This window comes from Anser anser, assembly GCF_964211835.1.
Source record: "Anser anser genome assembly, chromosome: 2".
Lineage (NCBI taxonomy): Eukaryota > Metazoa > Chordata > Aves > Anseriformes > Anatidae > Anser > Anser anser.
The window spans coordinates 157,125,672-157,187,144 of record NC_139721.1 but is presented as its reverse complement, the minus strand read 5'-3'; the positions used below and the strand labels follow the sequence as shown (position 1 = coordinate 157,187,144).

Below are 61,473 nucleotides of genomic sequence, written 5' to 3'. Positions count from 1 at the left end.
GCCTAATCTAATAAATGCTAATGATTTTGAGTATTTGTGAAGGCCACAAGTGTTCACCTGTTGTTTCAGTGCTTAATTGTCCTTTTTGTCAAATTACACGTGCTTGTATTGGTCTGCATTAGACTAGTTTCAGCTTTCAGCTTTTGTGTGTTGGATTGAAGAGTTATTTACTAGTAAGGCTCTGGTTCAGCTGAATTTAAGTTAGGAGCTTAAATAACACAGTATCATCCCTATAAATGAGGAAAATAACAGAAACCTTGTGTGAAACCCTTCTCTAAGACAGAGGCAAGCATTGCAGGTCCGTTATTCCACTGAATATAGGAGACAACTTTTTCTAGGATTACACCACAGAGTATTTCTCAGAAGAAAGAAATGAGCAGATGAGGATGCTGGATAGAATTGGAGGTTAAGAGGGTCATGCAATGTGCATGAATTGTCAAATGCCTTGCAATTTGTAATAAGTGTATTTATCTGAATAGTAATTTAAAGCAGCATCTCACGTTTAGAGTCGTGGCACAGTCACAAGATACATTTAACTGCCCCAAAATCTGTTTTTTTCAGCACTTGACATCTACGTGCTCACAGTCATTAGACTAATGGTGATGTACTAATGCCACCAAGAAAAAAATATTTTTTTCTTGTGCTCTAGCAATAAAAAAAAAAGAAAAAAAGAAAAAGCAAAGTATGCTTTGCAGTTAATGGAAGAGACAGATCTATGGCAAGAACAAGGAGACTAAATCAACAGTTAGTTGGTTCTGTAATGAACATTATCGTTTTGTTAAATGAGCTTTTTTCTCTTCTTTCTGAGATTTTGAAGATTAATGAAAGAAACTGAGAAGAAAACAGGTATTACAATGTGCAAAAAAAAAAAAAAACGGAGAAGTGCAACTCTTTGTACTCCTTTGAGATCTGTCCCTGTGCCCCATTTTTCACAGGGTCAGATTGATGAAGAGGATGCAGCTGAATTATGTTCAGGTAAGGATGGGTTTTGTATTTGGCAATACTAGCAGATGGCAATTTATAAAATGTGGCTGATTTTGACCAGAGCAGATATAGTGCCATTATAGAATGACCTTTTACTGATATTTAAAATTCTGCTCTCTTAATTGAACTTGAGACCATGCTATTGCTTTCAGGAAAAATAACTTACACTTGAACTTAAAATGCCTTATTGTTGCTTGCGTCACAGAACACTTAGCATCTTTATTTCTTTAAAACCATCTTTAGTTGTTTCCTTTGCTGATGGCATCTATCAGGCAAAGTGTTTGATCACAACTGTTTTTCTGTTTGCACGCATTAGGGCTGCCTGGCTTTTAAGGACAGCGTAGTTTCTTCAGTGCAATTCTTCCAGCAAAACTCATGACAGCTCTTCATCATCTGTCACAAAGATTTAGGATTGACCCGATGAACAGTAAAATAGTTGTTGGACAGTAACGGGTGCTGTTGATGTGAGAAAAATAATTGTTCGTAGCAATAACGGTTGTATTTGTCCCTGTTACTACCAATACCTGTTGCTAGCAGATTTTTTATATGACTTTAATTTAAAAATATAACTAATTTCAGGATATGAGGATAAACATGGTGGTTTTTATTTTGCTCAAACAAGGCATGTATGTCTTAATAGAAGTTATGGCATAATGTAATATTGAATGCATTTCAAGCTCAGATTTTGTATATATAAGGTACAGGTACAACTATTTGACCATGATATTTTGTCTTTGTAAAGTAAAATGGATACACATCACACCTGGGAATAATAATAAGTAGATTTTAGAGAATTAAACCCAGTAATATGTAATTTCTACCGAAAGCTTTTAATGAAGTTCAAAATTTGTCCCGATATGTAATGTATGCTGGAAAGTTCAGCTGGTTAAAAGATCAGCTTCAGAAGGAAATATGTAGTAGAACAGTTTTTGTTTTCATGTTTCTACATATATTTTTTCCCATTGAACACAAGTATTCTGTGCTTTTGTAAGTGCAGCTGTGATTTCAAAATAAATAAAATAATTGAGTAATATTTAGGTGATTATTCTTCAAAAGAATCACCCTCTCACTTTTTTCCTTTTTTTTACAGTATTCCCAGTGAGATCACAAAATTTCATTTATTGCTCCCAGAACAGCCAAGCTCCTCCTTCCATCCCTCCCACAAGCATCCCAATACAAAAGAAAACTTTCTGGATGGGAGCTGGCTAGGTAGGCAGGATATTCTTTAGAACAAAATGGTGACAGTGAGAGAATGAAAACCTTCTGTCTTGTAGAAGATACCAGCTAGCTGAAATTAGCTTAAGAAACCAGTGTGAAGGCTTTTTATTTCGATGGGGATGCTGTAAGTGTTTTGTTTTTTTTTTGCTAAATATTTGTATACTATGAGAAATATCCATTGCAAATTTGTTAATTTCAATCTACATGTATTGGGTTAAAATATTCAAGAGGTTTTCTGTGGATACGTATACATATGTGCACCTATGCTTTTAGGTCTTAGAAGTGGTTTTATTTTGGATACAGGTAGAATGTACATAAGAAAATGTGCCTTTAATGTAAAACTGTTATATTACAGAAAATATGCAACTATTCCTTTAGTTTACGTGTAGCAGTATAACATTTAACTGAACGTTAATATAATTCTCATTAATTTCAGACTGCTTTTTGTACTCTTGGTTTGGTATGCCGGCTGATGCACAGTAGCCCTCAAATTGTTTTTCATACTTTCTAATCTGAGCTTTAATTATCTTCAAATAGTGCAATTTATTTTCCTGCAGAAATTTTTAATGTTTATCTCAAGAAAATGCTGGCAAGTCATTTTTTCGAGACATTTAAGTAATTCACCATCTAGCCTGTTGCATCCATTTCTGGTTTTGGAAGTGATAGAGTGAACGGATTTTATATTATATTCATAGTGTGAATAGCTTTTTGTGTCTGTTTCAAAAACAAACAAAGCTATCAACACAAAAAACACAAAGTTTGGTAGGGGGGAAGCAGGTTGAGGAGAAAGGGGAACACAGTGCTAGGTGGAGGAAATGACCATGTATTTCAAAAATAGCAGTAGTCCAATAAAGTGTGTTTTATTTCCCAGATTGTTTTTAGAAAGGAATAAAATAAATCTGCTAACTGTGTTGATAATTATTGGTAGTTACATAGAATAAAAAAATGGTAATCTGAGAGCAGATGTGTTTTTTTTCTGTATTGGATTTGAGTAGGTGATAGCAGTAGCTTTTTGCAGGGTGTTGTATGGCAGAAAAGAGAAATCCTAGCCTATTCCCTAGTATTGATGCATTTTTTCTTTTTCCTTGCAGTTTCTTGTTTCAAAAAAAATTTGAGCTGCACATGAAAATGGTTTGATTCATTTAATTTTTTTTTTTTTTAATATTAGTGGTTATTTTTAATAATGAGCATTCGTTACAGTATACATGTCTAGTGCATCCACATATCCACACATAAAGTCAATGGTGAATTTGAAGATGTGTATAACATTGAGAGTTTTCAGATCAGTGTTCCCTGTGGATGGTGAACTGGTTAAATACAAAGTTTGAAATCTGAAATAGGTAATGCAGCTCAAGATCACTGATTTTGCTGACATCCAGTTTTGTTCTTGTAGATCATATGGAAAGGTGACTCTATAGAGTGGTCAACATATCTGTTTAACAGCAGGGAAAGTTTGGGCAGCTACGGACTGGTTCAGTGTAAGATTGCATGTAAGCATCTAAATAGACTGTCTGTCTATGCTCTAGGAGTTTAATCTCCCATTACAGACAGTGGAGATTTATCGTCTCTGGAGTTTTTGGTAGCTATCTCCCTTTGTTCATTTGAGTATCTCTACAGCCTGGATTGACTATGCCTACTACTAGATATCCACCAACTGTAGTGATAGTTAAGATGCCTCGTTCACATGCAGGACCTCAGTGAAGGTGTCTTTATCTACAGACTGTATCCATCCACAACATCTTGGTGTTTCTGAATATGTGTTAATTTGCAATTCTATGTTGTCAAGGTACTAAAAAGGCTACTAATTTTACTGATACAGCTGGAAGGCTAATTTTGCTATGTGAACCAAAGCTATATACGATATATATGGTGCCAGTGTCATTAAGTACTCTTTCATAAACTACTTGGAAGTATTAGGTTCTGGATATTTTGTTATAACGATTGTCTGAACTGTGTGCAAGATTGATTTAAATTTGATTTTGCACATTACCACTAGAAATGAGTTTTGAAACATACAGAGCTTTTAACAAGCTAAAATACAAAGTTAAAACAAGCTTTCTGGAAATGCTGTTGATGAGTATTGAAAAGAGAACGGGACTCTGACGAGAGCATGGATTTTAATAGTTGCAGTCTTATGGTGGCGGGTCTCATAGTAAATAATGCTATATGTTACATTCTTGTTTTATTCATTCATTTTAAGGTACTTTTTGACGTATGTTAAACATATAGTTATTGGATTTTGTGCAAACAAAATCCTACCGCAAGGAATCATTTTTATTCTTTGTGAATATTTCTGTGTGAAAGAGTCTATTAAGTGCATATTAAAAAAATAATAAAAAGTAAGCAGATAATTTCAGTTTATCCTTTATTTTTTCAACTCCAGATGCTTGCAGAAAATGTTCAATCAGTGGCTATAAATGAGGAGCAGATAGAAATAACTTGAGAGTCAGAATTAAATACTATATATGCTAGAATTAAGTTGAAACCTCCAAAAGGGACATTTTTCTATTTATGTTCCTTTTTGTTTTCCTATCAAAACCCAAGAACACCTTCCTGTCAAAAACACCATTTACAGATATTGATAGTGTTTTTTCTGAGCAGTTTAGTTGATTTAAATACCTCTCTTATGAACTTTAGAATATCTTATTGGTTAATAGTTTGAATGGTACCACCTACAAAAGGAACCCTACATACCTCTAGGGAGTTGAAAGGAGTTCTGAAATTCACATAAATATAACCAAATTAAGGAGCTGCATATAAAGCTTGAATTTATATTTTGTTTTTCATTCTAAAAGTCTAAGACCATTAGTTATTATCTGTAGTAATTAGCCATTATCCCAGTGAGCAATTTTTAATTTGTGTCTGCGAAACATTGTATTAATGGACTCATTTTTTGGCAGTACTTTGCTATTCTAGATAATGTCCTGAAAGGGTAGTTTTTGTCTTAAGAAACTTTATAGATAATTGTACTATAATAGTGCCCATGTGTCTGCTTTATTTAACGACATGTTCATCTCTTCCTAATACTTTGCAGTATACTTTTCATTGGTATATCTGGAATTCCTTGTGGGTTCTTTTTGGAGATAAAAAGATTCTGTGTTATTTTCGTAGTACCCAAAGTCAGCCTTAAGCCAGTTAGCCTAACTTAAAAGCCACAACTAGCTTATTTACACTCAATTCCATTCCTTTTCTCAAGATGAGAAGAATAAGGGTTTTCCATTTTAATTACAAAAATTGTGAATTTCGTGCCATGTTTTTATATACCTGATGCTGTAGAGAGCAGTCTTTCAGTAGTGAAAGCAAATTTATAACTGTTACTGGTGGACCAATCTCTTTAGGACCAGATACATCAAAACGTAGAGTTTGCAATTGTTAATTTAATTTAAATGGAAATTTCACACATGCAAATTAATAGATTTGCACTTTGGCCTTCAGGAGCATGTTCTGGGTCGTGTGAGGTTAGGATTTCCCACACTAACTTGCATGTACACACCGCAGTCTGATCTCTGAGGTTCTAGAAGAAATCCCATCTGCTGGTGCTATGTCATTACCTCTAGGAACACGTGCTTTCTAGCTTCTATCTCAGAGTTTTCTGCTAGGGAGATTTTCCTGCCCAATGCAGACTGAAATCATTTCTGAGGGTAACACTTTATTTACCTCAGTGTCTTGACTTAAAAGTTCAGCTAGACCAGCATCATCTCTTGAGGCAGCTGAGTTAATAACTGAATTCAGGAAATTTCCAGTAGTTACTCTGACTTTTCAAATTTGTAGCCATCTGAGTCACAAAGATATTTTTTTCAGTCAGGTGTTCATAGCTTCCTTTTTCCTAACCTAAGTCACAATCTACAAACGCCTGGCAGCTGATGAAGCAGCAGAATGTGTTGTTCCATGTGAGCACAAGGACAGCACTGGTCTACATCTTCTGAAGAAATCCTCTCACGTTGTCCATGAATGTTTGTCCAATTACAACTTCCAGTTACTGCTGCTGAAGGCGATGTACTTTCTTTTTTTTTTTTCTCTTCACCATCACTTTTGACAGGTTCAGCCTTCAGTTTTTTGAAAATTCAGCTTCTGAATCCTTGGTAGTAAAACAATGTTCATATTAACTGAAAACATTTCCTTTGCTTCCTTTATTATAGTCAGTGCAGTTATCTAAAAAGCCAGTCCCTCTGTTGTCCATAAAATCTCTTTGAAAATAAAATTAATCTTCTTAGAATTATTAAAAATTGAATAAGAGAGCATGTTGATTTTTCACTTTATCTGTTGAGCTTTTGATTGGAAATGGCTCTATGTGGTTTTGCAAAATAATGGTTGTTTGATTATACCCTTTCAATTTGTTACCGTGGTACATTTTGATCTCTGAATTGTGGTCCCTGGTCAGATCTGAACTTCTTTGTAAAGTCCCAGAGGAGGAGGAAAAATCCAAAACCAAAACAAAATTATTGCACAATCTGTCAATCACTGGTATATTCTTTTTAAAGAATTATATCAATGCAATTAAAGAAGAGAGCTATTAATTGCAAGAGCATATTGATTCTCTATCATGGTCCATACTTCAGCTCACAAAAATAAAGTAGCACAGCTGGACTTTGGGCAAGCAAATGTGCAGAGTGGTTTAAAGACCTGCTGGTGACCAAAAATGTTTATTAGCTGGGTGCAGGTGGTTCTGTCACAAGTCAGAAAGGGTAAGTCATGCTGTAATGGGTCAACATTTTTTTCATCTTTTGTGGATGAGAGCTGCAGTCATGTAAATTGCTGTCATCTACAAGTTTGCCCAAAGCAGCTGTGGCTGCCCCATCCCTGGCAGTGCCCAAGGCCAGGCTGGATGGGGCTGGGGGCAGCCTGGGCTGGTGGGAGGGGTCCCTGCCCATGGCAGGGGGTGGGATTAGGTGGGCCTTGAGGTTCCCCTCCAATCCAAACCATTCTGTGATTCCATGATAATATGATAAATTTGGACCAGATGTAATGAGTAGCTGAATACTTCTAATGATTTGCATTTAGTCACTTCAGTACTTCTCATTGCCTTGCCACCCTACCTCTTTGGCAGTGATTTAAGCTCAGGCAAAAGGCACGCTGGTAGAAGAAAGAAGAAAAGCAGTATTCATCAGTATGTGAGAAGGTGAAGTTGCTTCATCATATTCACCTTTGCCAGGCTGGTGTGGGAGGCAGAGTTGTGTTTTCAATCACACCCATAACCTGTCAGCACGAATAAACAAGTCAGCGACTCGGATCAAAATCACAGTAGTTAAGAGCAATTGAGCGTATTTCCTATTGTGTAAAGCGCAAACATAACTAACAAATCAGCAGAATCAGAGGAGAGAAAAGCTCAAAACCAGAATGGTAAAAACCTGCCATTTCTCATGAGGTTTTTGCTGTGAGCCATGAACATCTCCTTGGGTGTACTCAAAATTCAGCAGTACAAAGCTCTGACCAACCTCGGTGTTGGCGTTGCTTTGAGCAGGGCGTGGATCTGATGAGCCTTGAGATCCCTTCCAATTAGACTATTTTGTGAACCAAGAGAGCAGGAGGGGTGGCAGATATGGGAGTGCTGTTAGCAAAAAGCACAGTAGCTAAGGTGCAAGGCTGCTAACGCTTGCTGTTAAGTTGCTACAAAGAGAAATTCAGTGATTGTCAGAGTTCTGACAGAGCTGGGGTTTTTTCACTTCCCAGGTGAAAAGGAGAAGGAAAAATGCATCAGTTCTGCAACCTGAATTATACAGGATGACTTCAGAATCAACTGCTAGTCTTTACGTGTTTTGTTTTACATCACCCTTTCTTCTAAATGAATTTGTTTCTAGTTGCTTTTGCTCAATTTTCGTATAGGATTTCACAGAAGGAAGAACTAATTTATCTAATCAGTATTAATTTCAGTTATGTATTATTTCTATTAATTTCTTCTTATTAATAACTTTCTCTTTTAAGCTATTTCTAGCACTGGAAACAAATATATAGAAGGAAAGATGGATCCCTTGTTTTGGCCTCCAGAAACCAACAGCTTTCAGCGTTTCACTCCTGAGTCCTTGGCAGCAATTGAGAACAGAATTGCTGAGAAAAAAAAGAAGAAAGACAAAGCTAAGAAGGAGGGTAGTGACCAAGAAGTTGAAGAAGATAAACCTACTCCTCAGCTTGATCTGAAAACCTACAAAAAACTGCCGTCTCTCTATGGGGATGTTCCTGTGGAGCTCATTGGGGAACCCCTGGAAGATTTGGATCCATACTATAGTGATCACAAGGTTAAAACCTTCAAAAGCATTTTTTGGTTTAATTTGGTCTGCTAATCTCTTACGAGATAGTAAAGGCTGTGTTCAGAAGTTGCCCTTTGTTCTGTAGACAGAACATTACTAGCATTTGTTGGGGTAGGAGTGCTAAAGTACGCTCCTTATAATCTAATTACAAGGTATTTTAAGGCCCAGTCAGCAATCAGAATTAATTATGAAAATAAGATACACATGATAGATACTTTTCGATCAAAAATAGGTTCTGAAATAACTGATAATTTCTTATTCAGAGCAGTTTCTATGAAGTCTGAGGGGCTGGCCTCACTGTAGTATAAACAGTACCTGTTAAATGGAAGGTCACCATGGTCTTACTGCAAATGCTTTTGTTGAATTACAAATATACAAGTTAGAAGAGACAGATCTGAAATATTTCCAGTACTCTATGTAACAAAAAGAAAAAAAAATCAGACTACATTAATTTTCTATTTTGTAACATCCGATCAACTTTGTTTATTGTACCGTATTTATATTGCATATATTCCATGCCATTGCAAAGTATTTTCTTTTTTTTTTGCCTATAGGAATATGTAAATTACTTGCTGTAGTATTTCCTTCTAAATTAAATTTCTATTGTGTGATTGCTTATTATTGAGGAGGACTTGACCTGAAGAGCAGAACATTGCATTCTTTAATATACACCAGTAAGTTTCTGGAATGTAATCATTTAATCAGAGAACATGCAGAAGGCTTTGTAATTATTAGTGAAAAGGTTCTTCCGGAGACTTTTTTTTCTCAAAGTAATCAGAGTGACATTCTTGATGAAGAAAAGAGAAACTAAGGCTGATTCAGCCAAAGCCATTTACATAATGTTAGTTTGCTGTGGTTTTGATTTAAGAGATTTCATTTTAACTTCATCTGGCAATAGTACTGAGCTGCAATGGGCCTTAGGGTAGCTTACAGGGAATTACACAGTTACTTGATAGTTGAAGGATATTTCAAAATTAAATTTTCTGGCAGCCTTACACAAAACAATGTGTGCTTTGTGAATGATCTCTTGTAGCCTATAAAACTGTCCAAGGGTAAGGTACTTCTGAGCAATATTGACAACAACATTGCAGTCCCAGAATGGTATCCTTTAATTACTTTGACCAAGTGAGTATCAGCAGTTGCTCTTCTAATTAATTTTTGCTCTTACTTTTTCATCACAGTAAATATAAACTCATATAGTTGGTCTTGTTGTATCATCGTGTCACAGCTCCAAGTAAGAATGCAAGGAAGTTTTACTCATAACTGCAATTAGATATAGTGCAGATTTAAAAACCAAAACATTTAGTTTGGGAAGAAATTTGTGTTTCTTTAAAATATTTCATATACAATTATTATATTTTTTAATAGACTTTCATGGTGATAAATAAAAGGAGGACTATTTTCCGGTTTACTGCTACGCCTGCCTTATGTATACTTGGTCCTTTCAATCCAGTCAGAAAAGCAGCAATTCACATTCTGATTCATTCATATCCTTTCATTGATTTCTGTCGTTTTAATTTTAGAATATGCTGTGCCATTTTCTGTGTTTCTGTTCCTCTCTACATATTAATGTAATTGTAGGCTCATATGGTTTTGATACTGAGAGGTATATTGAATCTTGTATTACAACAGCAAAGATGTTTACATGAGCTTGCTACAAGTAAAACTTTAAAAATCTCATGTTTAAACAGTCTGATCTGCAAATATTGTCATGAAACAACATTTAGAGGCTACTGTATGATATTTTAGCCCTTTTCTAGAACTTTTTCTAAATCTGTGCTGTGGTGACAAGCTTAAAATTTTAATTAAAAAACAAAACAAAATAGGGACTGCCAAGTTATTAAAGCATGAAGAGTGGGAATTACAGCAATGCTTTGCTGAATGAATCTGGTGTTACCCTAAGAAAGGTATTTCACACTCAAGTTTATAGACAGCTCTGAGCACCCATTTTTCATGTATTTGCAAAAAGATAAGCGTAGTTTGAAGAAGGTAAAAATATGAAGGATTGCAAGTACAAAGCTGTAGGCTTTCTGCTTTTTCTGCCAAACATCTGATTTCATTTAGGTTTATTCATCTGTAGAAATAGATCTTTTTCCAGGGACCTTTGGCTGATTTTGAATGTATATTAGTGCTATTATAAATTACTAAATTGGCTGTTCAGTTCCAAGTTAATCCTAAATTTTGTTTAAAAACAAAACCAAAACCAACGTTTTTTTTAGGTGATGACTGAACTTTCATGAAAGGATATTTTTTCTTATGTATGTTTTCATTGTCTGCCACATTGTCATAAAATGAGAAAACTTTCCATATTTGTGGTAGGCTGTAACTGTCCCATCATAAAAAATGTATACATGGACCTCCAACTTCAAAGAACACTAGTTATTGATAATTAACATTTTTCATGTTTTTTTTTTCTTTTTTATCTAGGATTTATTAAAAACCATGGTTAGTATGGGGTTGTGACCCATTTCTCTTTATTTCATGTTACTGCTGCAAGAGAATGGAGGTTTCTAAAATTTCAAGTAATACTAGACAGCAGAGGACTCTCAGATTTCCTTCTTTAAATGTATTTCATTTATTTATGATCCTCATGTCTTCCGACAGCTCTGTCTGACCTCTTATGTCCACCTGGAATTTCAGTCTAATGTCCTATCTTCCAAAACTGTCCCCACATGCTGTTATTTTTACATCATGAGGTTTACCCAGCCGAGCAGAAATTTGGTCTGACATCAGCTTCTTTGGAAAAAAGCAAGAAAAGTCGTGCATATTCAAAACCAAAGTAGTTATTTGAATAACTTCATGGGTTTTGTTTGTAAATTGGCAACTTTTTTGAACTTCATTGTTTTATAATACAGCACTTTTTCCTTGACTTATTATTCACAATATTTGTTGGCTTTATTACATGTACTGTGATACTCAATTGTGCTTCCATGGCTGTAAATAACCTTCCAGCACAGCTCAACTGGACTGAGTAAGTTACCTCAATTGCCTTTTCTTCACTCTAAGGAAACTAACCTGCTGGACTGAAGGAGATTGAATAATGTGGTGATCTAATTCTGGGGTTTGAAAATCCTCTGAGAGACCTGTGAGGAAGATTTGGGATTATTGTAATAGCAGCCAGTCCTTGTGGAGCTTCAGCCTGTTTTCTCAGAGGAATACACAAGGAATACGCCCTTTACTCTACGTTGGCTAATTTTGCCATCTGGTATAATATAGAAGGTTGGCCCATTTTATCTTTAAAGGATTATGCTGTTTAGAGAGTTTGTGTAGCATAATTCTAACTGCTAATATAGAATAGAATAATGCAGTTGGAAGGGACCTTCAAAAATCATCATTCAAGGTGAGGCCACATCAACGCTAAATAGAGCAGGAGAACCACCTCATCCTAGGGAATAACCTGCGTGTCTGTTATGGCCAGCTCATACAAAAAGCATAGAGGAATAAGTATTATTTCCATTCTCTCTTGGTGTTTTCTGGGGACACTCCCAGTTCAGTTGTCCACATTAGGGAGCTTTTTGTACCATCTCGTTACCTTTCATAATTGTGCTCTGTATCCAGTGTAAATTGAGTTGAGGTTCTGGAATTAAAATTTGAAAATCTGCCTGTGGCATCAGAGGTTCCATAACTTTAAACCCTCTTATTTTGGGCTAAGCACAGTGATAACGTTAATTTCATAATTTTTCATAAGGAAGTGTGAACTATTATTCATCCAGAATTAGTATGGTATACTTACATGAACATTTATGATTATAGATTTACGTGCAAATCTTACTGAAAGTCAGAAATGCATGTTCTTATATCTACAGTGTGTTTCTGAAAGTAATCTATCCTGCCTTATCATACTTTGCATTTTCTACCTTCATTTCCATCCTGTGGCTAAATCATAGAAAAGATAGAATGTGCCTAAATGTCTTTTAATCTCATTTATGTTTTTATTTCTATAGCTTAAATATATTATTTCCTTCTCAGACATCTTTTTACTGGCATATATACTGGTGAAATATTGATAAAATTATTAGCAAGAGGATTTGTTTGGAATGAATTTACCTTTCTTCGAGATCCGTGGAATTGTTTGGATTTTGTTGTTATCATTGTGACGTAAGTAAAACTCTGTTGTTCTTTTACACTCAAGGGACAAACATGCAAATAATATGACATTTGATGGTCTGAAGTTCTTTACAGTAGTTGACATTCTACCTATTGAAGAGTTCCTGTGTTTGGATCACTCTTTGCATATCTGCTGCCTGAAGAGAGAAAAATTGTCTTAGACTTTAAAGCAAGACCTAAATGCAAAGCTCATCTTTTTGAGTTAGCATTCATTTGCTCATTTACTTCATGTATTGTCACAGTTAATGGAACTGTTTTATTGCTCCCAGTGCAATACTTTCAGTACTTTTTTTTTTTTTTAAATGAAGAAGTGTCTCCACAGACAGCCAAAACCAAGCATGCTTCCTTATGTTGTATTATTTGCTGTGGTCTGGATCAGATGAGGCTTATCTGAGAAGGATTCAAAGCGCACCACAAGATGTTGAATGACATGGTGATAAATAGCAGATTAAATTTGAAGAATGTAAAGTGATGCTCAAATAAAAGCAGACCTATCTTTACATACACAGTTAGGAACTCTGAAATAGATTTCACTTGTTGGAAAAAAAAATGGTGAAAACACCACTCCAGTGTGCAATCAATAATGGTCAGAGAATGAAACAGAAAAAGAGGACATCACGGGTAATAAATAACAGAGCAGAACACAGAGTTGTTTCACTGTATAAATCTTTTTTTTTTTTTTCAAGGCTATATGTAGTCTTGCTTCTGACATCTCAAAAGATGACGATTAAAAAACAGTACAGAGAAGAGTGTCAAAGATGGTTACATCTTGTGCTCCATCTAATGAGAAACTACCTAGAGTAGGGCTCTCATGAAAAACAATACAAAACAAAACAAAAAGCAGGAACGTTGTAGAAGTCTCTAGCATAAAGCCAAAAAGAGCTCTCCTAAAATGAGAGCTAAAGGCACCAACTAAAGTTCTCAGATGACAGAATGAAAAAGAAGGGTTTTGTTTTTCACACTATGTGTAGGCACGTTCTCTTGGGAGGCTGTGGATACAGAAAGCTTACTTGCAATCAGAAGGTTTCTGGACAGAATCCAGGACGAGAAGACGTTAAGGGTTATATTTAAAACAAAGACACTGTCTTCTTCAGGACGTCCCTGAGCTATAAATTTTCTGGAAGAATGAAATCTGTTAGGCATTGCTGTATGATTGCCTTGAGGCTAAACTCTTCTGTAAGCCTTTGTTATGGGCCATTCTTGAAGACAGGGTAAATGGCCAGATGGATCACTGCTGTGGTCATATTTAAGTTCATATCAAAACCAGCTAGCTAGGTGGACAAGAAATGAAGAAGAAAGCAAGTCAGAATTTGCATCTCAAATACAAAATGTTAATCTTGAAAGCAAAATAGTCTTACAGCAGTGAACAGATTCACTCAAAACCAAGACTCAAGCATTTTTAAAGCTTTCTCCGCCATTTAGCATTTCTGAGTATTTTTCAGTTCTCATGTCCTAATTTGTTAAAGGGAAATGTATGTTGGAAGGGAAATTATGTGGTCCAACTCCTTGCTAAAAGCAGGGCTAATTTAAATTAGGTTGCTCAGGATCTTGTCCAACCAAGTACTGAGTTTGTCTAAGGATGGAGACTCAATAACCTCCCCAGGCAATCCATTCCAACCACAATGTGATTTTTTTTTTCTTCTCCCGAATACCTAAATGGAATCATGTAGCAACTTAACTCTGCTGCCTCTCATTGTTTCATGGTAAGCCTCCAATAACAGTGCAACTCCATCTTCTCTAACCCCTTGCATTGGGCAGCTAGTAACAACAGTAAGATTGTAAGGCTCCATCACGCCGTTAGCCTGCTCTTCTGCGGACTCAAACCCAACCCAGGCTAAGAATCTAACCGTCTAATTCTTTTACCGGCCATCCCTAGAGACATCCCTGGCTGCATGTGTTCCAGTATGTGAAATTTCTGTCTTGCCCTGGGGAGCCCAAGGCTGATCACAGTACTCCAGATTCAATCAGATTCAATCTCCAGATTCAATCAGATTCAATCTCGTAAGTGATGACTACGCTCAGGGATCTGGGAGGCCTGACAGCAGACTTCACAAATAAAGATCTAAGCAGTGTTGAACAGCCTCAGCTTTTACATGTCCTTAGTCACTACCTTCTTGAACATCAGTGTAAGTGATAAACATCAGTGAAGTGCAGTGTTCCCATGCTTTGAAGAAAATATCCTTGACGATCATCCCACTGTTGTAGGGGCTACTTTTCCCTTTGAGGCAGTTTCCTGTGAGATCCTGCCAAGCAAATCTGTGAACACACTGGAATCTGTTGTCCTAAAGTCCAGGGTTTTTATCCTCCTCTTCATCTTGCTTATTTTTCCTGGGGTCTTTAAACTGCAGCATCTAATGGGCTCTGTAGCAAAGGCTGCTGTCAACTGCCATACCTCTGACTGCTTTTCCCTTGGGAGTAACAAGTTATGTACTCAGATGCCATCACACACCTATGGACCTATATGAACAAAGTCTTCTTATGGGTAACCTTCAAATCAGTAAGGATTTTATATGGAAGAAATTTACACATCAATAGCTGTCAAATAGTCCAACAGCTGTATGAACAACTACATTTCACAGTCTTTGCTACCCATGCTCCTAATTCATTTGTGTTCAGGCAGGTATAAGCACTTCTCAATATATTACCTGCTTCTGGTTTTGGAGTCCTATCATACTACAAATTAAAATATTTTGAAATTAACAGTGCAGTGATTAATTTATGTACTTTATTTAATCTTACAGCTTAGGTAAAGCTGTAGTGGTCCGAAGTTGTGCTTTGAGTGGGAAGTTACCTAGATGACCTCCAGAGATCCTCTCCAGCCAGTGTTTGTCAGATTCTGTTACTGAGACTTCTTATTTTAAGGAATTCTGTTACCTGTTATGGTCTTATTATAGGAAGAGTCACAATTATTGTCCAGTGTCACGTGAAGGATGTCTTACAGAATGTAGGGTAACTAGTTAGTGTTATATGGAATATACAACTCTTAAAGTCCTCATTTTATGAAATTTTCAAGCTGTTGTTAACATATTGTAAAACTAATTTTGTTCAACTCCTTTTCCATAAACTATATGTTGTGTAGTTTTAAGAGAGAGTTGTAGTAGATAGTTGTAGCAGTAGTAGAACACTACTACTTTCATGTCGTGTTCTGAATCAGGTCAGCCTCAGTGTGAGATGGTGTGGTTGTGTTATTGAAGGTTTTATATTTACTTGACATTTTGATGGATAAACACTTCAAAAGCATCCAAATGCACAAGAAGAAAAACTTGCTGTGTTTCTTCTGAGCAGCATTTTTCAAAAGGCTCATTATTTATAACAATCCCTAGGAGCGGACTTAATTCCTAACTTCAGACATCTACTTTGAGGTATATTGGACCTTTTTCTGTTCTGTATGTTATTCATTACTGCATCCTCTATATGCATATTCTGTGAAAAGCTGGATCTTTGTCATTCCGTTATATGGTGGTTTAATTTTATAGGTATGTTAGTATCTGTAAAACATCAGGAAATGTTTCAGCTCTTCGGACTTTCAGAGTACTGAGGACTTTGAAAGCTATTTCAGTAATACCAGGTAAGGAACAAAATATATTATTATTTGTCTCTTTGTTTGAGCAGAGAATTACTGTTTTACTAATTCCTCTCCTGTTCTTGTGCTGTCGGTCACTTTTTGTGGCAGTTAAAAGCATGCCAAGGTGTGACTATTTTGCAGTGTGTAGTAACTTTCAGCAGCATCTTAAGAGAATATTTTTTCTCATCTTTCCTCAAAATTATTTTGATGAAGCAAATTTTTGTATCTTCTGTTCTTTTTTTCCTCTCTGTAATTTTCCATCATCACTAATGTTCACTGTTTTTTACCCCAGTACCTTTTGTATTTTTGCTTCTGTCTTTTCTGAGCAGAAATAATAATTGCTATACCACCATCTTTCTGTTTTCACATTATACCTTCACAAGCTTAAGCTTCTATGGTTTATTTCTGAGAATGCTGGCCTCACAATATTTCAGAACTGCATTTGTTTGTTTACTGGCCACAGCTGCAATTTGGATTAAGAATAATTCTTTTATCAATAGTATTTTGTATATGTTATCCAGATATTTGTTATTTTTGTAAGCTGTGCCACTAATTTAGATGTGAATGTATGGATTTTAGAATCTACAACTCATTTGAAAATCTAAAAAGACTGTATAACCCATTGTCATGATATATAATAACTGTCATTTCTATATAATTACAAGTTTTTTTGTTGTTGTTGTTGTTTTTTTTTCTTTTTGCTATGGAATTATAGTAGGAATTGTAACAAAAGTGTTTAATTTTTAATGTCAAACCACCTGTCAGTACTTTACCTTTCAGATACACTATGTAGAACAGAGATTAAATGTACTTTTTTTTTTTTCTTTTTCTTTTGAAAAGCATCTGCTAGAAAAAATCCTGGATCTCACTCTCTGCCTATCTCATATTTCAAATTTAGTTATTCTGCCTGAATATGTATCTTCAATTTATATATCATCCCTTTTACCTTCCCAGTGTCATAAATGTTCTTATGTTTTTAAACTGGTGACATTTGCAAGGTATTGTTTTCTAAATAAAATACCCTGAGGTCAGCAGAAGTTATCCTTTATTGTAATGTGTATTCAACAAAATGTGTATCATTTTTTTTAATCTTAACCAATCACAAAAATCTCTCCGTACTCAGTAAAACTCAGAAGAGTTTGTTAGATGCCATCTTAAGCTAGAATGTTCAAGTTAGCAAAATTAGTGTTAGAAGGAAGTAAAAGCCAAATAAGTTTTGATTAGGAAACTTAAATAAAAAATGTATTGCTCATTATATGCTTTATTTTACTTCATTTAATACTGAGAAGATACAAAATGATTTACACTGATTTGTTTTTAACATACTTGCAACTCTTGTGTGTTGTCATAAAAGAACATTACTGCATTCCTCTTCTCATGTTGCGTATTTTTAAATCTTATTTTTCTAGGTCTGAAAGTCATCGTAAATTCACTTATTGAATCTGTTAAGAAACTTACCGATGTGCTGATCTTGACTGTTTTTTGCTTGAGTATATTTGCTCTCATAGGCCTCCAGCTTTTTATGGGCAATTTAAAATTCAAATGTATCCTCAATTCTACTACAAATGATACGTACAATGACATTTTATGTAAGGATGCCAAGATATATTCACCAAATGAAACTGGTAAATTTTTATTGTTATCTCCTTTTACGTAATCTATATATCTTCCTATGTATGACTCGTTTTTCACAGAGGTCTTAAAATATGGTTGCATGTGTCTCTCACAAGAAGGCATGTTCTTGCATTTGCACAAGTAGCGGTATGAAATCTCTGGAACAACTGAATGGTGTTCCTGGTGAATCTGGAATTTGGGGAAAGATTCCAGGAAAGCAGTCTGTGTGATAGAAGGGACTGAGTTTTCTGCAAGCATTTCCTTCTTTACCTACATATATTGAATGGGGAGCCTAATTTTAGGGGAACAGCACTGAGAATGACTTTTTTTTTTTGGGGGGGGGGATGACACACATGAACTGTGTCTTTCAGGGATTTTGCTTACTTCTTTCAGACATTCCTAGTTTTACCAGAAAGCAATAAAAATTTTACATTATAAGTTGTGCTGTCAATGAATTTTCAAAACAGGAAAAAAAAAAAGCCATACTTATGAACAGATCTCTTGAGAAACAACTCTATTATGCCCTTTGTTGTGAAAGACCATTGTTAAAAAGTGCAGTAACATATAGCTTAATATCTGTGTGCTGTAGGAAATGAGTATGTGAACACTCAATTTAATTTGGAGAAGTTTAAGGCAACAACTTCAGATTGTATGACTCCTTTATTTATTTACTTATTTTAATAGATATCTGTGCCAGAATGAATAAATCTTCTGAAATACTGCTCTGTGGTTTCAGTTCGAATCCTAAGTAAGTGAACAAAATGGTTTTAGTACTTCCCTATTTTTTTCCCCCAGATAGACTTTGGTTTTATTTTTGATGTGAAGAAATGCTGTTGATTTTTCAGAAGGGTGGAATGTGGGTATTTTTTTTTAGTTCAATAAAAAACATTTAAATTAAGAGAACAAATGAATTAAAATACTAGGATATAGGCAATTATGTACATGCTGTATTGCTAAGCATTGGTAATACAATGGTAGTGTAGAATGACATAAAGGAGGAAGGGAACAGATCAGTAAAGAATGTGAGGTACTAATAAACTCTCCTTATCTTGGTGATTTATTTAAAAGTAAGCAAATTTTCAGTTTTCACCCCCTCTGTGTATTTCTTTGCATGTATCCTGCCTGAGTGGATAGTTTCTGTCCAGTAAGACTATATCACAAATCTTCAACTAGACAAATGACTTTCCAGGATTGTCTGGTATAAATCAGCCCTTCTGGCAGAGTTGTGTTGGAGAATAATGAAACCAGACATTCAGATGAACTGAGAAAATCCATATATAGTGTTGTGCATTCGGTGCTTTCAGAAACAATCTAATACTGCAAGCATGAGTATTGTCTAACGGTTCTTTTTTCGGTTAGTGGAGAGTGCCCCCAAAACTATAAATGCTTGCAGATTGGGAAGAATCCTGACTTCGGCTACACTAGTTTTGATCATTTTGGCTGGGCCTTCCTTTCTTTATTCCGTCTGATGACACAAGATTCCTGGGAGCGTCTCTACAGACAAGTAGGTACTCTTTTTACCTGCTAGGTTGACTTTAGACATGAAGTTCAGAGCTTTATATCCCCTAGAAAAATCTGCACCTGTTTTTTTTTTTTTTTTTTTTTTTTGTTAAATGATAATGATATCATTAAATGTTAATGATACAAAATTTGTTTTGAAACCAGTGTAAAAATTAAGGAAGAAGCTTCAGTTGGCTAAGTTCTAACAACTTCTGCACATTGGATGGCAGCAATCTTTCCATGAGTGCTCATAGTTTTGTTGGAGAGCACACTTGGGTCAATGATTAGTAGTTAAATACGTTAATTATGTAACTATCAAAGGATTGGTGTATATGTAGGTGCAGCTAGTGAGCTCACTGCTGCTGCAAGAACAATGAGGACTTATGGACTCTGTTTCTCTCTTTGTAAATACTGACTCCTCACCAAACCTTTTGGCTCAGAACAAACATGCTTAAATTTCAGAGCATATTTTGATAACTGGGATTAAAAAAATGGAGCCTTTTATATTTTATTGTTTTATTTTGTAACTTGTAAATTCTTTTGTATATATATAAACAATACAGAAATTGAAGAGATCTCTCTGGATCTCTTACGTCTATGCAGTGTCTGTGCTAAAAAGGAATTATCTTCTTCCTTGTTCTGTAGCTTTCATATGGTTCACTTGAACTTTTCTCCAGCAACCTTTATTAACTGATTTTTTTTTAAATGAATGCATCTGTAGATGACACCAAATTAGGTAGAAGTCTTGGTCTGCTTGAGGGTCAGAAGGCTCTGCAGAGGGACCTGGATAGGCTAGATTGATGGGCCACATCCAAGCACGTGATATTCAACAAGGCTGAATGTTGGGTGCTGCACTTGGTTCATAACAACCTCACACAGCTTGGGGAAGAGTGGCTGGAAAGTTGGCCAGCAGAAAGCAGCTAGGGCTGCTGGTCAACAGCCGGCTGAGCATGAACCCAGGTGGCCAAGAAGGCCAATGGCATCCTGGCCTGCACCAGAAATAGTGTGGCCAGCAGGGCTAGGGAAGGGATTGTCCCATTGTATGCAGCACTGGTGAGACTGCACCTTGAATATTGTGTTCACTTTTGGGCCCTTCACTACAAGAAGGACATTGAGTTGCTCAGGCTCATCCAGAGAAGAGCAACAAAGCTGGTGAAGGGACTAGAAAATGAGCCATATGAGGAGCAGCTGAAGTAACTGGGGTTGTTCAGTCTGGAGAACACGAGGCCGAGGGGAGACCTCATCCCTCTCTACAGCTACAGGGAAGGAGATTGCAGTGAGGAGGGTGTTGGTCTCTTTCCTCAGGTGACAAGTGATAAGATGCGAGGCAATGGCCTCAGGTTGTGCCAGGGGTGGTTTAGACTGGACGTTAGGAAGAATTTCTTCAAGGAAAGGGTGGTTAGGCATTGGAACAGGCTGCCTGGGGAGGTGGTGGAGCTGCCATTCCTGGAATTATTTAAGAGATGTGAGGATATGGCACTTAGAGGCCTGGTTTGGGGTTTGGTGGCAGACTTGTAGTGTTAGGTGGGTGGTTGGACTTGATGATCTTGAAGCTCTTTTCCGGCTTAAATGATTCTATGATTCTGTCTTCCTTCTGCCATTTCAAGGTCATGTTATTTTATTTTCTGATGTTTCAGAGCTTAATTTTGAGCCATCTCTTCCACTGCTGTTTAAAAAAAATTAAGAATATGCAGTCTAATTACTGCTTCTTATTCACTTAATACACATCTTTCATTATCGTTTAGATAATCCAAGCTTTCCTCCTCTTTAATAAGTTTTAGTAATTTCTTCTATAGTTAGCTTTACATCTCTTTACAGATGAAGTAGCTTCTCATAACTTAAACTGATGATCATATGACTGATTTTCTTAGAGATCTTTCATTTAGTTTTAAGAATGGATTTTTTTCATTCTCAGCTGTACACGGTTTCATTATGAATGCTTAATGGTCTGTTACATGAAGAGAAAAATATTATATGATCACAGATAAGTTTTTAAGAGCTGAAATGTATTTACTTGTAGTCCAGATGAACTCCCAACTATCTGTATTTCTAGACCTTCTGTGTAACCTAGACCAGAGGTAGTGCTGTTGTTTAAAGAAAACAGCTCAGTATCTTGACCTCTTGCATTGTACTGGAAGATAAATTGTTAGCTTGTAATTCTGTTGTAAATGTTAGTTTGTTAAGAATCTGTTACGACCTTTCCTTTTTCCTCACAGACTATCCGCACATCTGGAAAGAGCTACATTTTATTTTTTATGGGAGTCATCTTTTTATGCTCATTTTATCTCTTCAATCTGATCTTGGCTGTAGTAACTATGGCGTATGAAGAGCAAAATAAAGCTACTCTTGCTGAAACACAGGCAAAGGAAAAATTACTTCAAGATGCTCATCAAATTCTAGAGAAAGAAAAGGTTTGCAAATTATTTTATATAATATATAATATGTGGTTCCTTTTATTTTCTTCTGTTTGTGGGTTAGGGAAAAAGGGTTCTTAATTATGCATGATTCATACAATAGGTTCTCATATTTCTTTTCTCTCTTTCTGTCTCATTATAAATATGTATAAACAATTCTTCAATACGAGCAAAGAGCATGAGTCTAGGTTACATCATATTAAGTTTAGTTTTTTGCAGGCCTGACACTGCATAATCAAACAACGATGGCTTTCAAGGCAGATATGTAGCTTTTGTAGTATTTTATTTTACCGACAGCATAGGTACCTGCACCCTGTGGTTTGCCCTGTTCTTGTATAGTACCACTATGGCTATGTACAAGAAATCCTTTCTTATATCCTTTGGATATAACAAACTTTTTGCTATTATTGCATAGTCTGACAAAAGATGTATGAGTAAAGAAATATGCATCCATTGGAAAAGCTGACATTTCTTTACTTCAAGATTGAAGTTAGAATACTGATGGTTTTCAGGATTGTTTAAAAATCGATCTTTCTGAGAGCCACTGTGCTCAGCTCTTCTCATACCTCTTTTTGAATCATCACACACAGAAGGTTTACCGATTGACAGGAGCAGGAATATCTTTGACCAGGCTAATGCTGTTAGTTCCACATTAATGTAAAAGGACATCCAGGACTGTGTTAGTTTGTTTGCTTTTGGTTTCAAGAGTTAGTAGACACACTTCAGATTTCTACAGTGTTCCTTCTTCTTGGCACAGTATTGCCTAGAGTCATTTGCATATTGGACCATAGGAAACCAGGGATCACTTTTTTTTTTCTTTTTCTTTTTTTTTAAAATTAATTAACTAATTAATTAATTAATTTTTATTCTTAAGAAGTGAAGCTCAGCTGAGGCAACATATAGATTGAAAATAAGATATCATTTATCTTCTAACCTTTTATGAAAGATACTTCTAATGTGCTGCTAACAACCAAAAAAAGTCACACTTGGAAGAAGACTTGCATATATTTCCTACCAACTATCCAACTTCATCAAGATGAAATGTATCACCAGTGTACCAAATTCCTCCTACATAGCTGTGGACACACCTGTGATATTTCTCTGGCTGAAATGCCAGGTTTAATTCAGGCTTTTCCTCCTTCCATCTTTCTTTCAAGAGGAATAGTAGTAAAGAAAGATTTAGTATTTTAGGATTTAGTTTGAGCCCTGCGTCTTCTATTGTCATTGTGTTCAAGGTCAAAAGTGAGAAAAGGGGGAATAAACAGTACACCTGAAAATTCTGTAGTAGCTGATAAATAACTTTTATCTTTCAGTCTTGTGAGTAGTATTTTGTATTCCTACCTCTTTATGATAGTTTAATATTTGAAAGGTAAAAATTGCTAATGCAAAACATTTAGATAGCACAATAGTTAAGCTGTATATGGTCCTAGTCCGTTCATTGGCTTTTGCCTTGTATTAATAGACAGACTTTTTCCTGTTTCTTTTACAGATTTTGGCTGCTGGAGAGAGTGATAAGGCCTTGCATGTCAGATATGAAATGCCAGTTGCTGACTTAGAAAATTCGAAAGAAAAAGAGATGAAAGGAGAAAAGCCCATTTCAAGACAAAGATTAATTTTAGGTGATCATGTTGAAGAGGAACACATATTTTATTCACAGCCTAATCATTGCCAAAAGAAACTTGTAAGTATTTGAAATACAAGATAAATTCATTAGACTTGCATGTGATATGACAATTTGATGAGCAGAAAAGCTTTATTTATTTGCATTTTTCCCCTCTCCCTTCTTGCATAAAACGATTGAACTTGTTTTGTGGACCAATCTGAAAGTTAGATTTGGGGACCAAAGGGAGAAATCAAATGTGGACTTGAAAGGAAAGTTAGAAGTGGCTGTCGGCATAGTTAAAGACACACTATAGCCTGCTGCACTTACAGCTGTGGTAAGATATGTCAGCATCTCTGTTATGCTGCTTAAAGAAACATAGAAAAACCTTTTATTTTTCCGAACTTCCCTAATAACCTAACCTTTCTTTTTTGTACACAGCTAATTCTCTGACCAAAATATTTAACACTGGATTCAGTTCAGTATGACTACTGCTGATGTTAGGGGCATGATTCGGTTGTCTAAATATAAGCATCTGGTGCCATTTTAGATGTTCTTGAACAGGCTGAACATCCTAGACAACTTTGGTGTCAGTGGCACATCTTCCAGCACTGTTGTATTGCGTTTACATGGCAAGGCTTTCGTAGCAGGGGGGCTGCAGGGGTGGACTCTGTGAGAAGAATCCAGCAGCTGCCCCATGTTAGGTAAGGGCCAGTTTCAACTGGCTCCAAAGGGACCCACTGCTGGCCAGAGCCAAGCCAATAAGCGATGTTGTTTGTGCCTCTGTGAGAGCAGATTTAAGAAAGGGAAAAACAAACAAACAATAAAAAAACAAATACTGCACAACAGCAGCTGGGAGAGAGGGGAGTGAGACCCAGCCCTGCAGCCCCCAAGGCCAGTGCAGCAGGAGGGCAGGAGGTGCTCCAGGCACGCAGCACAATTCCCCTGCGGCCTGTGGAGAGGCCCCTGGTGGAGCAGGCTGTCCCCCTGCACCCACGGGTCCCACACGGAGCAGATCTCCACGCTGCAGCCCGTGGAGGAGCCCCCGGTGGAGCAGGTGGATGTGGCCTGGAGGAGGCTGCGGCCCACGGAGAGCCCCCGCCGGAGCAGGCCCCGGGCCGGAGCTGCAGCCCGTGGAGAGGAGCCCCCGCAGGAGCAGGGGGTCTGGGGGGAGCTGCCGCCCGTGGGGGACCCGTGCTGGAGCAGTTTGGTCCTGGGGGACGGACCCCGTGGTATGGAGCCATGTGGGAGCAGTTCTTGAAGAGCTGCTGCCTGTGGGCAGCCCCCGCAGGCTCAGTTGGGGAAGGACGGCATCCCGTGGGAGGGACCCGCGTGGAGCAGGGGCAGAAGAGGGACCGTCAGGGAGTGATGGAGATGAAGCGTCAGGGACTGACCGCAGCCCCCAGTCCCCGTTCTCCTGTTCCCCTGCACTGCTCGGGGGAGGAGGTGGAAGAGGGTGGATGGGGGGAAGGTGTTTTTAGTTAGTTTTCTTTGTTTCTCACTTCTCTAGCTTATTTGTAATAGGCAATAAATTTCTCTAATCTCCCTACACTGAATCTGTTTTGCCCATGATTATAATTGTTGAGTGATCTCCCTGTCCTTATCTCAACCCTTGAGCCCTTTCCATTGTATTTTCTCCTCCTTTCCTTTTGAGAAAGGGGAGTGAGAGACTGTTTGTGGTGGAGGTCAGCTGCCCAGCTTGGTAAAATCACCACAACTGTGTGGATATCTCAAATACCTCATGGCATTTCAAAGGTTACTGAATTCCTAGATTTAGGCAACTGGATTGTGCTCCAGGTTTTTACTTGCAGGTGTCTACATGTAGTTTAGGTACTAAGCTCCCAGAGTAAAATGGAGATTTACTTTTTGGGCCAGATTGATACCGAGTGACAATGTGGTTGTCTCTTCACCACATTACAACAACACAAGTCTTCACAATTATTGCATTCTTTAACAAGCAGTGTGATCCAAGCCATGTAAGTTGCTCTCGTGTAGACTTCTAAAGTTAGTCAAATATAATCTGCAACACTTAGAGGTAATGGCAACTACTAGATTATCGCAACTAGAAATGATGGCAACTACTGGCAACTACAAGATCTGCTAATGCTGACAGCTCTTCAATACGCTCTGTACTTCAATTGCAAGAAGAGGCTAAAGATGCCAAGTCAAAGAGAAAAAGGCAGATCAGAGAGAAAGGACATCATCAGTTCCATAAGAACTTAAAGGACTGTCTTTCTAGAGCTTATTTCGATATAAAATCCCAGTTTGTCAGAGGACTTCTCATCACTAGTTAGTTCATTCACTCTAAGAGAGATGAGCAACAGTAAATAGTTCAGTGTTGATGGATGCTCTTAACCTTTCTAAAAACATGAATGCTGAAAGCTTGTGAACAAACGTGAACTCCAGAAAGAAGACTTTGGGAAGTTCAGGCAAGCAGGCACACAAAATTTTACAAGTTTATCTTTTTAGAGTGACCAAATATCACATAAAGAAATAAAAGGGCAAAATTGCCCTGGTAACTGGAATGTGATTAGGATAATCTAATTGGGTCTTTTCGATTCTGAAAAAATGCAGATAGAAAAAATGAACACTTTATCACTATATTACAAATTCATTTTATATGTCTATTCTATGACTATCAGCTAAGTTTTGCTTAGCTTTGAAGTCATTAAAATATCAAAGAGACAAAAAGAAATTAATTAATAGTAAAGCCCTAGGGCCAAGGGTATTAGTTTCATTCCCTGAATAATGGTTTTATAAAATATGTTCATAAAAATCTTGTTATGATGAAAGTCTGAAGTAATGATATGACATATCTGTAGTTACATACCCTCCCCCCCAAATAGAAATGAAATTAATTTTTGTGCTGAAAGTGAATACTAAGGTACTGTACATTATGATGTGGTCAGTCAGTAACTTCCTGCCAGCTGGTGGCTATAATTATAACCTCCCTAATACTTGAATCTTCCTCCTTTCTGTTTTTCTCTTCCTTGAAGAGTCTCACCTACTCTTTGTAGCCTCTTGTAAAACCCTTTTTTTTACAACTATCTATTTATTTAGGCTTTAAAAATATGCATGTGTTGGGATGTATTGGGGAGAGGGGGGGAAGGATGCACAGTTATTGTATCAGGAACTAAATCTTTGATTGTAATTTAGTGTATCCCTTAAGATATTTGGCTGTTTCTCAGTGCATATCAGGAACAGTGAGGTTAGCATTCTGTAACTTTAATGAAAACATAAGTAGTCCCATTTCTAGTTTTAAGCAGTTCAATATTAGTATTCTTGATAGGCTTAAGAGGGCTGGGCAAACCAATTATTTTGACTCACTAAATAGCTATTATTAATATAAATTCTTATTTCTTAATAATAATAGTTCAATAACATTTTTTTTTTATTCAAACTGATCTTCAGCATTCTTTTTATGTGTTCCTTTTATCAAACACTGGAAAGATGGAATGTTTTTTTTCCTTCCTCTCCTGATAATCATTTTTACTTTCTAGAATGAGTATATACATTCTATAATGGCATAATTATTTTTGTTAAATATTTTCAAAAGGAAACAACTTCTTGAAGAACGTTAATGTTTTTAATGAAATGTCCTTTGTCTCCACATGATTTTTTTTGTTGTTGTTTTGTCTCACATTCTGTCAGCAAGGTAAGGCCTTATTACAATGTATATTTAAAACATATTAACTGCATATTTATCTTACACTGTACATAATTTTTTTATATTACCAAACATTCATTCATATTCCCTGGCTATATTATCTTCTGTTGTCTTTCTAACCAAAGAGGCAGATCCTGCTGTCCTATGAATTGTCAGTGGACTCCATTAACGATCCTCTTCGAAGACAGAGGTTAATGAGTGCAGCCACTGTTATTACAGATAATTTGCGTAAGTCTCAGAGTTCTCTAATTCTTCAACTCTAATTCTTCAGAGTTTTTTCAGCAGTGCTTGAGTAACTTGACCTAAGAGATCAAAATGTCACAAACGATCTGCATTGTGTAGAAGTCACTAGGCGAAATCATGCTGTAGTCAAAAGTGAATTTCAATAAAATAAATATTCTCATACCTCACATAACTCTAACTGTAACTTGAAATTACCAAAGGTCATTCACATCTGATCAATAAAGTCACTGGGGTCTGTGGATGAGGGGAGAGCAATGTTGTCATTTATCTTGACTTTAGCAAGGCTTTCTGCAGTATTTCGTGTCTCTGTTGGGATGTTAAGGTCTTCATGAGTGGGCAGCCAGCTGATCAATGAACTGGTTGGATTCTTGGGCTTTGAGAATCTGGTGGATGTGTTGCATTATACCTTGGGTCAGGTAACAAAGGGAGTACCTCAGGGTTGTATCCCAGGATCCTTTTTGTCCTTTCATCATCATCAGTGATCAATGACAATAGAGTGTTTACTCTTAAAATTTGTGGATGACACCAGATTGAGGGGGATCAGTTGATGCACTGGGGGTAAGAGCTGGACGGACTGGAGGAATGGGCCAGCAGGAACCTTATAAAAATTTAACCAGAGCAAACTTTTGCATAAATGCAAGAACCTCTTGAACAATATAGGCTGGGAGCTGGCTGACTGGGAAGAAGCTTTGCAGAAAAGGTACTTGGGGTCCTTTTTGGAAGTGAGCTGAGCATGAGCTCAGCAGTGATGGCTGATAGCATCCTGGACTATATTAAAAGGAGCATAGCCAGGAGACCGAGAAAAGTAATTATTACCCTTAATTAAACACTTGTTAGACAACATACTGCGCCCAGTTTTGGTCCCCTCCCATACAAGAAATACATTGATGAGCTAGCCTGAGTTCAGCAGAATGCCACCAAGACATCCAGGGGCTGGAATACTTACTCTGCTCTGGGCTAGTTCAGCCTGGAGGTGAGAAGGTTTTGAGGGTTTTGAATATCAGTCTTCCACTATGTGGGACAACGTTTCCAAGAAGATAGAGGTGGGATCTTCACAGTGGTGCACGGTAGGAAGACAAGACACAACAGACATACTTTGAAAGAAAAGAGCTTCAAACTAAGGACAAGCTTTCACCATGAAGACAGTCAGACTTTGACGTCATAGCTGAGCAGGGGGTTGGACAAAGATATGGGAGAAAACTTTCTTCATTTTATCCTGGATTTTGTTTGTCAATGCATGCTGCATCTGTGATTGTGCAGGTACAACTGACAGAAAAGATAGTCTGGGTAATAAACATATGAAGAGGTGGGTAATATCACTAGTTTCTGTAATTACACAATTTGTTGATGATGATCTTTAAATGGCCTCTGACTAGTTTGTGTAGAATGAATGAAACAATTTTTTTCTAATCATGCTATTCTGCTCACAAGTTTGATTTTTTTTTCTCAATCTTTTCTATGATTGATTGTCTTTTTCTTCATACAATGAAATTCCACTTAGTATTACTAATGTCACTTTCTCTTTTTTTTTGTCATTTAGAATTGCAGGAGTCAAAGCTGAAATTCCCTTTAATTTGGAAACGTTTTGCTCGGAAGTATCTAATATGGAATTGTAGCCCATTCTGGAGATTAGTCAAAGAGAAGGTGAAATTGGTAATTTTGGATCCATTTGTTGATCTCATAATCATGATTTGCATTATAGTGAATACTTTTTTCATGGCTCTGGAGCACCCTGACATGACATCCCTTTTCAAAGACATGATTTATATAAGTGACAAGGTAAGTTAGTACTACTGTGGAGTGAATATGGAGGTATTGCCCCAGACTGACTGGGTCAGCCTCGTAAGACGTATTTTTTCTGTGACTTTATAGTGAATTTCTTTTTCCTCTTCCCAGGTCTTCACCCTGATTTTTGCAGCAGAAATGATCTTGAAAATCATCGCTCTAGATCCTTACTACTACTTTCAGCAAAAATGGAATATTTTTGATAGTGTAGTTGTTATGGTTGGCTTAATAAGTTTTAATGCAAATCTGTCATTTTTCAGGCTGGTAATCATTTCTTTATTCTCTTTTTAAAAGTGCCCATGTTGTATAGATTTGTAAAAACATTACAGTGAAATACCCTCAAATTATTTTACTGGTGAATCTGTTAAATCTCTTTGTAAGTGAATAGTAAGCCAACATGGATCTTAAATTAGAATGAATATTAAATGAACATTAAAAAATACATTTTATATGTTTATTATACTGTGTATATTGGATACTATAAATCCTCTGGTGCAGTGCTCCCCCTTAGAGATTTGACTTTGCAGAAAGTTCATCAGTGTTCTGTTTGGTCTATACAATGGCACTGATCAAATACGTTTCAGATCTTCAGTCAGGAAAATATATTATCCGAGAGAGTTTTCATGCGCTTAAAGATAGCAAAGGTTCATTCCCTACATAACTTTTTCTTTTGGGTCGAGAATTGTAAAATAGTGTGGCTTTCCTAGAGGCTTAGGTGTAGAAGTAGGCTTTCCACCTTCTTGGGTAAAAGGACTTTCTCTCAGATATCTATGCATAATGTCACTTTTTTCTGTACCCTTGCAGTGTATTCAGAATTATATATGCTAAATTTACCAATTATTTTTAATATTCTTCCTAGCTTTTCAGAGTCATCATACCTGGAAAGTCAGTTGAATTCTGTTTCTTCTTTTGTATTGTAACTGAGTTTAACAGCTCAGAATTCTAATTTGACTTAAAAAGTCCCTTTTAATCATGAGGGTACATAGTATATATCCCATCCATTTTTCCAAGTCTGTTGTGTGAAACAGAAAAAATTCTTTCCATTGTGATTTGATTATACTTGATGTAGCCCAAAATGCAGTCATTTCATAAACCTCGTCCAAGTACCTATTAGGTATCCGATTATTACTTTTAGTAGCTGTAGTACTGTGAGTAATACAAATGAACTTACGCATGCTATTATTTAACATGGTATGAACAATTTGAAAGCTTGCCTGAGCAGTTCTCCATCCTCAGCAGTATTAACCATTTGAAGCACAGTACTTTTGGATTAGAACAGATAAAAGCCTTTATTTGGGGGACAAATTATGATGGTCTTATTGGATATGGTCTTTACTGAAGTAAAGACAGCATGATAAATGCAAGATATCTTTTTGTGTGTGTGTGGTGTGCTATCTGTGAAGTGTTCTGCTAATCATTGTTCTCTTGTGTTTTACTTGCAGCTCAGGATCTTCAAATTGGCAAAGATTTGGCCAGCCTTAAATACTCTCATGAAAATAATTCTAAACTCAGTTGGTGCTCTGGGTAACCTCACTCTGGTTTTGGTTATCACCGTATTTATTTTTGCTGTAGTAGGAAAGCAGGTTTTGGGAAAATGTTATGAGACTAACTTCTTAAAAATAAATATAGACCATAATTTACGCTGGCATATGAAGGATTTTTGTCATTCATTCCTGGTCATATTCCGAATATTATGTGGAGAATGGATTGAAACCATGTGGGAATGTATGGAAGTGGCTGGAGAAGGTCTCTGTCTTCTCATTTTCCTGCTAGTCCTGGTGATAGGAAACTTAGTGGTAAGTTTCAAGCTATTTTTCAGTTTCTACTGAATGCATTCAGTTACATTGGCATCTTTTTTTCCCTGAGACAAACATAATTCAAAGAGTATTCACATCATTCTATTTTCTGGATGTTAGTTAACATATTTGTTTTTGTTTCTTTTTTTTTCTTTTTTCTTTTTTTTTTCTTTTTATCTTTTTTTTTTTTCTGTCTTTCTCACACAAGAGGTAGCCAATAATTAAAATACTCAAAAGTACTAATTCTACCACAGTATGGAATTGCAGCACTTTCAATAATTTGGTGATAATTTGCTTTCTTCATCTATTGTGTTGCTGGGATCAAATAACCAAACTGCTTTTAATGCTTACCAATTTATCCTTACAGTATCAAAAGCCTACAGTACCCAGGTTTTCTAGTCTGCGTGATTTAGACTCATTCTAACATATGTTGTAAGCTAGTTTATTCTTCCTGCCTGCCTATCATGCACAAATACTTTTCTCTCAACTTTTCACAATCTTCTGTCCTTAAGAAGCATTGTTGGATTTTGTTTACAATAGCTGCAAATATATCAAACCCATTAAGTACAGGATTTGTTAGACAATGCAATAAAATTTCATAAAAGACTGTGGTAAGTCCTCAAGAAACTACCTAGTCTGTTTCTATACTCCAATAAAGGATGAGTTATGCCTTAGTCCTGTTTTTAAAAGTCTCACTAATGCAATCTTTTTGTTGTTCTTACCCCAGAATGTTTTTCTGCAAAGCACAGCCTTGTTCAACAATTTAACGTTGTTTGAAAATATTACATTTTCTTTTGCCTGCAGTAATCACATTTTTTTCCCCTTATCTTTCTTCCCAAGAACCTCAAACTTTCTGGAAAATTCAGCATTTTAGTATACTCCCCCTCATCCCCAAGTAGATGCTTTGGTACAATACTCTATTACCATGAGCAGTCAATTAATTATTGGAGGAATAAATCTTCTTATGCTTGTTTTATTGGTCTATACCAGATCTCTTTTGATTGTGTTACTATTAAAATTTATTTTTGCCCGCTCTTTTTCAATCAATCTACCTCCTTGTACATTATGGATATCAGAACATATGAAAATATATTTTATATATCCGCCCCACACACTTCCTTCCTTTTTCTCCTGTCTTTCCTTCCAGAAGAAGCCATAACATACACAATTAATTTCCTATTATAATAGTAACTAATATAATTGTAGTGGTTGATGAAAGAGAGAGTGAGATTTTTAATCTAAGGAAGGTTTGCTGAAATGTTATTTTTCTCTGTTAGAAGCGGCAGTGTCTTCAACTTACTTTATCTACTTTAAGGTGCTTAACCTATTTATTGCCTTGCTGCTGAGTTCATTCAGTACTGACTCCTCAACGGGACAAGAGGAAGCTGAAAAACAGAGTAAATGTCAGATTGCCATTGCACGGATTCACAAAGGCCTTCAGTCTGTGAAAGAGAGAATTTTGGATAAATGTGGCAAAATAATGAAAGGAAACCTCACAACAACAACCAAAAAGAATTCTTTGGTGAAAACTTCTACCAAAGACCTAGAAGAAAATAGCTATGCCATGACAGATGTCACAAAGGATATAGACAACAGTTTTTTTGACATTGGGTATTACAATACTGAAGAGAGTTATTCAGTAACAAGGAAATACGAAGAATTTTCAACGTATCATAGTACCTGTGTTCCCATTGCAGTTGCAGAGGCTTACACTGATGAAGGTGGTGATAATCAGAGTGTGTACACAGAAATGGAGTACAGAAAACGGGTAAGAAATGCTAATGTTTGAAAATTTATTGTAACTTTCACCTGCAAATTGTCTTGAAGATTCAACAGTAAATGTTACCCACAACCAAATGTGTGAGCAGCAAGCTCAGATGTAGCAGCAGGCTGTGATTACTATACTGTACCTAGATTAGCTTGTTAATAATTGTGTTTTATGAACGTCTGTTGTGGTATGACTGTGAAACTGATATGCTTTAAATCTATGAGAACAGGTATTTGGGCTCAAAATGCAGTTACCTAGCATTATGCCAAGGCCAAAATGTCAAAAGCAGTTGCTGGTTTTGGTTGGATTGTCATATGGTCAGTGTCTAGCTGGAATAGTGGAATGCATTTCCTAGGCTTTTGGTTGCAAGAGGAGGTATTGTCAGTGGATATCTCTGGACAAATTCTAAAAGAAGCAGAAATTGCTGATCACTTTAGAATCACCAGTGGCTATCTGAAATATGTTTTGAGTTGGATAATGTATTATGTTATGAGTTATGTATTGCCTGGATTTTGTTTTGGCAAAAGGACTGAGAGCTGATAGGGATCACTTCGCAATTCCGCATGGAACCAGAGACTGTTGGGGTGCAGCTGCTGAGGCTCAGCCAGTTCATCAGAACTTAGTATGTTGGCTGCAGGAATCCACCCGTGGGATAAATGTATACCTTGAGAAATGATACATGTCCGCAGGATAACCACAGCTCCAAAGTGTTTGACATTGAGGAAGAAAGTCTTATTTTATATGCCTTTTATCATTCAATTCTCTATAACAATACAGACATGCTAAGTTTTGTGGATGCTGTAGATTCTGTTAAATAATTTTAACTTTCAGAATGACTCTCAGGATGAAAAAGGTAGAACATCAATTGTTTTGCATTATTTCACTCAGGGAGACAGATTAAAACGTAGAGAGCAGTGCCAGAGTTCAAGCGGCTTCAGTCAGATTTCTGGGACTTCAGAAACTCTAAGTTGCTTTTCGGAAATGCACCAAAAGAAAGGACAAAATGAGGTATTCATAACTTTTGTCATCTTGTGGAATATGCTAGAGATGAAAGTTGTCACAGTGGTTCTCTTATTCAGAGATGACAGGACAAGTAGTTTCCGAACAGTAACAAGTATAATTCATGCAGAAGATGGTGCATCTCTCTAGAGGTAATACTAGTTTAAAACATGGGGGTTTGTGTCTCATGAACAGCTGTGGCTACCAGTGTAACTTACTATATTATTTTCTACAAAAAAATTGAACAGAAATTAAACAAGGAACACATTTTCTTTAAACTTATCTGATACGTACTCTTCAGTTTTATGGATAATTGTTTGCCATCATTCATGGATGCAAAAATTTGTTATCTAGAAATGGTTCCCCCAAAAAAACATAGTTCTGGTGCAGAAACTTTAGCTTATTCTAATGCAGTGCAGTTTCACATAAAAAAAAGGTCATGGCTTGCTTCCAGACAATTAAATGGAAGTTCAGTAATGTTGGATCACTTCTATATATATATGTATTCTTTATTTGGATTAGAGGGGAGTTTCATTTATTTGGAAAATGGTGACTTTATTAAGGAAAAACAAATCAATTCTCTTCTTTTCCTTTCTTTTGTGCAGAGATTTGATGTTGGTAGCTATTCTGAAGCCAGCACTGTGGATCCAGTTGCTCTTACGGACATGTTTTCCCAGCCTCAAAAATCACACCTACCTAAGCCCTGTTTTGCAGAAAGTAAGAATATTTTATTTATCACAGTGACACCAAATAAATGAACAAAGGTATCTGTTTGGAACATTTCCAAATTGACAGATACTGTTTGCCTGAGACACTTATTTGTACACATAAAAACTCAAATAAATGTACCTGATGCCAGCACACAACTGAGGCGTGATTGGGATGCCTGAACACAGGCATTTAGTACCATGTGAAATGTCTATGAGTACCCACAGCAACTGCACGGGGATGGCAGAAATGACACAGGAACTGTAGGATATCCCAAAGGGCCTACAACAAATCTAAACACCTGTGTTTTGACAGCAAAATGACATCTTTGGAGTGTGATTCAGTCTTATATTGAGACACCAGACTGTAGGTATTTGTATATGAGTGAGGGTATTTAAACACCTCTGAAGGGGTAGCTGGAGGTCACCCAGGATATTCATCTTGGTACCTGGTATCTGAAGAGGCACGTCAGCTGAGTTTTTCTGAGCTCCCAGTACAGTGGGTGAATATCCAGTCAATACAACTAATGGAATTCAGAAGACTGTACAGCTCATCCCAGGGTGGACACCTACATCTGATTGCCTGAACTGCTCCAGAGACTGCATTGACTCTGATGTTTCAATCCTGTTGACTTTAGAGATGAATGAAGAAGGGTGTTTTTGGAGCAAAATAGTAAGCAGAATGTAGTTGTAACACCTCTGTAATGCAATCAAGTGAAATAATCAGTAGAAATAATAATTTACTAAACCACTAGTGAGGTAATATCTTTTTTTCAAATCAAAAAGAATAAATGCAGAGGATAAAATATTTTTTTTTAATATATAATTGATAACATTTTAGATGAAACCCTTGCAGAGGGGCTTGTCTGCACAAAAGTTTCTCTACTTTTTCCATGTATGAGATGTTCTATTAAAAGAGATTACTGCTCTCTACAAATTCTGTCTTTTCTTTGGCTTTAGAACTTTTCAGCAACAATGAACATTCATTGTCCTACACTTTCTGTGGCTCCATATTTTCCGTGAAACCAATATACTGTTCTTTTTCTTTTCAGGTTGTGTCGAATGTTCTCCGTGCTGTGCAGTGGATATCACCAAGTTTCCAGGCAGCACTTGGTGGAAATTTAGGAAAACCTGCTACAAAATTGTCAAACATAGCTGGTTTGAAAATTTTATCATTTTTATGATAATATTGAGCAGTGCAGCACTGGTAAATTTAATTTAATTTCTCAAACTTTGAATGAATGGTTGTCAGTAAAGGAAAGGAATCCTATTATTTCATTTATTTCTTCTTCTATTCTAGATGAGAATATAATAAATGTATGGTTTGGTAGTTACAAGGTTCTCCTGCATTTGTCTAAGATACTTAAATGTATGGAATCATATTCTTCTTCGCAGTTCTTTATGGAACTACTTGTGTGCTTAACTGGGAGGCTAAACGAGGGGCTGAAATTACTTATGAAAGCTTAAAAAATGGTTTACCTCCAAAGTTGTAAAGCAGACTAACTGCTCAATAAAACATTAGATTCAAAATCATCCAGATATTAAGATGATCAGAAATTAAAAGTGAAGATGGCTGTAAACTGATAAGCTGACCTAATGTTTAATTGCTAATCTGATTATGTCTGTGCCTACTGAAGAATAAGGTAATTTTTATTTGATTTGAAAACATACTCACTAAGTTTACTGAAAGCAGTTTACTGACGTGAGAAAGGAAAGTGAGTTATTATTTACTGTAGGACCTAAGTTGAACATGAAAACATTTGGTATCGAGATGCAAAATAACAAAACAATAATTATTTATTTTAATCAAAGACTTCTTGTGGTGTTGAGAACTTTAATGTTCCTAAATTCTGATGTCTTCTTGCAAAAGGGGACTTGCCCACTTTCTGCTAATTCATAAAGTTGTTTCTTGATAAGGAATTTGCTGAACTAGCTAGAATGAAGAGATATCGTATCTTCAGGCATGTCTGGGGTTTGGAAGTAAACTAAGTAAGATGGTGCTCATAGAAAGAATGCATAGAAAAGTACATGGTAAGTGCTGAGAGCAAGGAAAAAGTTAACAATGAGAAGTTTTAAAGAGCATCACTCCTAATGAGCGGGTAGTTTGACTAATGGATGGAGGTGAAAGAGTGAAACGAATGAGGTTAATTATCAAACTTGCTCAGAAAAAAAAAAAAAAGAAAATAGTAAATAGGATAATGTACATGCATGCTGAGAGTTCTCAATTACCTACAGTCAAGTTACCAGTCCTGTGGACACAGTGACAGTTGCTCTGTAGATTTTTCTCCTAGTCATAGTAAAATTGGACCACTGTAGGGAGAAGCCACATTGGATACTCATCAGATGCCATTTTAAAGAAGGGTAAAACATAAATAAGCCAAAGTATGTGATTTTCAACCCACCTGAAAATGAGAGTGTAGTTATTTTACAATTTAGGTTTTTACTTCTAAGTATGAAACTAAGTAGGTGTTGCCAATATTTTAACATGGAATGCTTATAATAAACCAAACTGTATGTTCTTGTGCAATATAAAAATAATTTACCATAAAACTACTGAACAGTTTTAAACTGAAAATTTCTGAAATTCCAGGCATTTGAAGATATTAACCTTGAAAAGAGAAAAACAGTTAAAATGCTCCTAGAGTATGCTGATAAAATATTTACTTACATCTTTTTTATGGAGATGCTTCTGAAATGGATAGCTTATGGTTTGTACAGCTATTTCACAAATAGCTGGTGTTTGCTCGACTTCATCATTGTATGTGTAAGTATTATCCTCAACTTGTCTTATAATTTGAATTTTGATATTTTCTGTCTTAAAAACTACGTGTGAAATTGGATTATGATTAAACACAAGTGTAAAAGACAGATTCCAAAACTGAAAAGAATGCAATCAAAAGTGACTGTAGGACAAATTTAAATGGAAATTGTACATAATAATTAGAAGTTACTTAAAAAAAAAATAAATCCCACATTTATCAAGTATTATTGTTGTTGAGGACCATATTGGTACACACCTTTTCAGCATATAGCAAGACTGTAATTAGCAATCAGAAATGAAATTAAGGGAAGTTAATTAGATATGATAGAAAAATGTGAAGGTGCTGGCAGCTCCAGCATTTAGAAACATATTTATTCTGAATCCCAACAAATTTAAATAATGCATTCTTGCCATATAAGAATAAAGTATTTTTTGTCAACAATACACCTGGAAGATACGGAAATTAAATAGTTTAAAATAAGGACATCTAAATAATTGGCTTCCAAGAACATCAAAGTAGCTGTTTGATAAGCTCTCTGAATATTTAGCATTGGAAGTTGTGAATACAAAGAAATTTCATCAGAAAAATCAATACTATGACTATTTAAAAAGAATATAAAGCAATTACTCTAGCAATTACAGATCTGTAATTTTCATGGCAATACTGACCAAAACAGGGGAAAACATGAAAATGTCAAATGGCTAGACAAAAAGATAAAAAATTTCAATAGGAGGGAAGAGGCAAATTATGAACTGGGGCAGGGGGGAACGCTAGTTATTGAAATAATTTTTCAGTTCATTTTCTGTCTTATGAAGATCTAAAATCAAGACTGGATGTCTTTTTAAAAATATTTTTTTCTAAAATGCTATCTTAAGTTATAGTAATAATGGGGAATTACAGGATATGCTTCTAAGAATAATTGTAAAGAAAATGAGAATAATTTATCTGAATAATTCTTTCAAGCCTTCTTAGCGTATGGCATAGTTACCAACAGTTACCAATTTGGTTGTTGTACTGGTATTTTGAAGTATTATATGAACTGGTTTTGGAAAAAAAAAAATGGAATGAAAGAATACCACTATTTGAAAAATGTCAGAAAAGAATGAGGTAAAATTCTATCATAATAGCTTTGAGTGTATTATTTTTTGCATTTGAATTACTGGTCAAGGGTGTTATCACAGTAAGTCTGTGATTGTCTACTGAAACAAATAAAATAACCTTTTTATTTTATGCCAGTTAATAATCTCAGTTTCAATTCAATTAACGCAGCTTTCATTTGTTTCCTGGGGACTAAAATCTGTTTCCCAAGACAAATCACTTTGTTCCCATGGGAGTGCCCTGAAATCTCTCAGGACGCTGAGAGCGCTGAGGCCTCTTCGAGCTTTGTCAAGATTTGAAGGGATAAAGGTAAGGATATTGGGAGTGGTGTGTATATTTTGTAATAGCTGCTTTTGAAAAAATAAGAACTTGACTGGACATGACCCTGAGCAACTTGATCTAGGTTGGAGCAGCTGATCTGTGTTTCTAGTATATTATGTATTTCTAGTGAATATTATTATACAAGGCCATGATAAAAGGCTTGGAACTTTCCCATAACGATAGCAATAAAACATTTCTACAGTGGTTATTGCATGAGGTTCATTTTGATCTGGAGGGCAAGCTGGTATTCTCTTACAAAACTCCTCCAAGATAAACAAGGATTATTTATCATGTTGTAGTATATGCAGATTGTTTTCCTATACTTGCTTTTTAGAGTCCATAGCTACCACAGTCTTTTTTTTTTTTATGTATTTGATTTACTCAAGGATAATTCTGGCTGCCATCTGTTTTACTTCCTCAGAATGACAAGATAGATACCACAGAATTACATACTAAGACAAGCTTGATGTTGGGCTGAAGGCTGGCTTTAAATGTCATCTGCTAGTTTTTATATGGGTGAGAATCTGCAACAGACAGAGAAGAAAAAATAATTGGTTTTTGTTGTTGTTGTTGTTTGTTTGTTTGTTTAAGAATATGTTCTATTGAATGCGAAAAAATAATTCTTTTCATCCATTTATTTATTTAAGGTTGTTGTGAATGCGCTCTTGGGAGCTATCCCCTCAATCCTGAACGTTTTACTCGTCTGTGTTGTCTTCTGGCTCCTGTTTAACATTATAGGAGTAAAACTACTCGGAAAAAAGTTTTGGAAATGCACACTTAAGATAGGAAACATCAGTGAAATTAAAAACAAAACTGACTGTTTAAAAAATAATGGAACATGGGTGAATAATGCTGTAAACTTTGATCACGTTGGAATGGGATACTTGGCTCTTCTCGAAGTGGTAAGTTCTCTAAGAACATGCTCGGTTTCAATTTCTTCAAGGAAAGAGCAGCCCAACCACAGGATGCTACTGCACTTCTGTTTATCTCATTGAAATTGGAGATTTTTTAAGCTTAAATAAATATTTTTCATCTCTATGAGCTGCTCAGTTCCTCATAAAGAACACTTTGGTGTGTGTATCTTTGTGTTAAAATCAAGCACACTGTTTCATGGCTTTTTGATTTTGTTTTAGTTTTGATAAGCATACTAAGCCTGAAACAGTCTGATTGTTATTGGATTTAAATTAGTCTCATTTTCTTTAGACTAAAAGTTAGTCCCACACTGGGTAAGAGAGAAGGAGCATGGTGGTGCTGCTTATATTGTCTGTTATTATGTAAGTCATGAAGAGTACGGATGCTAATTTACTGATCTTACCAGTACCACAACAAAGGAGATAGAAGCACTTTTTAAAGTGGTTGTTATCCTCATGTCCTGTCTAGATTAAGTTCTTTGCCCTACATCCTCCACAGCCTTCTAGAATTCTGCAGAATGGCTAAAAATTGCAGGAAATAATCATTTGCTGTTCATCTTACACTTGTTTTCTTCCTTTTTGGATATATTTGCTAATTAAACTGAAACTTTTGCTGTTTTCCAAGAAATACAGAATTTACAAAAAGCTCAACTTAGAGTGAACTATAAAAGACGTTTCACAGGATGCACACCCAGTTTGTCTTTTGAAGGACATTATTTTTTTTTTTTTACTAAACTCCAATGAATCATACAGCCAAGCAGATCTTTAGAACATTTTTATAGTACTCTGCTCACTTTTCCTCAACAGTTAATATATTCATACTTGTTAAACCAAAAATTTTAAGTTATTTTATTTTAATGAGAAGAAAATTAATTATGCAATTATTTTTAGGCAACTTTTAAAGGTTGGATGGACATTATGTATGCAGCAGTGGATTCACGTGAGGTACGTCGCTAAAATGAAATTAACTTATTTTTCCTTTCCTTCTTTACCTTTTTATACATACAATTCACTTTTTCAACTTTGTTTGCATTATAAAGTCCAGAAATACATGCAGATGAATGCTTCAAGCTATGTCATTACATAACATTACATAACAATAATCCTGAGAATACCAAATGCCTGAAACTTAGATAAAAGAAAATTGGTCAAAATAGTGATGCTACAGAAAAGCCAGCATACTTTATCAAGAATGCAAGGGCAAGATGTTGCAAGTTTTATACAAGTGTTTTTCTGGAAATAGAATTGAGAAAGTCTTGGAAGCATTATGCCTCTGAAGCAAATTTCCTTTTCTAAAAATGTATACAGTAGCATTAAAAGAGCATGCATGTTTAGCAGGTATTTCTAGAGGTTTCTTCCCTATGTTTGATATTCTTACTATTTCTTCCCCATTTCTGTGTGCTGTTTCTCACTCTTACTAGTACAGTATGATTTAACTTTTTACATGTTTAATTTAATTGCCTTTTCCTTATTCATGCAAACACTAATTGTGAAGTGGCTGCTAATTAAAAATAAGGTCATTCCTTGTAGGGCTGTTCATAGTGAGCTGGTATTTTAAAAATGCTTCTTGTCTGGGATAGCATTCAGGAGGATGGCAATTCACCGAATTGTTTTAGCCTGAGTTGTTTTTCTCATCTAGGCATTCAGAGTATTCCTTCTGATTGGAATTAATTATCTATTATTTAAGAGTAAGAATTTTTGCTAGAGCAAGGTTTATGCATCTTCATTTGTAATTATCTTTACATACAGTCACAAGACAGAACAAGACAATTGTTCTACTTGTACATGTAAATAAAGTTTTAAATATGCATAAATAATCTATTGATCCTGACAATAAAAAGGTTGGTTGTTATAAATTTTGGAAATGACAAAGCTGTTACTATCCAGTTTTTACTAATATTGTTTTCCTGTTTGGATTTTTTTTTTTAACAGATAGATGAGCAGCCAAGCTTTGAAGCATTCTTACCCATGTACTTTTTTTTTGTGATTTTTATTATTTTTGGATCTTTCTTCATGCTGAACCTTTTCATTGGAGTGGTGATCAGCAATTTTAACAAACAAAGGAAAAAGATAAGTACTGTATGAACTAATTTAGAGTCTCTTGTAATCCTTATTTGATTAACTGTATGTTTGTTTGACATCTAGATATCTAACATTTTCAGATAACTATTTGGAGAAATTTAAAATAAAATTTAGTCTTGTGTTTCAGGTTTTCAAAATAGGATTCTTGTTGCTAGCTCATGCTTAGGCATTGCTTGGTAATTTTCCTTCATTCAGTAATTTACCTGTAAATCCTGTTTACATGATAGGTCCTTCTGTTTGCTCTAAGTGGAAGGATGGGGAGAAGGGAGTAGATAGTTTTAGAGAAGTCAAAAAAAGTGTTACATACACTTTGCTACAGCAGACTGGAATTCTTTTCTTCTGCTTTGAGGATTAATTTTGGAGAACAGAATAACTCTTTTTGCTGAGAGTAAACACCTAACAAATGTGGTAAGGATAGTCAAAACCCATGACTGCTAACAGGAGAAGTAGCCACTGCTTTCCTGGTAAAGAAACTTGAAAAGGTCTTCTTAATCAGAACTTATTCTAAATTAGCTACATTTTAAAAATCTGGTCTTCAATAAAGTACTCTACAGATTAATTTACTGCGGTTTTTAAAAAATTCTGTGGTGAGATCCATGCCATGGTCCCAGAAAGAAGACAGCTATTTGTTAAAGTCCATGAAACATTGATTGCTTGCTCTCCTCATAGTTCCTCGATTACCTATTATTTTTATTCAGTAAGAAATTGAAGGAAAAATCTTGGAATGGAAAACACACCCAGAGAAAAGAAACAGTCAACCTTCCCAGGTATACTTCAGCTTCTTTGTGCCAGAAGATAATACAAAGCATCTGGAGCCTTATTTATTATCAATAAACATGTTGACTGAGTTCAATCGAGGTTTAATCAGTCCCTGATTCATTTAGGGACTGAATGTGCCCAGAATATTAAGGGCAACTGAGTCAATTAATCTACTTGGAAGTCTTAAAACCCTAAGCATTTTGCTCATTAAAAATATACCACAAAAGCATACTGACAGGAAGTTTACAAGTTCAAGGTGCACGTTTGGAAAACAGAATCTCCATAGGATCAATTTAGTTATCTCCATAGGCTGACTTACACACTAAGTGTGAAAGAAGTACTGCCTTAGGTAGAGATAGATTAAAAAAAAATAAAATAGGGTGCACAAGAAATTTTTCTGCTCTCTGCACCAGAATCACTTGAGGTGATTCTCCACCTCTATTCTGATCTCATAAGACCCCCCCTGGAATACTGTGTTCAGCTCTGTGCCCCCAGCACCAGAAGGACAGGGACCTGTTGGAGTGAGTCCAGAGGAGGCCACGAGGATGCTCAGAGGCTGGAGCACCTCTGCTGTGGAGCCAGGCTGAGGGAGTTGGGGTTGTTCAGCCTGGAGAGGAGAAGGCTCCGGGGAGACCTCACAGCGGCCTGCCAGGGCCTAGAGGGGGCTGCAGGAGAGCTGGGGAGGGACTCCTGGTCAGGGGTGTGGTGATAGACAAGGAGTAATGACTTTAAACTAAAGAAGGTTAGATTTAGATTAGATATTAGGAAGAGATTCTTCACTAGATTGAAGTGAGGCCCTGGCCCAGGCTGCCCAGAGGAGCTGTGGCTGCCCCATCGCTGGCAGTGCCCAAGGCCAGGCTGGATGGGGCTGGGGGCAGCCTGGGCTGCTGGGAGGGGTCCCTGCCCATGGCAGGGGGTCAGAATTAGATGGGCTTTGAGGGCCCTTCCAACCCAATCCATTCTATGATTTTATGGTTCTATGAATTTACATTGAATTTTCAGAGATTTTGCTGGAATGATTGGAAGTGCACATGCCCTACGAAACATTGCTACAGGTTTGTTTTATAAAATGCTAATCATTCAATGATTTTTTGATGGCTTCTCCTGGATACTTGGTTCAAAGTGATTGGTAGGTAGTACAGATGGCATAGATGGTACTAGGAAAAGTACCAGAAATTTGCAATAAAGATAATCCCATAGAACTTGGTCCCAAAGTGCTTACTCATAATCCTCCATTGACTTTCTAGCCCAGCCACATGCTCTTTTCCTACCTTTCCCAAAAATATAAATGAAAAGTATTTTAATTATTGATGAGTCTTAGGTCATTGTTAAAATATGAAATAGATTTATAAAAACATCAGAAAGGCTCTTACAGTTGAGGAATCTGATTCAGGAATACTGAGTGGACTAGATTTTCACAAACAAACGTTGATCATTTTTTTTCAGTACACCTTTTCAAATAACAAGGGGAAAAGGAGAAATACTGAAGAAACATTTTTTTTTTCTGTGTTGTCTTAAATTCCATTTAGAACAGCTGTAATTCACTTTTTTATATGTAGATAAACTTGCTGGTATTTATTTAGTTGACTGTTTAAATTTCTACTGAACAATAGTAATTTTCCCCTTTACTTAGGTGGAAAAGATCTATTTTTAACTGAGGAACAGAAAAAGTACTATAATGCCCTAAAAAAACTTGGATCCAAGAAACCTCAAAAACCCATCCCAAGACCACTGGTGAGGCCATCCTAAATAGAATGTGGTATCAAATATAAAGATGGTGACCATATTTAATGCAAGCAAGCAGGCATCTGGAAATAAAGTTATGAGTTAGAGATGATCATCATCCTCATTCCATATAGATATTCCATAATCTTCCTTACGGATTACTCTTTTTTTTTTTTTTTTTATTTCCATCTAATGCAGTCTTTCCTTGTGGGTATTAATGTAAGGCAATTTACAGCCTATTTATTCATATGTACAGACTATTTATAAAAGTTTAATATCAAAAGTATTTGCTATTCATACCATAATCTTGGTTGCTTACATTGCATGATATTGCTTCTGCAACTAGATGGGATTATTGCAGGAGAATAAGTAAGGAGTAGTACATGCTACTCATTATTTACTTTTAAATCATCTTACTCTTTAATTCCTCTAGTTTCTAACTTTAATTCCAGTCGAGTTCATATGTTAACTCTTCAGTGTTTTTCTTGCTTATGACTTTTTAATTTGAATTGCTTACACTAAAATGTCTGCTTCAATAAGTATTACTATAAAAAGAGCAATCACAAAGTACTCCAAATATTTTCCTGCTGAATAATTTTTTTCTAAAGAAACGCAGTTGCATGATACCTGAAAATACTTGGCCAAGTACTGAGTGTTTTCCTTGAATGTCTAAAGAAAACACCTAAAAATGCTTTTGGTACCTTATTATTAAGCTTATATTCTCTTAAATTCCCTTTCTAAGCAAAATTTACAGATTAACTTTTGATTGTTGCCTGGGTCTTAGAAGTAGCATTAATCAGTTCTCTCTCTCCACAGAATATGTTCCAAGGATGTCTCTTTGATATAGTATCACACAAAGCATTTGACATTAGTGTCGTGACTCTCATCTGTCTAAATATGGTTGTCATGATGGCAGAAAATGACAATGAAGCTGTCAAGAATGTTCTTAAAAATATCAACTATTTTTTTGTGGCAGTATTTACTGGGGAATGTGTCATAAAAATACTAGCCCTGCGACATTATTTCTTCACCAGTGGCTGGAACATATTTGATTTAGTTGTTGTGATCCTCTCACTAGCTAGTAAGTATCATCTGCTACTTTGTCTTACCAGTACTAAAACAAATTTCAGTATGAAGTTACCACTGACATGTATCTGACAAACAAATTCCAGATCCAGTGTACTTTTTCAAACCATATTCTAAGTGGTTACTTCTAAAATGTTATATGTTGTTTTCCATTATATTTTTCCAGATATATATTAAAAGATAAATGGATAGTTTCCTTTCATCTTTCTTCTCCTTTCTTTTCTCTATCCTTCCTCTTACTCTTCCTTCCTTTAAAAAGTATGAGTTTTATTAAGCAATTTACAGAATAGCAATTTAATGCAGCAACATCTTTTCTAAGTTGTTATACTTAAACAGTGCTCTTCATAATGTTTTTATACTTTTGATTTGCAAATAACCACATTAACTGTCATTTTCACAGTAAAAGTAAATCCAGGTTAAAATATATTTGTATGAAAAATGGGAAACTTCTATCTCCTTTTCCAGGACTTTCTTTTAAGAAGCCAGATCACAAGGGCTGATTAAGAAAGTTCAGGAAAGTTGAGTTGCTCAGCACCATTATAAGTCTACGTGACTATTTGTGGTTGTGGAAAATCTTATTAGAACCTGTTTAGTTTTTGTTGTTGTTGTTCTTTTTGAAATAAGACTAGGTGTTTGTCATTTTCTCAGAAGAGTCATGTATAAGTTTAAGATTCTTGTGGAGTTTATTTGGTCTGTTTGGTCTGTCAGGATTAGGTTTTATCACAGAAAAAAGGAGACATGAAAGAGTTCTCTGCTTTGTCCCTAATCACAATACCCCTTTGCTATCCCATGACATCCAGAAGAATGCAGATTCCTAGGTCTTCTGTTTGTAATCATACATTACTTCTGAGTTCCTGACGGTGACAGTAGGGTCGCAGAATGAGGTGTGATGGAAGACTAATAGTGAAGACAATTTTCCTTTATTTTATTTTTGATCTTCTCTGATCTCATTCAAATACAAAGCATTAATGAAAGTCTTAATGTTTAGCATGTGGCCTGGGCCAACAGCTAGGAGATGAGCCCCAGGACAGGAGCTGAATGGATTAAAAAGGATTTTTTAAAAGTACTTCAGCAATGCATAACTTCATGCACTGGATTTCAGAAATCTGTGAGGATGCAGTTTCCATACTATACATAAACTTGGTACCTCTGTAAAGATATCTAGAGATATTACAATTTGTTTTGTTTTTCCTAAGCTCTTTCATAAGCAATTGCAGTAGTGATGATAATGTTTTTATGGAAAGTGATATAATATGATCAGTGATAATGTTGATTACTTTCAATACCTGAAGCACAGAATATAACAAAGTGAACATAAATATGGAATTTCATTGATGTGGCTTGACAACATTTTGGTTTCTTTTTCTTTTCAAAGCTATTGGACTTGCTGAAGGCTTTTCAAGCTTCTTCTCTCCCACGCTTCTGAGAATTTTTCGTTTGGCACGAATTGGACGAATCCTGAGATTGATTCGAAAAGCTAGAGGAATTCGAACTCTTCTTTTTGCATTATTGATGTCTCTACCTGCTCTGTTCAACATTGGTCTTTTGCTTTTCCTGGTTATGTTCATTTATGCTATTGTGGGCATGACAAACTTTGCCTGTCTTGGCTGGGAAGATGGGATTGATAACCTTTTCAACTTTCAAACTTTTGAAAGTAGCATACTCTGTCTCTTCCAAGTTATAACATCAGCTGGCTGGGATGGTCTTTTGAGTCCTCTGATAAAAGAACCTGCATCATGTGCTCCCAACTTAAATATAACAGATAAAGACAGCAATAGTTGCAGAAATAAGGTCGTTGGTATCACATTTTTTGTAAGCTATGTCATTATATCATTTCTCATTGTTGTAAATATGTACATAGCTGTCATTTTAGAGAACTTCAGTGTCGCCACTGAAGAAAGTGCAGATCCGCTTTGTGAGGATGACTTTGATATGTTTTATGAAACCTGGGCAAATTTTGATCCTCAGGCAACACAGTTTATTGAATATTCTGCTCTTTCAGACTTTGCAGATGCACTGGCCGAACCTTTACGCGTTCCAAAGCCAAATACAATTCAGCTCATATCGATGGACCTCCCTATAGTGAGTGGAGATAAGATCCACTGCTTGGATATCTTACTTGCTTTCACTAAAAGGGTCTTAGGAGAATCTGGGGATTTGGATAGTCTGGAATTACAGATGGAAGAAAAATTTATGGCTGCCAATCCATCAAAAGTTTCCTACAAGCCAATTACTACAACCCTTAAAAGAAAACAAGAGGAGGTGTCAGCTCTTGTTATTCAAAGGGCCTTCAGGAGGCATTTGATGCAGCGTTCTTTGAGACACGAATCTTTCTTATGCCATCATAAACATTGTAACAGTGCTGTCTTTGAACAAGAGACACATGAGAAGGAAGGTCTTATTGCATCAATGCTTAATGGAAATTAAGGTAGGAAGATAGACAAATCACAAACTAAATCTTCTATATCTCTCCCTTTATTTTATGATAATATTGCTGAAACAGATAGTGATAATGTAGACACATAGTTTAGCCCAGGGTGCAGCATTTTTATTAAACCAATACGAATTATTTTGAAATGGAGAAAGTCTTCAAATGCTAGTAATTGGATGAAGAAAATATCCTTAATTTACAGTAGTTATAGTATCCTTTAGGTATTGTGATTGTTCAGTTTTGCAAATGCTCCTTAAGTAAGTAGAATTTGCACAACTATGTAATAAATATTAGAGGAAAATCAAACCATGGATTTTTTTTTCCTCAGCTACTGGAGTTGGTGTGTTAATTTTTACTTCTGTCATTTTTGTATTACTTCATATTTCTGTTATTATGGGAGAAATCTTACAAGATCAGTTGTAATTTTAACATGATTAACAGGCACACAAGGCTGTAGAACAATGTGTCTTCAGAAATAAAGCCTGGTACGAAAAATTGGTTATTGTGGGAAAATGAAATAATTACTGCATTTTCTGTGAAGGAGCTCACTTAGGACACTTAAATATAATCAGTCACTGATTTCTAGATTGCCTGAGACCATCTTTCTCCTAATTCCTTTGGGAGTATTCATTTACGCTTATGAATTTGAGTTATCTTTACCTGTGCACCTAAACAGATTTAGGAAATCATCCTCAGGTGACTATGCTTGAAAGTTATACATAGCTTGTTCTTTGTATTCCGTCATCTATGTCATTGATAAAGATGTTGAAGAGCACCAGTCCCAAGACCGACCCCTGAGGGACACCACTTATGACCAGCCTCCACCCAGACATAGAACCATTGACCACAACCCTTTGACTGTGACCAGCCAACCAATTCTTTATCCACCTAACAGTCCATCCTTGAGATCCATACCTCTCCAATTTAGAGAGAAGAATGTGGTGAGAGAACATATCAAAGGCTTTGAAAAGCCTATTCATTAAATCCTGAAGTTAGGTAAACTTTGCTTAATGAGATCCTTCAAACGGAATGATTATAAGCACTGCATGTCAGAACCTACACTTAGTAGTACTGTGTCTACTACACTTAGTAGATAGACCTTTTTAAGGAAGCTATGGGGAAAAACTTTTTCTCCTTCACGAAAAGTAGGGCTAAAAAAATAGCTCTGATGGCTCTGATGATTCTATTGCTCAGAACACCCAAAGGGCTGTCCCTGAGAGAAATCATATTTTGGAACTTTTCCGTTTTGTGAAAGGTCAAATATATATCATGCAAGACTGATGATACCTGCCTTCATGTTCATGTATCTTATATAATAACAGTAAAATGTTAGAAGCCCATTTAACACATCTTGTACTTAAGAGCTTTAAAGCATGTTAAGCAATTCATGTGTTTTGCATTGACTCTCCAGGAATAATAAATTTTAATCATTATGGAAATTAAATAATCTCTGCATGGCAGGCTGGAGAAATGAGCTGACAGGAACACCATGCAGTTCAACAAAAGCAAATGCTGAGACCTGTACCTGGAGAGGAGAAATCTCATGTACTAGTAGATGCTGAAAGCCAGATGGCTGGAAGTGATGTTTGCAGAAAAAGTATTGGGGATCATGTAGACATCATCCTTGGGGTTGTTCAAGGAAAGGTTGGACATGGTGCTTAGGGACATGGTTTAGTGGGTGACATTGGTGGTAGGGGGGTGGTTGGACCGGATGATCTTGGAGGTCTTTTCCAGCCTGAATGATTTTATGATTCTATGTTACACTGATGAGAGGCTAGAGCCTGAGCTGGAAAAGGTCATGTGGAACATGTTGAACAAGGTAGATAAGGCTGGAATTTGCAAAGTCCTGCAGTTTTGCCACCTAACTTAACCCATAACAGTGGCCTAAGAGAAAGCTGGAGAGGGACTCTATCAGGGAGTGTAGCGATGGAACAAGGAATAATGGCTTTGAACAAATGGAGGGGAGATTTAGATTAGATGTGATGTGAGGAAGAAATTCTTCACTCAGAACACAAAGCGCACATGGAAATTAGGGCTGAAGAAGCACCTTCCTCCTGTTCTTTTCTGTAACTTAATTTTAATTACCTAAAAACCAGTATTAAAAATAAACCCAGGGCACAGGATGGGAGGTGGAGGGTAGTCCCTGTGGCCGAGGGGCAGCCTTTCTCTCTGGCAAGCCAAATGGCCTGGGGGAGCCAGCCCCAGAAAAGGGGCCCTCAGCCCCCCAACCCTCCTCCTTCCTCCACATGAGGGCATCTTCCAGGCCGCTCCCAACACAGCCGCCTTTGGCCACGCTTGGGCCGCTCCATCACAGAGGCTTGCTGAGGTCACAGTGGCCACCACTGCCCCGCCTGTGCTCCAGGCCCTATAAAACAGGACCCCAGCAGCTGGCCCACCACTCGCTGAGCTTCGAGGCCCTCTGACAGCCAGCTTGTGTGGCGGGAATAAGAGCAGAAGCAAGGAGGCGAGAGGCAGCCCTTCTTGGTGTGAGGACAGCAATGCAGTCCAAGGAAGCACCAAGGAAGGCAGCTAATGATAAGGAGAAGTGTCATGGGCAGAGGGGTAGCACCTGCAGCACAAGAAACACCAGTGCCCGAGGTACCTCTGGCACCCAGCCCACAGACACTTACAGGCGGTACCACTGGTACCGCAGCGACGCGGGGAACAGGCCGCCCCCTCAGCCATACAGCAGCAGGGGGCCTGGGCCTTCCCAGTGTCATAATGGTGGCATGGAGCGAAAGCAGGAGCGTCAGCTGGACAGCCGCGGGGAGCAGAGGCGTGCCTGTCATCCAGAATACAGCGTGGGACCCAGCCATGGCCGTAAAACAGACGGCAGCGTCAAAACCATGCATGGGAGTGAACTGGACAGTGGCGTGGGACCTGTGCGTGGAACTGGACGACCCCCTGGTGCGGCACCCTGGCCTGAAAACATTCCCGATGGAAGGCATCCTGTTTGGGCAGTCCCAGGCAAGGACTGGCTTGTCCTCCCGCCAAACACCGTGGAGTCCATGGAGCTGGGTCCACCAGAAGAGGCGGAGGAACCAATGGAAGTGGATCCACCTCGGCCAGATCAGACCTGGGACTACCCTGGCATGTCTTCGCTCTCTGCCATGAGAGAGCACAAACAGCATCGCAGGAGTGCCCGGCCAGCTCCCTACTCGTCGCTCAGGCTCCATTCCAAGCATTAGCTTGGAGCCACCAAACACCATAGACATCCTGCAGGCTTACCTGCGAGGTGTCCTGGCAATAAACCACTCTGTTGCCAATTCTCAGGGGTTGTGTGAGTGCTTCTTTCCCATCCCACAGCCCTTGTGCAAGAGGTGGCATCCCTTCTGCACAGAGCCTCGAGGAAGAGAGCACAAGAGAAGACCCAGCTTCCTTCAGGCTGCTGTGCTGGGGTGACAGGAGGAGTCCCCGAGGGCCACCATGGACCCTTAACACTTGTGAAAATAGACTGAGGGGTGAAAATAGTAGTGTGTAAGTGATTATAGGTGGCTAATATATAGGAGTGAGTTTCTGTATCTGAGTAATTGGAGAAGGCTGAGGTACTCAGCAACTTCTTTGCCTCGGTGTGCACTGGTAGACGGGCTCCCCAAGTCTTTCATTTCCCTGAACCCGTAGGTGGAGGCTGGGGGATCAAAGTCCCACCCGCTGTAAGTGAAGAGCAGGTTCAAGACCACCTGATGAATCTAAACAGGTGCAAGTCTATGAGACCTGATGGCATGAATCCCAGGGTCCTGAGGGAACTGGCTGATGGAGTTGCCAAGCCTCACTCCATCATAATTGAAAAGTCCTGGCATTCGGGCGATGTCCTTGGTGAGTGGAAAAATTGAAATGTCATGCCCCTACTCTTCAACAATTAAAGAACTGAACAAAGAACACTACTCTTCAACAATTAAAACAATTAGGAGATATTTCTTCTCAGAAAGAGTGGCCAGGCATTGGAATGGGTTGCCCAGGGAAGTGGTTGAGTCACCGTCCCTGGGGTTGTTCAAGGAGAGGTTGGACGTGGTGCTTAGGGACATGGTTTAGTGGGTGACATTGGTAGTAGAGTGATGGTTGGACCAGATGATCTTGAATGTCTTTTCCAACCTTAATTTTTCTATGATTCTATGATCCGGTGTAGGAGAACTGTGATAATAATGGTTGCAAAGATCAAAGGATTTTGTGCAAGAGGTATTGTTTCAACCAAATTTTAAGAATTACTGTACATAAAATTTCACCATTACACTTCATCCAAATGTCTTGGAAAGTATTACTTAGTAATCTGCAAAAGACTTCATGGTATTGTTAAAAGACAATGTTTTTTAAAGGTAGCAAAAATATGTATTTCATTGTCTCTGAAAAAAAACAAACAACACACATTTATGTATGAGCATATATTAATAATTACTTTTTTTTTTTAATCAGATGAACTGATATAGTTGTCTCAGAATTACTAATGAAGTAGGACTACTTTAGGTTATTTAATAAAAAGTTCAGATGCATATGTAGTTTTGTCTGTTTTGTAAGAGGTATCTTATCCTTCAGTTTCAGTTTATTACAACACATGATCTATTTTAGAGGGTAGAACCACAGTAATATAAATTTCCAAAAATAGCTACCTATTAGGACAAGATAAGTGCAAATGTTCTACTTGTTACGGGGAATCAGAAGAGATTTAGCAGTCTTAGGACAACTACAGCAGGAACAGTAAGGTAATTACTCAATTTTTACTGTCATTTCCTGTACTAAACACTATTAAAATATGACAGATAATCAAATCTAAGCTATTTGTAGGACAAATAAAGGCATGTCAAAGCTAAGAGTTAGTGGGTTTAGATACAGTATGGTTTGAACTAGCTTTATTACTTCCAGAACAGCTTACATTCAGAAAAAAAAAGTTGACAGAGACAACTCATGAATTTGTACTCAGCATCAAGAGCACTGGGCAATATGATGCAGAGGGGCTTGGCTGGTGTGCTTGGGACCAGCTCCTGTCCGGCACAGGTTGCTTTTGTGCAGGCAGTGCAGAGCAATGCTTTTGAGGCAAAACTATTTATTCTGTTTGGTGTGAGCTGCAATGAGCTGTCAGCTTTTGTTCAACATTGAGGTACCATTAGATGGCAGCATTTACTACACTTTAGAATATGGCCAGTCAAGTGAAACAGATGACAAATTTGCACACTTCATCATGGAATTATTAAATTAATTGTAAGTAACTTGGATAATAATTTTATATATATATATATATATATATTTTTTTTTCCTGGGCTCTCAAGTCAGCCACGATTCTTGGTAGGTGCTTGTTTGTTGACTGTGTTCTGGTTTTTGCACGACAGATTGACAGATCTTGATTGTTGTGATATACTGCCTTCTGAACATGTCTGTCCTCCTGCACCAGTGGATCCTCCAGGGAGCAGTTTTATTTGTTATCTGTAACTTTGAACAGAAGGAAAATTCCTTCCTGATTCTCAATCTAGCAATACAATATCTAAAGTTTTTCTTTAGACAGATGTACTCCCTCAGTTTATCTCCAATTTGACAAATTGAAACACAACTTTCTATTGCTCTGCTACCAAGAACTAGTCATAAATTATTATAAATCAAATTCCATGTCTAGTACAAATTAATGCAGCTGAAGTACTTTCAGAGGGTTCGTCAACGTAAGAGACATATTGGAGTAAGTCCAGTGGAGGACCACCAAGATGGCGAAGCATGTGGCTTATGGAGAAAAGCTGAAAGATTGGTTTGTTTAGTCTTAAGAAGAGGTGAAAGGATAGGTCTTAGTTCTGCCTTCAGCTACCCAATGGGTAGTTACAGAGAAGTGAGAGTCTTTCACGGGTACACAGTGATACAGTCAAGAGGCACAAGTTACAACAAGGGAAGAGCTGGTAAGATGTTAGAAAAAAATATCCACAGTGTGGGTGGATAAACATTGGAACAGATCACCCAGAAGTGTTGTAGGATTTCTGTCCTTGGAGAAAATCAGAAATTGACCAGAGAGGACTCTGAGCAACCTGATCTAAGTTCAAAGTTGAATCTGTCTTTCCATCTGGATCTGCCTTGGCTTGGGTTGAATGAATTTCAGCTTGCTCTGTAACTCCAAGACAGTAGTCACATGCTTTTCAGACTTTAATGTTATGGGCACACAAGACTTATCCTCCTGATTCAACAGACATTTATATCATTTATATCATACAGGGATCTGAGTCAATACAAATCTGTGTGGTTTGGGGTATGCAGTTCTAGGTTCTCTTTATGATAGGGTGACAAAGACAGCAAATTAACAGGAGATTTCTTGTCCATCCACCTCTGGGATCCAAAATAATAAGAGTTCTCTGAAACTCCTACAACAGATTTCTTTCTGAGAGTTTCTTCAGTAATCCCATCCGTTATAAATATTTTGATAAAGATATTGAGTGGTTTCAGAGCTGAATGCCGTGGCAAAAGTTTATGATCTTTGCTCTGCCAATTCCAAAGAAAATATGTGAAGGCATCAACTTAGTAAGTGGTTTTATTGATCTGCAGGGACTTTTGAAAGAACAATAGAGATGTTTTGGCAACCCCTCAGGAAAATATAGCTGTTTGGGCAAATCTGTTGCAGTTGTCTGCTTCATGGTTCCATGGAGCTAAGGCAAGGTGTGCCAAGCTGATTTTGATAATGGTCATTACTTTAATGCAGAACTACAAGTGGTTTGGGCAAATTGAGGGCAATGCAGTTTCCTCTTCTCTCCAGGATCCAGGGGGATTGGCGTAAGTACGAGCATTCAAAGGTTAGAGGATTCATAGGTTAGACTAACCACAACAGCTGCCCTACTCTCCTGTCCAAACACTGTGTAGAAATTGTCCCCAAAGATCTATTAAAGTACTCACAAGAAAAATCAACTTTTATCCTAGTTTTCTTTTGGTCACATCGTTTTTGAAACTAAGAGAGTAAACCAGAGATAGAATTTTAGTAGTGGTCCTACAATACTACCAGTCTTAGCATTCTCTGAAGAGTTTATCAGCAGATATTTCATACCACTACTCTAGCTATCTTTTTTTTTTTTTTTTTTTTTTTTATGTGGCTATGGCTGGAAGAATCAGTTACTGTAATAACACAGGCATAATGAGGCAAATATAATAGAAAGTTATCCCTTTGTTCATTTGATATCTCTCTCTTGCTGTTGCTGCTAGTGAAGCTTGCAACTGTTAGAGCCAAGGAACTGTGTACGAGGACAGATTCCTCCAGATCTGTACACAAAAACTGCCCCAAGCACTTCCAGCTGCTGCTTTCCCCCACTTCTGGACAACACCTAGAGAAAATTTCTCCCTCTTTTCAATGGAATATCAGTAAATTTCAGTCCAAATAGCAGCATCAGGACGCCACGACAGCATCTTCAGAAAATGGCATTCTGTTCCTCCCTATATGGATGTATGTATAGGGCCCATTGCTCATTTCTCAGGCTCATTGACATCCCATTCAGTATAAAACTTGTGCTTATGTCCGTTATGTCCACCTTACTGATCATATTCTCAGCTTCCTCTTATAAATTGTTTTGTCTATGTAACTAAAAGAGTAGACTAAAAGAGTAGTCTAAAAGACTAGAGAGCATCAGATATAATGGGTTATAGTTAAGGTCTCCTACTGTCGCCTAAGTAGGGGCTTCATCCCTTAACAAACAGCCAATCATTCAGATGGCAAACACCCAAAAAATCCATATAGGAAAGAGAGAACTTTAATATAAAAGCATGGATAAAATCAGTGGAAGTTGCACTTTCTCATACACCTGGGAACCCACCAACAAGCTACAAAGCCATAGGAAAAACTAGGTTTTGTTAATTCTGCTGCACACGTGACCAGTTGGTATTTATTTGAGAATGCTATTTCTATAAGTATGTTTGCACTCTTTGTTTTGATCAGTTTACAGAACGGAGTTTCAGACTGAGACTGGCTTGTGTTTAAATGCTTAAACTGATGTTCTTCTTCAGCCCTAATCATCTCAAATTAAAATGTTTTTTTAAAAAATGAAAACTTAGTGTTATTTTTTTTTCTTTATGTAAGATTGTTTCATCATGCTCATGGCAACACAGATGTATATACTTGGCTTCCAAGAAAGAATCTTGTTGCTTCTTAAGTTGGTATCACCCACTCCATTTTCCACATTTACTCCATAGTCAGTCCAGGGCAAAGGTATTTTCTTCCTGTGTGGCTGACTAAGAAATCCCTATAATGGAAGAAGGCTCAAAGGCAATGGCCCCACAAAGACTGAGGAACAATGCAGGGTGTCACTGATCACAACTATTGCTGACTTTATCTCAACACAAAGGTATATGTGGCTCAGCCCAACAGAGTATAAAAATGTAAGAACTAGCAAAAGACTTTGAAGGAAAGTGATGGGCTTGAGCTGATTTCAACACACATAATCCTTCCTAGTGCCCAGCATCATCACAGTGACAATATTATAGAGTGGTAAAGGGCATCACCTTGGTACTATGACTGAACTGTGTATTACAATTGCTATATTTTGCTACCTGTAACTTAAATTTGAAAGGTCATTTCATTATATTTTGTATCACTCTGCTAAATCAAAAATCCTGTATAACATCAAATATCTTCAAATAAGTAAAATTGGTATTAAACACCATGCCCTACACACATGGAATATCTGAAAGGATTCTGGCACCCTGGCACGGCTGTTTTTCTTTCTACAATAATCCAAAGTCAAGAATATAAACAAGCAAACATTTAGAACAAGGCTTTTCTGTTTGTTAAAGATAGGTCAATTATGAAAGAAAAAAAAAAAAGAGGTTTTTGAACCCATTTGCTCACCTTAATGGTTACAGAGACAATTACAACAATCATCTTCATTTAAGGTTATAAATTTTGTATGTTTATCTATGTATACAGAAGCAGGGATTTTAATTGCAGTGCAAATAAATTAACTTCATAATGTTTTATGGCATGTCATGAATAATATATAAGAAGTAAAGTGAGATCTAACTTCATATTTCCTGGTTTGGTGATAGTGATTAGTAGATTTGAATACTAAATCTAGCTGTGGTAAAGAACAAAACAGTGGGCTTGACTGGCAGAAGCTTTCATTTCCAAGTGTCTCATCACTGTCCCAATCACGTCTCAAGAGAGCACACTGTCCAGTGAGTCACTTCTTACTGGGAAATGCCACAGTTCAAACCCAACTTTGTGGCCACTGCTTAAGCAGTGCTCATATTTCATAGATTTAACCAGAGGGGTACTATAAATGTCCGTGGACTAGCAAGCCAATTCTTCACAAGACCCTTTGGCTTTCTGAAGATGATTCAGTAAACCTGCTCCTCTACGTGGAAGTATTCCTTCCTCTTCCCTGGCAGTGCCCAAGGCCAGGCTGTATGGGAGTTTGAGCAGCCTGGGCTGGTGGGAGGGGTCCCTGCCCATGACAGGGGGTTGGAACTGCATGGACTTTGAGACCCCTGCCAACCCAAACCATTCTGTGATTCTATGATTCTACATTACCAAATGTCACTCCATCCTTCTTGTAAGGCTCTTCTCTTATTCCACTTTTCTGTGATGTTGAAGAACAAAGATATTTACTGGCTTTACAATGCTGCTGGCTTTGTGCCACTGCCAGTACTACAAAATGCAAAGTTGAATTGTTGAATTCCCAAGTCCTTTACTACAGTAGAGAAAAGTCTTTGACTGGCCTCAAACTCTCAGAAGAGAAATGGATTCTCAGAAATCTTACAAGATCTGCCCTTCCCAAACACTTAGCATTTGAATGATACGTGGTATCTGTACCCCAAATAATAAAGAAAGACTCTCAAGAGCACTGCTTGAACATTCCTGTAAAGGCCAGAAGTTTGAAGATTTGGGGATGAAATCAAACCCAGCTAGTAACATTATCCTTTTTGTTTTTACTGGATTTTTAAGCCAAAGAGGCATATGGGCCAAACTGCTCACAAACGAGTGCTTTCCTTGTAAACAAAGCAATGGTGGTTGCTCTAAGGTTTTTTTTTATTTGTTTGTTTGTTTGTTTTTGGTGTGTGTGTGAACAATGTCAATGGCCCAGTTCTGGTATTATAATACCAGATATATACTTGATAATTCTGTTTGCAAAGGAAAAGATCCCGTATGTCAAAAGTCAACTCCTCTTGCTGAAAAAAATGGAACAGTCCAGTTTCAGTAACTGAATGAGATGCTGTATGACACTTGTAGATAAATACAAGCCCTTCTTTCCTTTTCACCATCTTTCGGTGTTTTGCAAGCAACTGCATGATAAAATTGTTATCATTAAAATATGAGAATTAAATCACTATCTAAAAATCTTGTCCTGTACGTGTTTTATGTCTGGTATCTAGAAAATGTTTGTATTATTGTAAATAAATAAGAAAAGTGCATATAAAATTGCAAAAAAAAAAAAAAAAAAGTTGTGGTTACAAGACATTACATTTACCTCAGGAACGAAATGCATTTATATGTGCACATGCTTGTGAATTGTTAATGTTACAGCAAGCACCAATTCTAGTAAACAGATTGCCTGAATTTTCCTTTTAAGAGGATAATGAAGCTCACATGTCACCAGAAATATTAGGATGACTAACAGGTGAGACATTAATGTTATTTCAGATTATTACTACCTCTGGCCTTTATGCGATTTTGACACAAAAGCAGCTGTGGCTGACAAAGTGCAGGTGCTTAGAACATAACACATTTCTATAGCAGGAAGGGTCCTTTTGACCTTCCACTCGCATGTTCCCATTTCCACAAATTCAAATATCTTGTTTTAGCTTTAAAAGATGAGGGTGAGATGAATGTTAAAACAAATCCTAGATATTTTCTAATCTGTTTGTTGAATTTGATAGACCTTTAAAGCATGTTTTCTGAAAGGCAATTTCAGACATCTCTCTTAGCAGAGTCCAATTATGCATTGGCTGCAGCTCACTGTATCTATCAAAGTGTCACAGATGCTTTCATGTAGGCAATATATTGCTTTGTCAGACCCAAGAGAAGGGAAAAAAGAGGCACCCCAGAGTCTTTTCCTTAAGTAGGTGTTGAGCAAATTAGCCCCATTACAATTCAGCGTGCATTAGTCCATTAAAGAGCTGGAGGAAGATTCCTTTGTGTAAATGACCAAATGGTCTCACTGTATATTAGTATTAGTCATTTCCTGTTATTCTTTGAAGAAAGTTCTTGATACGTGATATTTAAGAGATCTTAATTTCCAATGAGTGTAACTTTAAAAAATAATTTAATGAAATAACGCATTCCCATATATTTTAAAAGGTAATTAATTCTTTTTTAATATCATAAAATGAAATTACTTTTTGGCTCAAAGAACACAAGAATTTCTCAATTTGTAAACGCCCATGTAGTTATCCTATGATTAACGTGGCTCCTTGGATACAAAGCTGCTCTTCCTTCCCCAGATCGTTTCTACTGCTGTTCCCAGATTTTATGGTGAACCACATCAAAGAACAGGTATATGGGCCCTCAGCCAGAGGTCTCAGACGTCTCACTTGGAGGGAGCATGCTCAAGTAAAACCAGCAGGCCTGGCCCCCACAGGAAAAGCTGCGCTTTGAGCAGAAAGATTTCGTACTTGGAGCAGCAGATTCAGCAATCAGGGACATGAAGAGACCTGTTTCATGGATGGCTGTCATAAAAGTGAAAAGAGGGTTCAGAGGAGGCCACAAGGACGCTCAGAGGCTGGAGCACCTCTGCTGTGGAGCCAGGCTGAGGGAGTTGGGGTTGTTCAGCCTGGAGAGGAGAAGGCCCCGGGGAGACCTCACAGCGGCCTGCCAGGGCCTAAAGGGGGCTGCAGGAGAGCTGGGGAGGGACTCTTTGTGGGCATGGAGGAATGGTAGTTTTGGATTAGATTATTAGGAATTAGATATTAGGAAGATTATTAGATATTAGGAAGGAATCCTTCACTCAGAGGGTGGTGAGGCCCTGTCCCAGGCTGCCCAGAGGAGCTGTGGCTGCCCCATCCCTGGCAGTGCCCAAGGCCAGGCTGGATGGGGCTGGGGGCAGCCTGGGCTGGTGGGAGGGGTCCCTGCCCACGGCAGGGGGTGGCACTGGGTGGGCTTTGAGGTCCCTTCTGATCCAAACCGTTCTGTGATTCTTCATTTTCATACCTTGGAGTGTCCCCTCAGCTGAACTACTGCTTTGGCTGTACAGCCATATAGTACAGGAGACTGGGAAACAAATCTAAATATGAAAATAACCCAACCACAAAATGAAAAGGACAGCTTTTAGCTCCAGTAAGTGCACACTTCTGGTCTGGTGTGCAACCATACCCTATGGAGCTAAGAGCAATGGTGTGCAGCAGAAGATAGATAGTCATGTTGCCAAAATAAATGCTAAAGCTGAAGTTATACACAAAGCTTCATTGTGTGACATAATCTCACATCATCCTGCAGGTTAATGACTTATTTTTGGTATGATTGGTAGAGCTATGCAAATAACCTGACTCAAGTGGCAGCAACAGTGAAGACAGACAGATTTGACAGATTTTTTTTTTTCTCCTTAGTGTTTAATTGGAAAATAATAAGCCCGCACAGAAAAATCCCACCATTAAAATAGGGCTCTTCAGCAGTCTAGAGACACAAAGTTAGGAGGCTTTGCAGTAGTGAATTGACACCTTGGCTACAAAGTTAGCCTCTTCTCATTCTCTCCTGTTCCATTAGAAGTATAAGGTCTAATGAAAATGTACAAAAAACGTGTAAAAATATTGTATGCTCAGTTCTCTTCTACCACAGACTACAAGAGCCCAACAAGGTTATCATCTGTCAAAAAAACTGCAAAATAGGAGGCAGAGATACTGAAGAAAGTCCTCATGGAAACATGTGATAGATGCAGAATTAAGATACCAAGATTATAAATGAAAAAGTGTAAATTCCTGCAGAAAACTCTTGAAGACAGTAGGCAGCAGCAAGGATTTGGAAAGAATGAGCATAGCTGAAAGTGCGGAGCTGGCGTAAGGAGCTGCTGGGGATTTCTCAGTTTAGATCTTTTGTTACAACTATTTTGCACAGCTGCAAAGAGTCACAGAAGAGGACCTCATTTTCCAAACAGTGTTTGACAGTCATTTTTTTCAGCTATTCCAATCTGATGAATAATACAGTCTCTATATCACCATACTCAGCCAAACAGACGCTTTAGTCAATCATCTTATTATGTATTAATTAGCTTATCCACTTGTTCTCAGTGTTCAGGTCTTTAAAATTGTCTGCTCCTGAAGGCTGTAGGTAATTCTTGCCAGACTGGACCTACATCAAAGAGAATAATGTCTTGATCTCAGTTGCTTCTGATTTACACCAGATAATAATTTTTTTGTGTGTTTTGCTTTACCATAAAAAATAGAAATGTAACATAAGAAATTTCTTAAAAAGTAAATATCCAGTGTCTGATACATCTAGGAAAATCTAGATATACTTAATGCTGCTTGATGAAATAGCATTAGGAATATTCATTTTCTAACTTGATTTACTTCACTACCCTAATTCTCTTAGTACTATTTTGATAGACCACTGAGGAGAGAGAAAAGAGCAATCCACAGTTTTCCATTTCAGTAGATGATAAACAAATTTTCCTGATTGAAATGTGCATTGGACCATTTAGAAAGCTGAAGATTACTGTATGTAACAGAATGATTTTAATACATACTTACAAAGAAAGCAATTTCCTGTTACTCTGTAATACCAATTATCCATTCAAAAGAGTCTGAATTTTACATCACCATGATATTTTTTTTTTTTAATTTCATTCTCTGATAAAAGGAAATGAGATTCCTTTATACTAGGTCTTTATTTTGACAAAGATGCCAATTAACTACTTTATACCATTTAGACTTCACTATTATGTGGATCAGAAAATGGCTTCAGCTATTCTTTTAAAATAAAGCAGCAATGTAATATATTATAAAAGCTATTCTAATCTCTGTGCAGTAAAAAGCCATCATAAATCACTAAAAGCTCTCTGCAGCATCATTTCCTTGGTTTCAGACTGGGCTACGAATCCCACAGATGTTAATACTCAGCCCATAAAGAGCAATTTATGAGGGTTTCCCCTCTTGACCAGAAGCCCTCAGTCTCCAATGGACATGTTATAAAAAAAATGCTGAAAAGGTT

At 37.1% G+C, this 61,473-nt stretch overlaps 1 protein-coding gene across 1 annotated transcript; it reads left to right on the top strand.

Annotated features, from left to right (window-relative positions):
• Positions 1-11,333: 11,333 nt before the first annotated feature.
• Positions 11,334-48,232, top strand: LOC310894976 (sodium channel protein type 5 subunit alpha-like). Its single transcript, XM_083825724.1, has 24 exons — positions 11,334-11,418; positions 12,417-12,545; positions 16,031-16,122; positions 17,529-17,744; positions 18,418-18,481; positions 19,093-19,237; positions 21,450-21,644; positions 23,137-23,328; positions 27,040-27,142; positions 28,698-28,936; positions 29,054-29,206; positions 30,385-30,738; positions 32,054-32,506; positions 33,395-33,514; positions 34,111-34,222; positions 35,265-35,419; positions 36,803-36,976; positions 38,244-38,381; positions 39,041-39,295; positions 40,196-40,249; positions 41,237-41,374; positions 43,775-43,879; positions 44,687-44,951; positions 46,332-48,232. Exons 1-24 carry the CDS (start codon positions 11,378-11,380, stop codon positions 47,381-47,383), a joined length of 4,944 nt encoding a protein of 1,647 aa, XP_083681850.1. The 5' UTR covers positions 11,334-11,377; the 3' UTR covers positions 47,384-48,232.
• The last annotated feature ends 13,241 nt before the right edge of the window (positions 48,233-61,473 follow it).

Bases quoted from the DNA above. Each gene is read 5' to 3' on its own strand.
- LOC310894976 (XM_083825724.1), top strand. From the start codon at position 11,378: ATGGCTGTAAATAACCTTCCAGCACAGCTCAACTGGACTGA. The intron at 18,482-19,092 runs GTAAGTGAACAA...TTTTTCGGTTAG, and splicing joins GGTTTCAGTTCGAATCCTAA to TGGAGAGTGCCCCCAAAACT. The intron at 43,880-44,686 runs GTGAGGCCATCC...CTCTCTCCACAG, and splicing joins AACCCATCCCAAGACCACTG to AATATGTTCCAAGGATGTCT.